The sequence below is a fragment of the Zingiber officinale genome, chromosome 8B, assembly GCF_018446385.1.
Source record: "Zingiber officinale cultivar Zhangliang chromosome 8B, Zo_v1.1, whole genome shotgun sequence".
Taxonomy (NCBI): Eukaryota; Viridiplantae; Streptophyta; class Magnoliopsida; order Zingiberales; family Zingiberaceae; genus Zingiber; species Zingiber officinale.
In genome coordinates this window covers 11,527,129-11,599,217 of record NC_056001.1, presented here as the reverse complement: position 1 = coordinate 11,599,217, position 72,089 = coordinate 11,527,129, and the positions used below count along the sequence as shown (strand labels likewise).

At 37.5% G+C, this 72,089-nt stretch overlaps 3 protein-coding genes across 3 annotated transcripts; 2 read left to right on the top strand and 1 right to left on the bottom strand.

The window, feature by feature from the left end:
* The first annotated feature begins 22,952 nt into the window (after positions 1 to 22,952).
* On the top strand, positions 22,953 to 23,619 carry LOC122013505 (transcription repressor OFP2-like). The gene is made up of 2 exons (XM_042569779.1): positions 22,953 to 23,546; positions 23,602 to 23,619. Exons 1-2 carry the CDS (start codon positions 22,953 to 22,955, stop codon positions 23,617 to 23,619), a joined length of 612 nt encoding a protein of 203 aa, XP_042425713.1.
* A 3,240-nt stretch (positions 23,620 to 26,859) lies between these two features.
* On the bottom strand, positions 26,860 to 32,463 carry LOC122015134 (macro domain-containing protein VPA0103-like). The gene is made up of 7 exons (XM_042571862.1): positions 32,193 to 32,463; positions 29,186 to 29,234; positions 28,988 to 29,090; positions 28,807 to 28,902; positions 28,644 to 28,718; positions 28,494 to 28,563; positions 26,860 to 27,176 (listed from the first exon to the last, which is right to left on the bottom strand). The coding sequence occupies exons 1-7, from the start codon at positions 32,352 to 32,354 to the stop codon at positions 27,090 to 27,092; spliced, it is 642 nt and encodes a 213-aa protein (XP_042427796.1). The 5' UTR covers positions 32,355 to 32,463; the 3' UTR covers positions 26,860 to 27,089.
* A 10,896-nt stretch (positions 32,464 to 43,359) lies between these two features.
* Positions 43,360 to 44,685, top strand: LOC122015133 (expansin-A4-like). Its single transcript, XM_042571861.1, has 2 exons — positions 43,360 to 43,594; positions 43,665 to 44,685. Exons 1-2 carry the CDS (start codon positions 43,444 to 43,446, stop codon positions 44,279 to 44,281), a joined length of 768 nt encoding a protein of 255 aa, XP_042427795.1. The 5' UTR covers positions 43,360 to 43,443; the 3' UTR covers positions 44,282 to 44,685.
* Positions 44,686 to 72,089: the final 27,404 nt, after the last annotated feature.

The window sequence follows — 72,089 nt, the reverse complement described above, 5'->3', positions numbered from 1 at the left end:
CACATCAACATTGACTTGGATGTGTTTGATACACTTTAGATGTATGTGAGATATTAGGATCATGAGTTAGGATCAAGGTGCATAGTTTTTGTACCTAGATAAGCCTAATTCAAGAAATGGGGGATCATAGGGAAAGCTTGTGTACAAGTCATGTACATCTAGCCCTAAGATTATGGTCCTAAATTCAAATGTTTTTAAAATCATTTTGAAATTGATTTGGAAAACCTTGATGAAGCCATCTTAGTGATTGCATTCATCATTGAACATTGTGATACAAAGTTGACTTAAACTTGAACTATTTCAAAGTTTTTGAACTTTGTATCAAGATTGAAAAATGGAAACTATTTTCATAGAAAATTATTTTTCCGTGATAGTATATGGTATGAGGAGTGTATCCTCAAAATTTTACGATTTTTGGAATTTTCTGGAATTTATTAGGAGTTTCTGAATTTCCGGGAAGGGAAATCAGAAATCTCTGATTTCAGAGTGTGGATCGGTCACCGGACCGATCCAGGGAAGTTCTGATCGGTCTGGTGACCGATCAGTGACGATCCAGTGCGATCAGTGAAGCGTGGATCGGTCTGGGGACCGATCCAGGGGGATTCTGATCGGTCTGGGGACCGATCAGGGCGTGCCGAATTTCTGATTTCTTCAGCTGTTGTCTGAAATTTCAGTTATGGAAGTGGTGGTTTAGGTTTCTGAAGGTTTGAAACTCTCCAAGACATTGTTGGTGCAATGGTCAAGGGGGAGTTGACCTTTAGGGGGAGTTTTTACCTAATTGTCAAGGGGAGTTGACTTTTAGGGGGAGTTTTTACTCCTTAAGATTTTTAAGGATTAGTGATATAGGATTATCACTAAGTTGATTGTTGAGTTTAGTATCAAGGGGGAAATTAAGAGTTTCAATGAAAGGTATGGGACTTTCATTAGGAAGAAACTCTTGACCTTGATACTCTCCTTTTTCTTTTTGATGTGTGTCAAAAAGGGGAGAGTGCTCATTGGAGAGTTATTGGAGAACCCAAGTTAGGTTATCGATTTAACCTAAGCTAGGGGAAGAATGTCAAGGAATGTTCGAGGAAGAACATTGGAATTCTTTTTGATGTGTGTCAAAAAGGGGGAGAATTATTGGAGAACCCAAGTTAGGTTATCGGGTTAACCTAAGGGGAGAATGTCCAGAGAATGTTCAAGGAAAGAACATTGGACATTGGAAGATGGTTGGAAAACCTAAGTTAGGTTATCGGGTTAACCTAACTTGATTATGATTTTGTCAAACATCAAAAAGGGGGAGATTGTTGGTGCAACCTTAGGTCAAGGTTGACCTGGTTGACCCGACTCGAGTTGACGTGACTCGAGTTGTATTTTGATGTTTGACTTGGGAAGATTGTCGGTGCAACCTTAGGTCAAGGTTGACCTAGTTGTGTTGCATGTTGATGTTTGACACTCGTGAGGGAGTTCTATTCTTGATATGGGACAAGAATAGATGTTTGGGAGATTATTGGTGTAACCGTAGGTCTAGGTTGACCTGGTTGACCTGATTCGGGAAAAAGTCCAAGTATGGAGACTTGGCACCGGAAAAGTCCAAGCAGGGAGCTTGGCACGGAAAAGTCCAAGTATGGAGACTTGGCATTGGAAAAGTCCAAGCAGGGAGCTTGGCACGCGAAAAGTCCAAGTATGGAGACTTGGCACGGGAAAAGTCCAAGTATGGAGACTTGGCACGGAGAAGTCCTGGTGAGTGAAGCCAGGCAGTGGAAAGTCCTAAGCCGGATGTTAGGCAGGGAAGTCTGGTGAGTGAAGCCAGGCAAGGAAAGTCCCGTGAGTGAAGCTAAGCAGGAAAAGTCACAGTGAGTGAAGCCGGGGAAAAGTCACGTGAGTGAAGCCAGATTGGAAATCTGGTGAGTGAAGCGGTGAAAATCTAGTGAGTGAAGCTAGGTGAATGAGAAAGTCCTAGCGGGATGTTAGGCGGTGTGAAATCTGGTGAGTGAAGCCGGGTGGAAAGTCCGGTGAGTGAAGCGGGCGAGGAAAATCCAGATGGATCAAGGGTGATCGGACATCCGGTGTTGAGAAGTCAAGTGAGTGAAGCTTGGCATATGGAGTCGGAGAGGGCTCGGTAGCTCGTTCTCCGAACTAGGTTAGAGAGGGCACTCTAAACCGGAGTTGGATCGGCCGTGACCGATCCGGTGATCTGCGTTTGCCACGATCGGTGCGGTGACCGATCGAATCGATCGATGGCTCACGATTGCAATCGATCGGTGCGAGCAGGAACCTCGCAAGCAGAAAACCATGGATCGGTCTGCTGACCGATCCACCCATGGCCTGATCGGTCTGCAGACCGATCAGGAATAGATCAGTGGCGTGAGGAGCCGAAGCCTGATCGGTCTATGGACCGATCAGGAGGTTCCCTGATCGGTCCACAGACCGATCAGGGCTTCGATCGCGACACCTGATCGGTCTGGGGACCGATCAGGTGACAAACAGAAGCCTCATGCGCCTAGGCTGATCGGTCTGTAGACCGATCAGGGTTCTAGCCGTTGCGACACAACGGCTAGTTTCTTCGCTGTTTCTTCTTCGCAGGTATAAAGTGTTGGTGCAACCTTAGGTCAAGGTTGACCTGGTTGACCCGACTCGAGTTGACTTGACTCGAGTTGTATTTTGATGTTTGACTTGGGAAGATTGTTGATGCAACCTTAGGTCAAGGTTGACCTAGTTGAGTTGCATGTTGATGTTTGACACTCGTGAGAGAGTTCTATTCTTGATATGGGACAAGAATAGATGTTTGGGAGATCATTGGTGTAACCATAGGTCAAGGTTGGCCTGGTTGACCTGATTCGGGAAAAAGTCCAAGTATGGAGACTTGGCAACGGAAAAAGGAGCTTGGCAGGAAAAGTCAAGTATGGAGACTTGGCACTGGTCGAGCTGAGCTTGGCGAAAAGTCCAAGTATGGAGACTTGGCAGGAAAAGTCCAAGTATGGAGACTTGGCACAAAGTGACTAAGTGATGTAAAGGAAGAGTATGAGCGGGATGTACCTTTGAAAGTCCCGATCGGGTGGAGAGTCCCATGTGTGAAGAGCGTTAGAGCAATGATTGTGAAGCCGAGTGGCGGCTCTAAATCCTAGAAAGCCTAACTAGGAAGAAGAGTTGCAAAGAATACTAATTGTTTAGTTAGTCGGACTTGCAGCCTCCTTCGACTAGATTTGAGGGAAAGACTTGTGATACGGTGATAAAGACATACCCCACCAAAAGTGGGTCAAAAGTAGTGAAAATCGATTGATGTAGAGGTCAAAGTCAATAGTGGGTCAAAGGCTCCTGCAAACGCTATGGGGGCTGCCTGATTAGATGCTACATGAGCAATAGGTCATGACTATCCGACTGGGCCTCTAGCTTGGTATGGAAAACTAGACTGTCGGCACCATCCTGGGCCTCCAGCTCGATCGGAGTTGGCATAGCAACCGTGGACCGGCAAGCTCTCTTCATCGGTAAATAACAATTTCCCTGATCCGCGGTCAGAGTCGTTCGGACCTCAAGGCCAATCGAGCTCAATTTTCCTCCACTCTGTTCTAGGAATGTGTCGAGTGAGCGTCGAATGAGGTGTTGTACCCCATGAGACCGATCAGGATCTTGATCGGTCCACGACCGATCGAGCTCTAGCGAGACGCATACATGCCTTTTTGTTCTCTTCTTCGCGGTATAAAGGGGCTGAGGGCTTCTACAGGGATTCTCCTTCCTTACTACTAGAACTTTTGTTCTTCTGCTGCTGAAGCTTCTGCTTCAACTGAGCTTTGATTGAGCTCGCCTCCGAAGCTTCGCGTGAGCTTCCAGTCGTCGACGAGCTGCTGCGTTTGGGTTGTGAAGTTGCTGCTTCACCTCCAGTCGACAAGAAAGCAAGCAATTGGTAGAGTGCTATTGTATTCATATTGTATTGCTTCTCTTACTGTTCTTGTACTCTTTGTTTGCTGTTGCAAACGTTTGTGGCGAGGTTTCTCCACCCACAAGGAGTATATTGTATTAGCCGGTTTTCCGGGGGCTCATCCACCGACGGATTGACTGGGCTCGTCCACCTTACGGACACGCCGAGGAGTAGGAGCCCTAATCTCCGAACCTCGTTACATCCATCGAGTTTGAGGTTTGATTTCTTTCCTTGTCGCTTCTATTGTTTTATTTCCGCTGCGCTAACTCGACATTGTAGAAAGAATCGAACGAATTGGGGTCGGCTATTCACACCCCCCCTCTCTAGCCGTACGAAGGATCCTAACAAGTGGTATCAGAGCAAGGTCGCTCTTCATCGGATTCACACCCGTGGGAGCACAAGCGCTAGAGATGGATCAATTCGGAGAAGACATCACCATTCCACCCTTCTACAACGACAACTTCGCATATTGGAAGGTAAGGATGATGTATTTTCTTAGGACTAATATGTGGAATTGGTTTTGTGTACAAGAAGGGTTTACTCCTCCAATGGATAAAGAAGGAGAGCCTCTAGAGAAGAACAAGTGGACAAAGGAACAAGTCCATCAATCAACGATCAACAATGAGGTAACTAAAACAATTGAATTTTCATTACCTACTAATATTTTGCGTAAGATAGGTGAATACAACAATGCCAAGGAGTTGTGGGATAACTTGGCCAAGTACCATGAGGAGAGTTCCACTTCAAGCCATGAAGAGGAGCCTAGTGAGCCAAGTAGCTCACATCATGGAGGGAGCGAATTGGGAGTTGAGGGCTACTCAACATCCAAGGAAGAAGAGGAGGAGAGTTCCTCTTGCTCAAGTTCGGAGCAAGAAGAAGAAGTTTCCACCTCCGGAAGGGTTGAAGAAGAAAGCTCATCTCCATCCACAACCCTAGGTAACTCAAACACTGTGATTTCAAGCAAATTACACATAATGTGTTTTGAGTGTAGGAAACATGGACATTACAAGAGTAAGTGTCCAAAGAGGGTAAGAAAGACTCCACCGGCGCCAAAGGTCAAGGAAGCCGGAGTCCCGAAACGCAAGGGCAAGGAGCACATCGTGTGCTTCCAATGCAAACAAAGGGGACATTATCGGAGTCATTGTCCGAGGGGGAGGCAACCTCACAAGGGCAAGAGACCGGGCACATCGATAGGGGGAGCTAAGGCAAACCCTAAGGTAACCTCTAAGGTTCATTTTTGCAATTCTAATAAAATGCATGCTAGGAGTTTTATTGCAATTGCAAATAATGATAAGCATGATAATCTTAGGAATCAATATATGTGCTTAGGTGCCAAACATGTGAGCCTAGATAAGGATAACACTAGGAAGGCTAACCCTAGGATCAACCCATCTAAGGCTAAGGATAACCTAGGTAGGAATCCTAAATCAACTAGACATATGCCTAGGAATACCTCAAGGAAGAGTGATAAATCAAAAATTGAGGTATTAGAGAAGGAGAATCAAGTCTTGAGGTCAAGACTTGATAATTTAGAAAATGCTCTTAAAAACATGGAGAAGTCATCTCTAGGGTTTAAGAGTCAAAAACCCAAGTCCAAGGACAAGAAAGGTTTGGGTCACAAACCTAAGTCCCAAATGGTCAAGCCCACTTATCATAATGTTCCATTCGATTATGGAACAAAACCTAGGGCTAGGAAGACCACTACCAAGGTCACAAGGGGAGTCACCCCTATAGTTGACCTTGATGAGATCCAAATGACCAAGGCTTTAAAGCCTAAGAGGGTCATTAGGAGGGTTGCTAGGGAAGTTATCCCTAGTGAATATTTAGTGAACCCAATGAGCTCAAATAGGTATTGGGTTCCTAGGAGCATCTTCTCTACCCCATAGATGGGTTAGAGAGTGTCAACTCCAATAAGAAGGGTAGTTAACCCAACTTTGAGGAAATTGACACTCAAGGAGCATTTTCAAGGTTTTGTGAACTTTTGAAAATGAAAAAGAATTATCATTTACTCCTTTGAAGAGTTAAATGTGCCTAAAGATTGGAAATCTCACTTTTAATCTCAATTGGCACAATTTGGAAAAACCTAGAAAAATATCAAATTGGGATTTTGATATTCTCTTAGGTAATCAAGGCAATCCGGGCCTTAATTTAGAAGTGCTACTCTTGTAGAGTTTTAAATGGTATAAATCAAACAAGAGATCAAGAAATGCCAATTTGGGTTTTGACATTTTCTTGGAGCACTTTGGGCAATCTAGGGTTAGATTTTAAGTTAGCTAAGGCTAAGGATACTTAGATAGGTAATCTAGGTATTTCATTTGTGCTAACTTACCATGATTGTTTGCCCTCACATGTCATGACATCATGTTTAATTTTATTATCATTTGAAATGTCATGATAATGCTTAGGCTAGTTTATATGTCATGCTTTATTTAAGTTTTCAAACTTTATGCCATGACATCATGACATTGGCACATGCTTTCCATTTATGATATCATTTATGCCATGTCATCATCTCTTGCATTAATAATCAATTGAATTGATTTAAGGATGAAAAACACATTTTGATATTGAGATCAAATTTGTGTTTAGAAAATGCATGAGACCTTAGTCTAAGATACCTAAACCCATATCTCACATCAAAATTGACTTGGATGTGTTTGATACACTTTAGATGTGTGTGAGATATTAGGATCATGAGTTAGGATCAAGGTGCATAGTTTTTGTACCTAGATGAGCCTAATTCAAGAAAAAGAGGGATCATAGGGAAAGCTTGTGTACAAGTCATGTACATTTAGCCCTAAGATTATGGTCCTAAATTCAAATGGTTTTAAAAGCATTTTAAAATTGATTTGGAAAACCTTGATGAAGCTTTCCTAGTGATAGCATTCATCATTGAACATTGTGATACAAAGTTGAGTTAAAACTTGAACTATTTCAAAGTTTTTGAACTTTGTATCAAGATTTGAAAATGGAAACTATTTTCATAGAAAATTATTTTTCCGTGATAGTATATGTTATGAGGAATGTTTCCTCAAAATTTCACATTTTTTCGAATTTTCTGGAATTTTCTAGGAGTTTCTGAATTTCGAGAAGGAAATTTCAGAAATCTGCCTATCAGAGTCTGGATCGGTCTGGGGACCGATCCAGGTAAGTCCTGATCGGTCTGCGGACCGATCCAGTGAAGCATGGATCGGTCTGCAGACCGATCCAGTAGGTTCCAGTAGCACGGGTGCGATCTGGTGAAGGCCTGATCGGTCTGGGGACCGATCCATGGGGTTTCTGATCGGTCTGGGGACCGATCAGTGCGTGCCAGTTTCTGATTTTTCAGCTGTTGTCTGAAATTTCAGCCGTGAAAGTTTGTGGTTTAGGTTTCTGAAGGTTTGAAACTCTCCAAGACATTGTTGGTGCAATGGTCAAGGGGGAGTTGACCTTTAGGGGGAGTGTTTACCTAATTGTCAAGGGGAGTTGACTTTTAGGGGGAGTTTTTACTCCTAAAGACTTGAGTGATATGGGATTATCACTAAGTTGATTGTTGAGTTTAGTATCAAGGGGAATTAAGAGTTTCAATGAAAGGTATGGGACTTTCATTAGGAAGAAACTCTTGACCTTGATACCCTCCTTTTCTTTTTGATGTGTGTCAAAAAGGGGAGAGTGTTCATTGGAGAACCTAAGTTAGGTTATCGGGTTAACCTAAACTAGGGGAAGATTGTCAAGGAATGTTCGAGGAAGAACATTGGAATACTTTTTGATGTGTGTCAAAAAGGGGGAGAATTATTAGAGAACCCAAGTTAGGTTATCGGGTTAACCTAAGGGGAGAATGTCCAGAGAATGTTCAAGGAAAGAACATTGGACATTGGAAGATGGTTGGAAAACCTAAGTTAGGTTATCGGGTTAACCTAACTTGATTATGATTTTGTCAAACATCAAAAAGGGGGAGATTGTTGGTGCAACCTTAGGTCAAGGTTGACCTGGTTGACCCGACTCGAGTTGACTTGACTCGAGTTGTATTTTGATGTTTGACTTGGGAAGATTGTTGATGCAACCTTAGGTCAAGGTTGACCTAGTTGAGTTGCATGTTGATGTTTGACACTCGTGAGAGAGTTCTATTCTTGATATGGGACAAGAATAGATGTTTGGGAGATCATTGGTGTAACCATAGGTCAAGGTTGGCCTGGTTGACCTGATTCGGGAAAAAGTCCAAGTATGGAGACTTGGCAACGGAAAAGCCCAAGCAGGGAGCTTGGCACTGGAAAAGTCCAAGTATGGAGACTTGGCACTGGAAAAGTCCAAGCAGGGAGCTTGGCACGCGAAAAGTCCAAGTATGGAGACTTGGCACGGGAAAAGTCCAAGTATGGAGACTTGGCACGGGAAAGTCCTGGTGAGTAAAGCCAGGCAGTGGGAAAGTCCTAACTGGGATGTTAGGCAGTTGGAAAGTCCTGGTGAGTGAAGCCAGGCAGTGGGAAAGTCCTAACTGGGATGTTAGGCAGTTGAGAAGTCCTGGTGAGTGAAGCCAGGCAAGGGAAAAGTCCTGGTGAGTGAAGCCAGGCAGTCGGAAAAGTCCTGGTGAGTGAAGCCAGGCAGATTGGAAATCCTGGTGAGTGAAGCCAGGTGAAAACCCTAGTGAGTGAAGCTAGGTGAAAGTCCTGGTGAGTGAAGCCGGGCAAGGGAAAATCCAGATGGATCAAGGATGATCGGACATCTGGTGTTGAGAAGGTCAAGTAGGTCAAGGGAGTGACCGGATACTTGACACGAAGAGAAAAGTCCAAGTGGGTCAAAGGGATTGACCGGACACTTGGTGGGGAGTCTTAGCAGGTCAAGGGAGTGACCAGATGCTAAGCATGATGAACCAATAGGTCAAGGTTGACCGGATATTGGTTTGGACTTGGTTTGGGAAAAACCAAGACCTGGATCGGTCTGGTGACCGATCCAGTGATACGTTGGGCTATCTGATCGGTCTGGTGACCGATCAGTAACACATCAGTAGCATACTGTGTGTTAACTGATCGGTCTGGTGACCGATCAGGAGTCGATCAGAAGAGCGAGGCGCAAGAGGGGCTGATCGGTCTGGGGACCGATCAGCACAAAGCCTGATCGGTCCCCGGACCGATCAGGAGGTTCCCTGATCGGTCTGTGGACCGATCAGGGACGGAACAGAAGCTGCGGCTTCTTCCCTGATCGGTCTGCAGACCGATCAGGATGTTGCCTGATCGGTCCACAGACCGATCAGGGTTCTAGCCGTTGCGACGCAACGGCTAGTTTCTTCGCTGTTTCTTCTTCGCAGGTATAAAGGGGCTGAGGGCTTCTACAGGGATTCTCCTTCCTTACTACTAGAACTTTTGTTCTTCTGCTGCTGAAGCTTCTGCTTCAACTGAGCTTTGATTGAGCTCGCCTCCGAAGCTTCGCGTGAGCTTCCAGTCGTCGACGAGCTGCTGCGTTTGGGTTGTGAAGTTGCTGCTTCACCTCCAGTCGACAAGAAAGCAAGCAATTGGTAGAGTGCTATTGTATTCATATTGTATTGCTTCTCTTACTGTTCTTGTACTCTTTGTTTGCTGTTGCAAACGTTTGTGGCGAGGTTTCTCCACCCACAAGGAGTATATTGTATTAGCCGGTTTTCCGGGGGCTCATCCACCGACGGATTGACTGGGCTCGTCCACCTTACGGACACGCCGAGGAGTAGGAGCCCTAATCTCCGAACCTCGTTACATCCATCGAGTTTGAGGTTTGATTTCTTTCCTTGTCGCTTCTATTGTTTTATTTCCGCTGCGCTAACTCGACATTGTAGAAAGAATCGAACGAATTGGGGTCGGCTATTCACACCCCCCCTCTCTAGCCGTACGAAGGATCCTAACATAAAGAATCGAGGGCATCTTCTGTGCGTGTCTCTCCTTCTTCCTTCTTGCTGTTCTAAGTGCTGCTGTGCTTGAGCTTTGTTGAGCTCCTCCAAAGCTTCGCGTGAGCTTCCGGCTGGGTTCCTGCTGTTGTAGGCGTCGCGTGAAGTTGCTGCTTCACCTCCAGTCGACAAGAAAGCAAGCAATTGGTAGAGTGCGATTGTATTCATATTGTATTGCTTTTCTTACTGCTCTTGTACTCTTTGTTTGCTGTTGCAAACGTTTGTGGCGAGGTTTCTCCACCCACAAGGAGTATATTGTATTAGCCGGTTCTCCGGGGACTCATCCACCGACGGATTGACCGGACTCGTCCACCTTACGGACACGCCGAGGAGTAGGAGCCCTAATCTCCGAACCTCGTTACATCCTCGTGTTAAGGTTTGGTTTTCTTCTCTTTCGTTTCTTTGTATTTTCCGCTGCGACTAACCTAATTGTAGGAAGAAACGAGAGCGATTTGGGGCGGCTATTCACACCCCCCTCTCTAGCCGTACGAAAGATCCTAACAATTGGATCAATTGACTTAACTTGACTAACCAAGTGAAAGATGTTGTCCTCTAGACAAATAGCTAATAGCTAATGGTTAGACATATGGCCAAGAATATTAATATTGTCAAGAAGATTAGCTAAAGGTACTCATGCTTGGACTTTAGGATTTCTTAAATTGACGTGAAAATGGCCTTAGTTACAACTTGTTAAGTTTATCTTTTCTTAAACACTCTTTAAAATTCAGTATTTTTCAAAGTCTCTTTAAATTCAGATTTTCAAAATTGCTTTGCCAAATACTTGTTCAAATTAGCCTAAATTTGCCTTAAATCTTAATTACATATCTTTCAAAGGCTTGTTAAAATTTGACTAAGTGTTTTAAGGTTGTTTCAAAAATTGCTAAGCATTTTCTTAAAGGGTTTTCAAAAATTAAATGTTTTTCTTTCTAAGCTAAGTATTTTTCGAAGTTTAATATTGTTCACAAAGCCTTGTTGAAATTAAGAAAATGTCTTTAAGAATGTAACTTTTCAAAAATTATCTACGTATTTCTTTAAATTTAGCTGAGTTACCTTCAAAATCAAAACAATTTCCCTTAGCTAAAGTTACTTATCAAAATAATTCCTAAAACATTCACTTAGCCAAAAGTTTTGCAAAAAGATTAAAATTTAAAAAGCTAAGTGTTTTCATAGACTTTTAAGGATTCAACTTTTTAAACTAAGTTTCTTCCTTCTTAAGCTTCCTTCAAAATTTAACTGTATATTTTCTAAAGATTATTAAGCTAAATATTTCTTTTGAAAAGGATTTTTCAAATTTAACCTCGTATTATTCAAAAAAAGATTTTTCAAAATTTAACGAAATATTTTTCATTTTGGTTAAATTTCCCATTTTGGTTAAATTTCTAAGGTCATTTTTCTTATTCCTTTGTTTATTTTGATATATGGCAAAGGGGGAGAGTAGGAAAATTCAAAATTTAAAATAAAGAGAGCTCTTGTTAAGGGGGAGCCTTAAGTTTAAGTATATGTCAACTTAAGTTAGGCTTGCGTTTGAATTTATTTACTTAAGCTTGCTTATGTTTCTTACTTAAACGTTGAAGATCAGATATACATTTATTTTACTTAACTTTGAATTTCAGTTGTCATAATCAAAAAGGGAGAGATTGTTGGTGCGGGAAGCATCCGACGATCGAACCTTTGTTTTGATAATGGCAAAGGAATTCAAAGTTAAGCTTATTTGTGATCTAACATGTCTGATTGAGCTTGCAGGAAAGTCCTAAGTATTCTTAGGCAAAAGTCCTAGCTGCGGTTAGGCAAGAGGAAAGCCCTAGGGGGTGGTAACCTTAGGTGAAGGAAAATCCTAAGGGGGGAAACCTTAGGTCCTAGGGGGTGCTAATCCTAGGTGGAGAAAAACCCTAGGGGGCGGTAACCCTAGGTCCTAGGGGGTGGTAACCCTAGGTGGAAAGTCCAGTCAGGTCTGGAGGACCGTACTGGCATCAGGTAATCTCTCCTAAGGGGAGTAGGTGAGGGTGCATTCCCCGGAAGAGGGAATAGTAAGCGTCAATTCGACTTAGGATTTCCGGTTGAAAATCCGAAGTCAGAACCGGACAGCCAGGAGGCTGTCACACTTTCATATTCTTACTATTGTTATGTGCTAACTCTGTGGTGCAGGGTATTTTGGGACTAACATAGTTACAGGTACCAAAATCAAAAAGTTTGTCTTGGATGAACAGTGTCTGAGGCGCCTCCATGGAGCTTGGAGGCGCCTCGGGTGCAAAACAGGAGCTGGCTACGAAGCAGTGCTGGAGGCGCCTCGGATGAAGCTGGAGGCGCCTTGGAGTGGCTTGGAGGCGCTTTCGAATGGATGAGGTGCGACCTGTTCTGTGCTGATCCACGCGGGTGACTCGGGAGGCTTGGAGGCGCCTCGGATGGTGATTGAGGCGCCTCCAGCAGTGTATAAAAGGAGCTCTCGAGGCAGCAATCAGATCAACGAATTCCAAGTGCTTCTACTACAACGTGCTGCTCCAAAAGATGCCCTGAAGTGCTGTCACAAGTCCCCGACGACCTTGAGCTCCGAAATTGCGATTCTGTCGTCGGTATAATTCTTTTATTGTTATTGCACTTATTGTAATACATCTTTGTACAATCTTTGCGCGATATAGTTGTTGCCCACAGAAAGCGATCAACGATCACGGGCCTTGGAATAGGAGTCACTCTAGGCTCCGAACCAAGTAAAATCTTAGTGTCCTTTATCTTTTTTGTGTGCTTGGTTTATTATTTTCGTTGCTCTTTCTCGAACGATTTTCGAATTACGAAACGCGAATAAGCCACGAGTGCTATTCACCCCCCCCCCCCCTCTAGCACGATCTCGATCCAACACTCTTTAGGGTCATGATAGTTCCTCTTCCTCTTCTTCTACTAAGCTACAATCTTTAAGATGAGAAAATTAAGAACTTCACACTCAAATTGCCTCAATGGATGAGAAGATGAATCAGTGGATGACCACTGTGTTGGTGTAGCAGGGCCGGCAAGAGAGGGTAAATTGCCTACAAGGAAAAAGATAACCCCTTCTCGTTCTTTTTTCTTGATTAGTTGCACAATTATAATAAACAAAATAATAAAATTGAACAATTCAAGAAAAGTAAGAGAACAATTTATTTACTTGGTTACAACCTAGGTGGTTGTTAATTGAAGGCGTTAAGAAAAGATCTACTAGAAAACCCCCTTTGTTGAAAGTGGAGTAGCCTCTTATAAACGCTGACAACTCACAAAATGACTAGGAAGTGAATATAAGACTTGTAGTTCAGTTATACTTTATTTTCTAGGCCCAAGAGCCTTTTTATAGCCCTTAAAAACTCTATCCGTAGCTTGAAGGCACCTCCAATGAGATCCAAGGCGCCTTCTATCGGATAAGTTTTATCCATTGTGGATAAAACTCTATCCATGGCTAACGATCGGAAGGCGCCTTCCAAACAACAGATTAGCTCCTTTGTTGATCTCTTCGCATGAGTGATGCTCCGGCTAACCAGAGTTAAACTTACCTGAACCCAACTCCGACCTTCTCCTCGAGCAGCCTTCCTCTCCGGCTTCTTGTCCCTTGGACCTCCGCGCGTGTCCTTCTCGTCCGCAGGTGTATTCTTCCACAGCATCTCGTCTTTCGAATGTCCTGAGCCCGTCGACTCCCTTTTCGTCCGTAGGTGTACTCTTCACTAGTTGCGTCTTCCACTCGACTTCTTGTGTTCCTAAGCTCTTACACACTTAGACACAAGCCAAGTTCAACTTAGGGTTAAAAATGCAATAATATAATAAAGCAATGAATTAAACAAGTTAATTGCAAAAATAAATACAAGGATAAAAATTATGGGAATTAAGTGAGTTAAAAAAATAAAAGAATGTCCTTACTCCCTCTTAACTTGTACATATTTCTCCCCCTTTGATCACATTAAAAAAAAAGAAGGAAAAATAAAATAGACAGGTAGAAAATTTTGATATAAATTTCTAGGGGAACATAACAAGAAATCTTAGTTTAATGACAGAAGTAAAAGTTTTCAAATTTCTATTTACTTTAAAATTTTAATTTCAAATTTCTTTTAATAGATAATATTATATTTAATCATAGAAAAATAATATTTTCAAATCTTAAGTCTGCAAAATAATTTTCCATTTTAAAGTATGCTTTTCATTAAAAAAAAATTACTCAACAGAAAAAAATTTTAAAAAAAAATATTTGTAAATTAAATCATCGGATAGTATAAAAAATTTTAACTCGGAACACGAACAGAAAAAAAATATTTTTCTAATTGAAACAATTTCAAAAAAGATGAATTTTAATCTAAAAAGGATTTTGGAATCAAATATAGGTTCCTATCTACTGGATTTATTAAAAAATTTGGAGATACATAATTTTTAAGGATTTTTCCAATCTGTCTCTCGTAATTTCTAATTTACCAGTTGATTCTACCATAATTTCTAAATTTTGATTTTCGATAACTTTTTGAATTCAAACATGTATATTCATTTTCTAGTTTTTCTATTTGTACTTTCAATTTATTATTTTTTATTCTTAGATTATCATACATTATTATGGGGCATAAATTAGCCAAGGTTAGTTTTATCTTAGCATTTTATCTTTCTAGTTTTACTAGATCCTTGGAGAGTACCTTAATAAATTGAATGACTTTTAAGGTGGTAAGGCATGTATCTTACTTACCTCATGTTCTGATGCTCCCCCTTCATCGCAACTTTCTTCTGAAGATCCTCCCCCTTCATTAATGCTCATCTCTGAACTGTTTTCATTTTCTTCTTGGTGGTCGGCCAGTAGGGCTAGTTCGACATAGGCCTCAATCTCATACTTGGAGGACGAAGATTCATCTCATGTTGCCTTTAAATTCTTGAGCTTCGATCTTGTTGGTCTTTTATCCTTATCTTTCTCCTTGTTCAATTTAGGCAGTCGTCCTTGATGTGTCATTCTTCTTGGCAATTATAGCATCAAATCTTACTTTTGCTCCAAAAGTCCTTTTTCATCTACGACTTGAATATATTAGATTTAATAAATTTATTAAATTTCCTTACCAATAATGTTGCTTCATCTGCGTCGATGGATGCTTCGAAGTCTGAATCTGGTCCCCCCTTCTGGGCTTGAAGTGCTAGGATCTAACTTGGTTCATTTCTTTGTCCTGCACATCGAGACTAATGTAATTCGAAAGTGAAAAAAAAATTCTAATGTACTTACCTCGAGATCTTTGGAGATATAGTAGGAGTTTACTATAGATGTCTATTCTGATGTTCTTAGGAATGCATTTAAGGCATACCTTTGCGCATCCCAATTAGTTACCATTTCTCTGAGGTTCTTTAATCCGGTGATTAACTCCTTGATTCTTCCGTGTAGATAAGCAATCAATTCACCTTCAACCATCTAGAGGTTGCTGATTTGGTTCTAGAGTAGGTCTCGTCTCGTGAGCTTTGCTTCGGATGTTCCTTTGTATAGCTCTAGGAACTTCTCCCAAAGATCCTTTGTTGATTCATAGGCGTCGATTTTATGTTGACTTCCTATGGAGGTAGTACGCTCAGCAGATGGAATTTAGCTTGTCCGTTAGCTACGAAGTCTACTTGTTCTTTCTTTGTCCATGAATGCTCCTCTTTCTCAGCTCCGTGTTGGTCCATAGGGGCTACAAAATCATATTTCATAATTAAGAGAATTTTAAAATCTGTTTTAAAAAATACCTCTATCCGACGTTTTCATTGAAGGAAGTATCTCTTGAACTTCAACGGATAAATGCTTGGTCCAACCATAATCTTTGTACTTCAGTCGGTGGTTAGTCCTTTTGAAGTGGTTGGGCTCTGATACCACTTGTTGGTGCAACGGGACCAACAAGAAGGGGTGATTGCCTACAAAGAAAAAGATAACCTCGTCTTGTTCTTTTTCCTTGATTAGTAGCACAATTATAATAAATAGAATAATAAAACTGAACAATTCAAGAAAAGTAAGAGGACAATCTATTTACTTGATTACAACCTAGGTGGTTGTTAATCCAATGCGTTGAGGAAAGCTCTAATAGAAAAACTCCTTTGTTGAAAGTGGAGTAGCCTCTTATAGACGTTGGCAGCTCAGAGAATGACTAGGAAGTGAATACAAGACTCGTAGTTCAGTTGTATTTTATTTCATAGGTCCAAGGGTATTTTTATAGCCCTTGGAAAACTTTATCCGCACCTTGAAGGTGCCTCCAATGAGGTCCAAGGCGCCTTCTATCGGATAAGTTTTATCCGCTATAGATAAAACTCTATATGCAGCTAACGGCTATCGGAAGGAGCCTTCAAAGGCTGGAAGGCGCCTTCCAGCCCTAGAAGGCGCCTTCCATATGGTAGATCAGCTCCTTTGCTGATCTCTTCACGTGGGTGATGCTCCGGCTAATCGGAGTTGAACTTACCCGAACCCAACTCTGACCTTTTCCTCGAGCAGCCTTCCTCTCTGGCTTCTTGTCCCTCAGATCACTGCGCGCGTCCTTCTCATCCGTCGGTGTACTCTTCCGCAACATCTCGTCTTTCGAATGTACCGAGCCTGTCGACTCTCTTCCCGTGTCATCCTTCTCTCTAGCTGCATCTTCTGCTCAATTTCTTATGTTCCTAAGCTCCTGCACACTTAAACACAATGATCAAATATAACAAGATCTAACTGAACTTAATTGAACACATCAAAATTACTCCGGAGTACTAATAATCTCTTCCTTTTTTATGTGTATTAACCCAAGTTTAAGTTAGGGTTAAAAATGCAAAAATATAGTAAAGCAATAAATTAAACAAGTTAATTGTAAAAATAAATATAAGGATAAAAATTATGGGAATTAAGTGAGTAAAAAAAAAATGGAATGTCCTTACTCCCCTTAACTTGTACCTATTTTTCCCCTTTGATCACATTAAAAAATAAGGAAGGAAAAATAACATAAACAAGTAGAAAATTTTGATATAAATTTCTAGGGGAACATAACAAGAAATATTAGTTTAATGGCAAAAGTAAAAGTTTTCAAATTTCTATTTACTTTAAAATTTTAATTTCAAATTTCTTTTAACAGTTAATATTATATTTTATCATAAAAAAATAAAATTTTCAAATTTTAAGTCTGCAAAATAATTTTAAGTTTTAAAATATGCTTTTTGTTAAAAAAAAATTACCTAATAGAAAAAAAAACTTTTAAAAAAATTTTTGTTTGCAGATTAAATCATCAGATAGTATAAAAAATTTTAACTCGGAATACATAGAAAAAAAAATATTTTTCTAATTGAGACAATTTCAAAAGAGATGAATTTTAATCTAAAAAAAGATTTTGGAACCAATATAGGTTCCTACCTACTGGATTTATTAAAAATTTTAGGGGTACATAGTTTCTAGGGATTTTCTTGATCTGCCCCTAGTGATTTCTAATGTACCAATTGATTCTACTATAATTTCTAAATTTTGATTTTTGACAACTATTCGAATTCAAACATGCATAGTCATTTCCTAATTTTTCTAGTTGTACTTTCAATTTATCATTTTCTATTCTTAGATTTTTTATATTCTTAGATTATCATACATTATTATGGGGCATGAATTAGCTAAGGTTAGTTTTATCTTAGCATTTTCTCTTTCTAGTTTTACTAAATCCTTGGAGAGTATCTTAATAAATTGAAATAACTTTTCAGAAGATAAGACACATACCTTACTTACCTCGTATTCTGACACTCCCCCTTCATTGAAGCTTTCTTCTGAAGATCCTCCCTCTTCATCAATGCTTATCTCTCAACTGTTTTCATCTTCTTCTTGGTGGTCGACCGGTAGGGCTAGTCTAGCGTAGGCCTTGATCTCGGACTCGGAGGACGAAGATTTATTCCATATTGTCTTTAAATTCTTGTGCTTCGATCTTGTTGATCTTTTCCCCTTGTCTTTCTCCTTTTTCAATTTGGGGCAGTCGTCCTTGATGTGCCCTTCTTCTTGGCAATTATAGCATTGAATCTTCCTTTTTCTCCGAAAGTCTTTTTTCTTCTACAACTTGAATTTATTAGGTTTAATAAATCTATTAAATTTTCTTACCAATAATGCTTCATCTGCGTCGATGGATGCTTCGAAGTCTGAATCTGGTCCGCCCTTCTGGGCTTGCAATACTAGGTTCTGACTTGGTTCCTTTCTTTATCCTGCACACTGAGACTAATGTGATTTGAAAGTGGAAAAAAGATTTTCTAATGTACTTATATCGAGATCTTTAGAGATATAGTAGGAGTCTACTATAAATGTCCATTTTGATGTTCTTAGGAATGCATTTAAAAAAAATGTGGAACCACCACATCAGCGGCCCCCCTAGAGTCGTTCCAACGGATATGGAGGGAGGTAAATGCAGGTACACAGCTGAAAGCGCATGGCTGGGATGCTAACCCCAAGCAATGACACCCCGAGGATCGAACCCTGGACTTCTCGGCCACGAAACTATGCGCCCCCAGTTGTGCTACGCCCTGGGGACTCTTAGGAATGCATTTAAGCCATACCTTTGTGCATCTCGATTAGTTACCGTTTCTCCGAGGCTCATTAATCTGGTGATTAGCTCCTTGATTCTTCCGTGTAAATAAACAACTGATTTGGCTTCTACCATCCGGAGGTTGTTGATTTGGTTCCAGAGCAGTCTCGTCTCTCAAGCTTTACTTTGGACGTTCCTTCATATAGCTCCAAGAACTTCTCCCAAAGATCCTTTACTGATTCGTAGGCGTCGATTTTCTATTGACTTCCTGCGGAGGTAGCACGCTCAGCAAATGGAATTCAGCTCATCCGTTAGCTACGAAGTCTACTTGTTCTTTCTTTGTCCATGAATGTTTTTCTCAGCTCCTTGTTGGTCCGGGGGGGCTACAAAATCATATTTCATAATTAAGAGAATTTTAAAATGTGTTTTAAAAAATACCTCCATCTGACGTTTCCATTGCAGGAAGTCTCTCTCGAACTTCAACAGATAAATGCTTGGCCTGACCATCGTCTTTGTAGTTCAGTCGGCGATTAGTCCTTCTGAAGTAATTGGGCTATGATACCACTTGTTAGTGCAACGGGGCCGACAAGAAGTGGTGAATTACCTACAAGGAAAAAGATAACCTCTTCTCGTTCTTTTTCCTTGATTAGTAACACAATTATAATAAACAGAATAATAAAACTAAACAATTCAAGAAAAGTAAGAGGACAATCTATTTACTTGGTTACAACTTAGGTGGTTGTTGATCCAATGCATTGAGGAAAACTCTAATAGAAAAACTCCTTTGTTGAAGGCGGAGTAATCTCTTATAGACGTTGACAGCTCACAGAATGACTAGGAAGTGAATACAAGACTTGTAGTTCAGTTGTGCTTTATTTCCTAGGTCCAGGGATCTTTTTATAGCCCCTGGAAAACTCTATCCGCACCTTGAAGGCACCTCCAATGAGATCCAAGGCGCCTTCCATCGGATAAGTTTTATCCACTGTGGATAAAACTCTATCTGCGGCTAACAGCTATCAGAAGGCGCCTTCAAAGGCTGGAAGGTGTCGTCCATATGGCATATCAGCTCCTTTACTTATCTCTTCGCGTGGCTGATGCTCCAACTAACCGGAGTTGAGCTCACCCAAACTCAACTCCGACCTTCTCTTCAAGCAGCCTTCCTCCCTTGCTTCTTGTCTCTCAAACCATCGCGCGCGCCCTTCTTATCCGTCAGTGTACTCTTCCGCAGCATCTCGTCTTTCGGATGCACCGATTCCATGCACTTCCTTCCTATGTTATCCTTTTCGCTAGCTATGTCTTCCACGTAACTTCTTGTGTTTCTAAGCTTCTGCACGCTTAGGCACAAGGATCAAACATAACAGGACCTAATTAAACTTAGTTAACTACATCAAAACTACCCCTGAGTATTAACACACTAAGGTGCCGAGGAGAGTCGAGGACGATCGGAGGAAAGCTGATCATGAGGCTCTCATGGCCCATATGTAAGCGGTCATGGCTAATTTTACCTAAACTCAAACACCACATGGTTTTGAGTCATAGGAGACTCAGGACCCATCAGACCGTGGTGATTAGCCATTTATGAAGTATGTTCAACAAAAAAATTGTTTTTTATTTATCCCAGTAAAATATATTTATTCTGTTTTGATATTTTAATCTGCTCATTTCTAACTATTGTATTACTATACGTTTCAAGAGTCCTGGCCTAATGACATATTGATGATCATTATCATCTGCCTATTTCTATTCAGGTATCAAAATTAGTTATACATATATGTAAAAATTTTAATTATATATAAATATGATATAAATCTTCATATTTGATTTTCTATAGGTTTGCTATTATTATCTCATATATGATGTATTCATTGATATTTGGATAATTTAGCTTTTTCTATTATTATGATTTGTTTAGATTTTGTTTGTTTTATATGCTTGTGATAGTTGGATATTTAGATATTTTCTATAGTGTTTTCATAGTTTAGTGTGCTTATTTGTATAAATATTAGTTTATTTATGTTTGTGATACTATGGATTGTAAGAAATATTTGTATGGATTGTGAAGATGTATAAAATATATTTTTATATGTGGATTGTGTGAAATTTGATTGTATGGATATAAATGTATGAAATAACATCGTTTGTGATGGTTATTTTTATAGATATGGAAATTGTAAATAGAGTAGATACTAAATATAAATGGTTTTTGGAATTTTTTATCTTTTACCGATATTATACCGATGGAATCTGTATTCCGTCGGTAAATATCGAAACTTTTTATCGACAGAAAACATATTTTCTGTCAGTAAAATCGACATTTACTGATGGCAATTACCGTTGGAAACTCTGTTTCCGATGATAAACTTTACTACAGAAATTTATTTTCTGTAGTAATTTTTACCAACGGAACGTTATATCAGTCGGTAATCATGGGTGGACCCTATATTCCATCAATAAATTATTTTCGACGAATCAATTTTCAATAAACTATTTTCCGTCCCTAAACTTCTTCACCGATAGAATTACGACAAAATATTAGATCGGTAAAGCCTATTTTTTTATGTAGTGTGAGTTTACGTTTAACCATTCAACTCATAACAAATTTGGAACTTAAGTGAGTTGATTTATGGTTTAATTTTTACACCTCTTTTAATTGTTCACTACAAAAGAAATGTCACATTTTGGGTCAAATTATGTGACGAATTTATAAAATATTTTTATCGCAAAAAATTTTGAGATGAATTCTGGATGAAATATTTTGCGTCATAAAATTGCCATTGCCAAATTATGCGACAATAAAAATTCAACTTCGTTGCCAAATTTTTATCGCTAATTCTACAAAAATAAAATAAAATTCATCGCAACATTCCCTTAGGTAACTCTTCGATGAAATTTACATTTCGTCCCAATTTTGACGATGAAAATAATTTTCATCATAGATTTGACAACGAAATATATTCGTCACTGAATGTGGGACGATCAAATTTGACGACGAATAATAATTTCGTGATAAATCTACAATGAATACTAATTTGCTAATTCAGACTACGATGAATAAATTTTATCCCAAATTTCATTTTAGATTCTAGGATGAATCTGTGGATCGATTCCAGGACAAAATTAGGACGAAATGAATCATTAATAAGATTAATTAATTTACCTGGGAGAGTAATTCTGGTCTCCAGGTTAATTTCAATCAATAAAGATAGGTAAACAGAAAACACACCATGCTAGCTACTTATATATATCCTTTTGCCTTTTTCATTTTCTCAAAATTAAGTAAAAGAATCTTCAAGAGAAAGAATCACAAATTCAACCGACGTCAGTGGCCAAATGTTACTCTGATCACACGTCGGATTCATATGACAGTGCAGTCGCATGCTCTTCTTCTTCATCGGCAGCAGCATCACCGCTGGCGGTGGAGAACAACTCGTCGCAGAGCTCCCTGTAGAACCTGCTCACCAACTCCACGAACTCAGGAGACTTCAAGTTGCTCCAACACAAGAGCAGCTCCTCCACGTCCGCTAGATCCCTCACATTTCCTTCTTCCACCATCATCTCTACTAGATACTTCTCGAAGCTCAGGCACGCCGCCTCCGCGTGTCGTCGTCGAACTTAACTCCATTTTTACTAACCTCCCCTGCCGACGACGACTGAAATGGCGTGCAGTAACGTTGGTGCGGCATCTGCCTCTTCGCCATGTTGGAGTGCAGTATAAGGGGAGCATCATGAAGTTGAGTGCAGTTTAAGGAAGAGGAAGAATATGGTCGCTTTGTTGGTAGTTTAATGCCACTTTCGATCCCTTGTGAGATTAGCTTTGTGTTTGCATGTCAGTAGTTGGTTGAAATGGATGGCGTTTGATAAAGAGTTGACGGAGAAGGAAATGCCATAGAACGTATTGAGTGAAGAGCAAGGCAGTGGAGCTCGAATTGTTGTTAAACCAGATTAGACCTCCCGTTCATAGGCTAAGTTTACCAAGTCTTAGAAGTGACGAAATGGGCGATCAGATTGGGTTCAGCAGTCAGCCCACTGCTCCATGTGTCTGGGCTTGACGAGCCCATTAAGGTAGCACCATAGGATTGGAGTATTTGATGAAGATTTCTCTCTTTATCAATGTCGTACGAAAGTTTTCAATTTACAATGCTACAATGGGACGGTTCGGCTACAGTGAGTTTGTACCAAGAAAACATTCCTTATGTTAAAAGGAAAAAAAAAAAAAAACAAAACCCTTCTGAAACCTAGAATGGTCCCTTTGGACCACTCTCTTTCTTCTGCATCAACTGCATAATTATCTCCATTTCCAAAATTTAAAAATTATGATAATCCTGATACAAAGATGAGGAACCGATTCGTCTGGAAGTTGTTTTCAGAAAAAATAACATCGATTTGTCCCTTACATTTGTCTATTTCTCATTCTAGCCCTCTATGTTCCCATGGGTCATCTCTGCACGTCTTCTGCCCACCTTCTATATCAACCTCCACAATGACAATCAGAACAACACACCAACAGAGAGGGAGAGAACAGAGAGTAGTTTAATATAATGTGAGAGAGATTCATAGCTTATGTAGCTGACCATAGCTTATGTAGCTGACCATGGTTTTGAGCGTGTAGGTATCAGAGATGGGAAATTATAGGGTCCGTCTATCTGGTATGATACCAAATTCTTGGCTCTACAAGCTTAAATTTTTAGGCAGAGCTACGAAAATGCAGACTAATTCAGCAACTGCACCTCCACTGCAACACCCAGAACGGAAAGACTACCTCCTCAACAGATCTTCCTCCTACATCCCTAGCAAAGGAAGAAATCCCGCCGCCACTGATCTCGCAGTCCAACCTCCGACGGCCAAATCTTCTTCGAACATGGGAAGAAAGGATTCAGAACTGTGCGTCCATCCAAATTCTTCTGTTTCTGACTTAGAAATAGCAGCGATTAAGCTTCCGCCTATAGTGACCGAGCCAAGGAAGAAACAAGTGCCGGTGCATGACACGAAGGATACAATTGACAAGAGAGAAGAAAGGAGATCGGCTTCGGGATCGATTCGTTGTCGGACTAAGCAACGACGGAAGAACTCTCCAAGGATAGCGAGGAGGACTGCTGCGAGCCCAGTACGAGGGACAAGAGCATTGAGCGAAAGCATGGTGGTCGTCAAGACGTCGTCAAATCCACGTGGGGATTTTATGGAGTCGATGATGGAGATGATCATGGAGTACAGAATTCGAGAGAGGAAAGATTTGGAACAGCTGCGCGCATGCTACTTGTCGTTGAATTCCATGGAGTTTCACGAAGAGATCAACAAGGTATTCGAGCATGTTTGTTTTGTTCTCACTGATATAATTAATTTGTGTTAAGCAGCAATTAGAGGTCCTGTGAATTGATTGTTTGACTAATGACTAGTGTCATAAATAATTAAGAAAAAGTAGGCGTTTGTCAATGTTTCCAGTTTTTCATTTTTATATAAAAAAATTATATGCCAGAAGAAAGATGCATGAGAACTTTTGGAAGTCCTCTACGTGAAATCGCATTTCAAAATATCACTCGTATTGCCTTCAGAGAAGGTCGCAAACAGGGTGAATAGACTGTGATTGATTGAAGTGATAGACATCGTTAAGGAAGTTGTGGATAGTTTATTGAGTTCCTCTCTCCATCGTAAAGAGCTAGGTAAGTTGAAAAGATGAGGAACATATTGTTTTGAAAGTCCTTTTCTATATTGACCTTTTAAAAATCTTGAGTGGAAGAAAACTGTCTTAATTAGCTGCAGAGAAAGGATTGAGATCGAGAAAAACTCCATCCGCCAAAATAGGAAGACGCAGATTCTCCACAGAACTAAAACTCGAAATAATTTTTTCATCCTGGACCATTAACAGAGGGTTAGTGGGCTAGTAGTAATTAGACAACATCAAGATCAAGTGGGTCATCTGAAATAAAATTCCACAACGAAGCGCGTACCATCCTCCTTAAGTATAGAGACGCCTAGCTAGATCATCCGCCATCCATTTTCCAACACCTGCATTTGCATCGTTTTTTTTGTTTGCAATCAATCAACAATTGCCACATTTTAATTTGTCACGTTCTGTGCTCTGTAAAAACATAAATATTAAATTTTTTCGATGAGACCTAGTTAGTACATCTAAATAAATTTCTAATAACAATGGCGATGATAATTATTAATTTTAACCAAAACAGGGTACCATGCTAAGTATTAGTGCCACATTCTCCTCGTGAGATGATATGTGTCCAATCACGTGTAAAAGTTGCCGGTAAGTTGTCATGATCATCATTAAGAAGAGAAACAAACCGAGCATCGCTGCCATCAACCAGGCTCTTTTCATGACAATCTGTATACCTGCCATGGTCCAATAAATTTGTCATACACAGCCTTTCTCCAAGTTCAGTATTAATCTCCTGTGGCTAGCTGGTGCATTTATTCAAGACGTGAATCAGTAGTTATCAGAGAACCAACATGAGAGTTATATTCAGTTTAGTCTATCTTGTATTCATCAGATTAAACTTTCTCTGCTGTTAGTAGCAACCAGCTGGAAGAAGCACAACAAATTGACAGTGGGCATCTCATGAAACTGGCACTGAAAACGCAGCCTCAATCATCATCATCATTAAAGGCCTGCATGGGAATCAGCGTTTAGGCGTGAATGTGGATTGGATGATGAACTCATCGTTCTACAATTACATGGTGAAGCACAGGGTGGTCTCCTCTGTTTGTTTTAGTTGATAAGGTAAAAGGCGAGTGGGAGTTTAACTTGTTTCTATATATTCAGAAATGTGAAAAAGAGAGTAATAATAATAATAATAATAATAATAATAATAATAATAATAAAATTAGATTGGATAATGTTAAATATGGGATTATCGGTTCAGTCCTATGAAAGTTTTCTATTTGTCATCAGGATAAATTGAAAAGTACTTACGACAGGTGGTCCAGAAATCAGCATCTCTTAGTTGTAAGTCTCATTTCAAGGAAAAATTTCTATAAATACGTCATATCTGGAAATCAAATCGTGGATACCTGAGAGATAACTGAGTACCATTACTATTACATCATAACTCCGAGAGTAAAAAAAATGATCAATCAGGCTCGGTAACATCGAATCTGAGGTGACCAGTCCGATCTCACGAAAACTTTCTACCGATCATTAAGATAAATCGAAAAGTATTTACGACAGATTGTTCAAAAGTCCATCATCCCTTTGATTGTAAGTCATGTTTAAAGAAAAAATCTCTATAAATATAACGTAATTAGAAATTAAATCGTGGGTGCGTGGAGAACATGGCGTAGGTTAATTATACCGATTAAGGTAACTTAAATGCATGTTAATGTCAAGGGCACTCGAATGGTCAGCTCCACTTTTACCGAATGTCTTTGAAAGAAAATAAACAGCTGCAGTCATTCCTCCTATCAATTGTTCGACATCCAAATATTTAAACATGTTTATTAGTTTACTTCTCCTGATGCGATTCATCATCAACTTTGTTGGATCACCTTAATCTAACAACTTCAAGCATTTGAAGTAGGGGGAAACTATCGATTATCATTTTAAAGCTTCTTTATGAGTATTAAAAATATCTTTTTCTCCAGTATTCTATTTTTTTTCAATTTATCTCGTAGTTAACACCAATAAATTAAACTGGTTATCATCTTTTTAATGTTTTTGCTCGTTTACGTCCCTCTAAATTATTTGCTAATACCTTTTTAATTAGTCATCAAAGTCCGTATATATTTCGTAAAATACTATCGTACGTCATCGCTCTCCTAATCAAACAAAAATTTAATCACATGTTAAAAATTAATATTAAAATTTTAAAATATGTGATATTTATACTCATTTAAATTTTAATTAAGATTTAATTATAATCTGACAACAAAAGATAATAAACAGTTATAAGAAATTAAATTTAAATTTAATGATAGCAGACGTCTCCCTACATAGATTATGAAAAGAGATAAATTTTAAAATTAATTTATAATCGATTACTAAATAAATGACTAAAGAGTGGGAAAAAATAATATAATACTAAATTTTAATTTAAAATTCAAAGTTAAAATATGAATAAATGTTTATGATTATTATTCACTGAGCATATAAATTAAATATTTAATTTTAAATTAACAAGACATTATGTCAGGACAAAATAGACAAGGACATTAGGTCAGAACAAAATAGACAAGGACATTATAAAAGAAAGTTTTTTTGATAAAATGAAAATTATTAGTTGAAAATTGCAAAAAAAAAAAAAACAATTACTAAAACCACAAATGTGATCATTCTTAAAGGAATGCTAAAGGCTACAATTTAAAGACCATTAGGCATTGTAAGCTCATAAAATAATAATGTAGAAACTGATTTCTTAATTTTGCAAAGCAAGTTGATAATTTTGAAACCTAAAATTATATTCTGAAAATCCAAAGGGTGAAGAACGCAAGAAAACTATTTTTTTGCATTTGTTTTTAAGTTAACATAACTAATCCAGTTTGAAGTTGTGTTTAGGTGGAGCCGTAGTATGGTAACAGGCCAAATTGTGGCCACCATATTTGCCTCTTTCTTCGTAGTTTTAGGTCCAACCAGACCACCAAACTAAATAGTGTTTATTAAAAGATAGTAGAAAGTAATTGACTATATTAGAGTGAAAGGAAAGGAAAACTCAAATCATTTTGGTGCCATCGTAACCAAATAGCATAATCTAATCCCACTGCACAGAAAAGGGATGATGGTCTTTGAAAACCAGAGGTCCCTGTATAGATTTCAGAGCGCACGCGATTGAGAGTAGACGAACAGCACAACTATAGTGAACCCTGCTGCTCACTGCGATCAACTTCAATACCCACGTTAAGCAAGCAACTGCAACCCCGTGTCATTACTAGCACTCTCAAGCCAAACACCATAGAGCTCATCGGAGAATAACACAAAATGTATCTGCAAGCAGAATTTATCAGGATATTATTTAGCTCAAGTAGATTACATCACAGATCAACAAAATGAATCAGATGATCAATTTCTATAAAATATCCTTCACATCACCTTGAAATTTAGGAGTTGAAGAATTACAATTTACACAAAAAAGGAATATGAATATCTTAAGAAGGGGTGGACACTTTTATAAGATCTAAGTGCTTACCACAATAAACAAATTATATCAACTATTAGATGTCCGGAATACACGGTTCTTATCCCATCAATGATCTCAAATTTTGTGTAAGATTACATCATTTCACATATTTAAACTTTTAAGTATACCTTTCATTTTTTATTAAGTTAGAATTTCTTTGATCATGCATCTATCTTCACCCCTTCAATCTTAATTGATTCTGCGTAGGTAGTCATAAAATTTGTAATTGACATACAAGATGATCTTTGAACTTAATAATATTATCTTAGTATGTTTTTTCAGATTCAAATTCTAGGAAAGCTACATTGAACAACTATAAGATATTAGTTTTTTTATAAAAAAAATAATTATTCTAATATCAAACATTTATTTTAGAATTTCATTTTAATTACAGTAATTTACTATAGATATTATTTTACAATTGTTTAATATTCCATAAAATATATTTAATAGTGTCATATTCTTATAGAGCTATCTTCTAGTCTTGCTTTGTAAATATCTCATAGTTGACAATAAATCCAAGCTGTATAAAACCCCTTGCCTGCAAATATTTCCATCCATGAAACTTGAATAATTTTTCAATTTTTTTCTTTTCTTGTTGTGATGTTGTTGTATTTAATGCATTCAATTCTAGTCTTGCTTTGTTTAAAACCTTTAGTTTTAACTTTTCACAATCAACAATTGGGCAGTCCGGTGCACGAAGCTCCCGCTAATGCGGAGTCCCGGAGAAAGGTTATCGTACGCAGCCTTACCCTACTTTGCAAGAGGCTGTTTTCGAGACTTGAGCCTTTAGGTCACACGGTATCAACTTTACCGTTGTATCAAAACTCCCCTTCTTTCAAAATCAACAACTCAAGGTTCAAATTTATTCTATCTAGCCATTAGCACAATATTGTCAGTTAGCACCAAGTACAATATCAAAATGCTAACATTCATATTCCATGTGATTGTTAACAATTTCAAGGCATCTATATAAAGAGAACAAAGTGAAACCAAAAAATAAATATCGAAGTACATAACTGTAAAAGACATGATTGACGACTTTTACAAAATAAGCATATCTTTTTTTCTCCATAAAAATGAAAGTATAGTCCATTTCAAAGAGTATGTAACAGCACATCTACCTCTTTAAAGGCATCAGGGAACTCTGTCAACACTGATATAGCAATTCTGGAAGCCTCTTTGGAAGGATATCTTCAACAAGATAGAATGAAAAATCAAAAGGAAACGTGAGCAGTTAAACTTACACAAGCATAAATGGCTAAAATAGATACCTGTAAACACCACAAGATATGGCTGGAAAAGCAATGTATTGAATATTATTCTCCTTAGCAAGCTTCAAGCTATTTCTGCAATGGAGAATGGAGATGATTGAGTTTTAAAGTGATCGAGCATGTTTTAGAACAGACATCAATAGCTAAGGGAAGTTGACTTTGCCTGTATGCATTACTGAGGGAAACCTCAGGGTGCTCATCTTTATCATAGATGGGACCAACAGTGTGTATCACATGCGAAACAGGTAATTGGAAAGCTCTGTACATTTAAGTCATTTCGTCGTAATTGACAGGGTAGGGTTAGCATGCAACAAACTATTTCATTTAACAGAAACAAAACCTACGGAGTGATTCTGGCTTCTCCTGTGGGGCAGCGTACTCCTCTGCGGACCTCTGGTACCTTGCGACACGCATCAAGAAGTTCTGGGCCAGCAGCTCTATGTATAGCTGATAAAAAAGGTCCAGTTTTCAAAAAAGGAAAAAACAATAAAACAAAAGGAGAAAGGATGAACTAACATCCTTGACAGAATTTATACGCTTACCTCCATCCACACCACCACCTCCAAGCATTTGTTCGTTAGCTGCATTTACCTGAAATTTTCCCATCAATTATTTGCAAGTTGCAACTCAAACAGTAAAAACTAAAAGGTGAGACCTTATTTATAATGCTATTGTCTTCTATAACATTAGAGGAAACTTATTAAATCTGACAAAAATGCATCAGATGTTGGTTACCAATCTACAACAGCAAAGTAAAAACAGAATTCAACTACTTCTAAAAAAACAGCTAGGACTTGACTCTAATAGAGTCAAAAGTTTGTCTCTCTAATTGTATCAAACAAATTCTCCTCCATGCTATCATGAAATCAATTCTTCAATCATTTGTCGTTTCAGGCCACTAGTTATCCTATACACAAACAATCTGCAACTTCCAAAAAACAAAATCATAACCAAACACAATAAATTGTGGAGTCGTCAATTCATCAACATGACTTGAAGCCACCAGTTCCCTATTTGAAAACAATCTGAAAAATAAGGCATCACAGAGCAAACCACAACGAAGGCAATATTTTCTCCTCCAAACTATGTGTGCACTTTATGGTGAAAAAAAGTTGTGGGAAAAGTTACTCCAGTCAGAACAAACTACAACCTCAATGATAGTGAAGTAAAAATGAAAAAAATCATACAAGCATAAATACTGTATATACGAAGTTTAATGAACTCCTGAGAAACAGGCTGGTGCACTTTAATGTTTCAATAATACTTCATAAACTTGACCATGGAGAAGCCCAAGTATTTTCATTAAGAGACAAAGAAATCAATATGCAGCAAAATATTAATGATAGTAAAGCATAGTTCAAAAAAATATATACAGACATGTTTTCCCTGGAGCATTCAGTAAACCAACAAGAATTAGGCGGGTTGCATTTCCAACTATATTTCATAAAATTGACAGTGGAACAACAGCCCAAGTTTCTTGGAATAGCTAAGATACAGGGAAAATCAGTATGTATTAAGAAATGAGGAACCAATATATTAAAAGTGGTTCAGCTGCATATGAATATGTATACTTCACCATATCACGTGTTCATCTTTGACACTATAAATAATGTCATTAAAGATTATGTTGACTGCATGTACAAGTATTTCCACTTGTGACCGAACAGAACATTTGTGAACAAACTTGGTACTTGTCTAGGGAAGAACTCACATATGTTTTTTTAAAGGACAGATGAACAAACAATTAGTGTAGGTTTAAACAATCTAAAATAATGTGAGTAAGCTAAGAATGCTAAAGTTGACAAATAAACATGTAAAGCATTCAATGTTTATTGCAAGCATAGCTTGAGAGTTAATAAACAAAATTAACAAACAAGAATCATTACTAATTTAGTTATTTTTTAAGCACGCATTTAATACAATCTAGCACGTATAGTTTAAGTTTTATAAGAAAATTGTATTATTATTTTACACACACAATGTTTTGTTTAAGTATGAATTTAAAATGTATTATATTAATAAAGTAAATATTCAAATCTTATTTATGAATTAGATGCCAGACTTGAATAGATACTATCCTTATGCACTATATTCACTAAAATATTCCCGTGTCACAAAGTTGTAGTGTTGGCTCATAATATTCAAACAAATAAATTAGCTAAAAAAACAAGTCTATCTGCCTAGAATTTTTCTCAAGATGTTGAACAAATTTATAGAGAAGCTAAGTTTCATTTTTTACAATGCTTAATTATAAGGTTATTGGCTCCAATTAAGCTTGCTGCTCAACAAAAGCATAAGCACTGTGGAGCTAGATAAACATTATAATAAACAGTTTTGAATACAAATTTTTTTGGCTTGGTTGAGTTTGGCTCAAGCTTGTTTTTCTTTTTAATGAACACAATGGCCTGATTAACCTTGGTTTACTTCATTTCCAGCCCTACAAATATTTCAATTGGTTCAATGAAACCAAGATAATTTATTCTGATCAACCAAAAATTGTTTTTATAGGAGTTATTTAGATGGAGAAGATGAATAATCTAGTTAATAATTATCTTAATTAAAAAAACAAACAGACACAATGAGAAGAGAAGAAATCTCTTAGTTGTGAGTATGCCTCTGGTGTGAGCAAAAGAAAACTTTCACCTTTAAGCCATTCATTGAAAGGTGTCACTCAAGCAATATAGTTGGACCATGGCTGAATCATGTTTGATTAGGCCAAATTTCTATTTAAAATAGAACATAAGAGTAATTAGAGCTCATTGCTACTCAATGGAGAAAAACGTCAGCTTCAAAGTGGAATCATAAGAATCAAATTTGTAGTCTTATTAGTGGTTTCCCATTTTGTATGTTTCCTTTATCTCTTTATTTTCTTCCCAGAATAGCATTTGGATAGCAAAAATCAACTGAATGAACTGCACAAAGATTTGAAAATCTAGAATGCAGCAACCACATGCCAAACTACCAAAGCCGCAGCTTTTGGTTGTGCTAGAAAACATCATCTTCCATAAAACAAAGTGATGGGACTACACCATCACATACAACAATGTGTATTTTAAGTTGAATGAGATTTATCAGTATTTGTTTTCTAATATTCTCCTTAGTCTCAGGAAGTTGAGCTGCTCAAACTGGTTGAAAGAGATCCTGATTCCTTCAATGTGTTTTGCACCTGATATCAACAGTCATATGATGCCAAATACGATCTCTAGTCTGTCGCATTGTGGCAATATCTCAGACGTCATATGGGAAAGCCGTGCCTCCTAAGCATGATGCCATGATCTGATTACTCGGGGAATGACAATGTCTTCCCACGAAGGGCACTAAACCTTTGCGCTTGTATTATGCAACCATATGCAATTAAACAAATATAGAAGTCAATACTGAAAACAACTCACTTCTCGGTACCAGGTCTGAATCTCAAAAAGATCTTCCTTAACGACACTAGCCTAGCGGAAAAAAATCATATAAAAGAGGACAACAACAATTGATATCACTGCAATAAAAGAAAATAAATGAATTCAAATAGATGGTCGAAGATTTCGCGATACTCACGATCGCATCGGTCGATCCGTCCACGGACCACTCAGTGATATCCCCTTTCTGGATCTTAAGGACGCTCAACGGAGAGAACTGGAAGGTTATGACAGATCCACCGGCGGATGAGGACGAAAACCCTACCCTAGCCGCGGCCGAGTCGGACGCCACCTGTTCCATGATGCTTGAGGAGGGGAGGAGATTGGGAACACCGGTATGGCGGTATAGCGTTACGTCCTCAGAGGGCTCTCGACAAGAAGTGGAACCGAGTGTTATTTTTCTAAATTCCGCATTTAAAAAAGAAACATTTATTCAATCTCAAAGTTTATCTGTCTGTGATGGTGGTCCTCATACACAATTTTTAAAATACTCCTAAAATTTTAAAACTCTTGCTCTTCTCTCCCAATTATTACACGGTTACTTTCTTGCCTGAAGAGTGATACGGAAAGCATGTGGAACACACCTCTAAATGAATTTTTAATTTCAATTTTCCACATTTTAAGAGGTAATTACACTTAGCCGATAAAATAAAAAAGCCATACTAATTAAATCTGAATTTTGGGTATGTGTTTTATTAACCAACGGACTCGATGACCTGCTCGACCGTTGTTGGCCCCTTCTTGCAACTTCATCGAGTTCCGCCAGTTGCATCTTACGCTCTGTCATGCCGCTTCCAACAAGCTTCCCTGCGCTCCACTCAACGCACCTCGAGCCTTGTCCTTTCATCTCTTCACATAGTACGTCCAATCAGGGACGGATTCAAAAATTTAAATATGAAAAGATGATTATTATGTAGAACAAGAGAGTATTTTTTATCTTCACCGTTAGAATCCCATAATATTAGGGGTTCCATAGCCGATAAGGGAGAGCTCTACTTAAACCTCTTAAACCAAATACAATAAGTCCAAGATATATATAATTATATCGTCTTAAATAGAGGCTTTTAACAACTTCTTCTGTCATTAGACTAAGTTTAACTTTATCTTCATCTGAAAGATGAAGAGCTTCTTGTCTATGATGGCTATACATAGAAGTGGAGAAATTTAAAATTCCTTGACTATAGAATTTTTATGGATTTAACACATTTAATTGTTCATTTGAAAAGATAGTCAAGTCTTTATCTACATCAATAACTTCTTCTAATCTAAGAGGTTCTAAAGAAGAAGTATTATTTCTTCTGGTTATAGTATCTAACCAAGAAGAGGAAGTATTAGCTTCCATCGATCTAACATATCGAGAAGCTCTTGAGAAGGGTTCAATTTTTGTCAGACTCATTGGGTTTATATGTTAAAATTTTAGAAATAACTAATGGTGTTTTAGGAGCAATTTTTCCGAAAGATAATTGACTAAGATCTTTAGTAAATTTTACAACGACTTCTTTTATTTCATAGGTCCAAAGTTACCAACAAGATTATTGTCAAATTAGAGAAGTTTTGATTCTACCAAGGTTAAACGATAATGAAGAGAGGTAAGGAGAGCTAAAATGATATTATTTTGTTGTATCTGAATTTGATCTCTTTTTCCAGGAAGATCAATATCACAATAACCATCTTCTTTTGTGGTTGAAAATTGTCTTGTATATTCTACAACATCATCATAATATGTATTTTCATATTTTAGTTTGTTCATTTATATTTAAGTTCCTCTAATATGTGGTTTATTTTATCTAATTTTTCGTTGATTTGAGTTCTATTACTAACTATCAAGTCTTTTGATTGTAACAAAAGTTGTTGGGTGTCTATTTCGGAAACAGGTTTTGAAGTTCGTGACTGTTTTAAATAATTAAGATTTCTTAATACTTCGGATACTAGCTTTTGTTATTGGAGGGAGATAGTAAGTAGATATTCTATCTTATGTACTATGAGTTTCTAAAGAAAGGCCAAGACTTATAAGTAGATCGGTAAAGTATTTAAATGAAGTTGATCATAATGTAAAAGATGACCAAGTTGCTTACTTCGAATATAACAAGTATGCTTGTTTATGATCTAAAGTGATTATATTTCTATGTTGTAAAGCAAGATCTAAGTAATCAAGTTTCTTAAAAGAGGTAGAGGTTGTACACATACAGGTTCACCAAGTCTCTTGGCTCTGATACTAACTCGGGCTTCACTTCACTTCACTTACTTAGGGCTTCACTATATTTTTTTTAGCTTTTGTATATGATGTACGTAGTGGTAGTTTTGCTTTTCTTAGAGAGTATAAGCCTTTAGGTAATTGTGTAGTTTTTCTATATCTCACTAGTGAGTCTCACCTAGTAGAGAGCCTCTAGAATCTTTGTATAACTCTTGGTTTCATACCCTGGCTCTTCAGATCTTACTGTAGCATTCAAGCTGTTTTGCCTTGCTTAGCCAATTTATAGATCCAAGAACTACAATTCTACCTTCTCTCTTAGTTAGTTATGGATGAAAGCATCCAAGAAGGACTAAAGACTATTGATATAGAGCAACTAAACAAAAACCTTAAGACTTAGAAAAAGAGAGTTACTCAGCCATAGAATAATAGAAAATTTATTATTACAAACTTGCTTAACTGATAATTAAAAAGAGTACTTACAAGAGATTATACTGCTGAAAGAGAGAGAGGAATTACAAGCTTCTTGAACACTTATTGCTTACAAACTTTCGATGATTCTTGTATGAAGAGAGACTATCTATTTATAAGGGTTGAGAGAAGAAACTAGAAGAACTACGTGGTTGATAAGCTTTGAGCCTGTTGGTGTTGTATGAGCTCAGGGCTTACGTTCTTGAGTTTGTTGACATAAGTGCTTCCGTCATGAGGATTAAATGACATCAGTGCTTCCGTCATGAGGAATAGTGACATCAGTGAGTTCGTCAGATTTCCATCATGTTGATTAAGTTTGCTTCTTCTACGGAGCCCATAGAAGGTGGTAATGTAGAAGTAGAGGCTATGGATGGAGTTTTCTACTTGTCTAGCCATGCTAAGTTTTTCTTATGATAAAACTGGCATAAGTTTTGATGCTGAGTAGTATAAGAAAAAGGAAAATGAATTGTCCCAAATGTTTTTGGCCAGTAAATTTTTTCAGTGAAAGTTTCTCCGGTCAAACTGTATTCAGTTGGATCTTGGTAAGGATCTCATAGCGAAGCACTTCCTTGAAGGGATGCTCTCCAATATTTTAACTGTTCGGACAATGGTTTTGGGGAGAGTCATTCTTTATCTGGATGAGAGGGATAATCTTCAAATGGAAGTAATTGTCAATTAAATCCTTGTACATCAAGTTTAATGACATATCTGGCTAGTTCAGTTTGTGTAGAGAGTCACTTAGGAGGAGAACTATCAAAAGTGGCTAAGATAAAAGTTTCTTTTTCTTCAAGTAAATGCTAGATAAGTCTTCCAAGTGTTTGTGGTAATAAGGGAATAGAGTCTAATTCTTATATCCATAATTGGTGTAGAAGGTCGTAAATCATAAGTGAGTCTGGAGTAATAAGTCTTCCTCTATAATTCTTTCTTTGAAATTTTTCTAACTGCATATTTGACTGTCTAATTGAATATAACAATTGACATCTATAGCCTAACTTTGTAGGCTGAGAGCATTGCGGGAATTTATTTGTACATGGGATTTTGTCAGAGTATTCTTCGGTATAAGTAATCATCATCCCTGAGGTAGGATTTTGATTAAACCAGTTTAAAGCATTTGCAAGTTCTAAGAAAGTTTTATAAGATGAAGTATCTCCTAATGTTCGTAAATACAAAGTGATATCTTCTGGAAGGGCTTTGAGTGAGAAGAGGTTATCCTTCTTCTTTTGACCCTGAAGTACTTCTAAAGACTGATAATGTAGTGGTTTAAGTGGTACAGAAAGAAGATCTGTATCTTGCTTTGTTGGACTAGTAGAAGAAGTGGATGCCATTACGTATGTTTTGTCTTCTTGTATTTTGTTGTCCAAGTGAAGTGATGGGCTTATTATAAAATTAGGGCCCAATTTTTCTCGTAGTAAATCATATGTTTCATTAAGTAAATAAACTTATAAGGAGGTTTTTCTTCTTATGGCAATAACACTTTTACTTCATCCCAAGTAGCATAAAAGCCTGCATAAGGTCCAGAGAAAATAGCATAGCAAGAAAATTTCTTCCCGAGTGATTTTTGAATTGTTGTAAGGAAGTAATTAAAGATAGCATTAATGATAGCTATCTTTTGACTTGCTATTCCTGGAGAAGTAGGAATATTCCAAATATTGTCAATTAAGCATTGTTGAATGCTATCAAGTTGAACTCTAAGAGGGAACTCAAAAGTATCCCCTTTCTCAAAGAATTGAGGAAGTTCTTAGTTGCCAAATTTCATTATCTTTTGATAGTCATAAGTATGAACTCTTTTCTGTATATCCATAACTGTAGAAGATGTTAAGTTGGTAATCTTGATAAAGTATCAGCAAGTGAATTAGCACTTCCTTTAATATGTTCCCATTAAATTTCAAGTCATTTATTAAGAATAGCATCAGTAAATTTTATCCAGCGTTTAGAACCTAAGCCTTTTGTTTTACTTCTTTTGTCTATTGGCTATATTTTACTATAGCCTCACAATCAGTTCTTATCGTAATTTCAGGATTATTACAAATAAATAAAAGGAAAGCTTCTAAACAATAAATGATTGCTAGTAATTCAAAATCTAAGGAAGTAAGTCTCCCGTTTTCTTTATATTTTCTTGATGCATATTTGCATAATTGTTCTGAAGTTTTGGGGTCATACTTAGATTTTTTTTTTTACTAAATAAAGCTCCTCCTCATCTTGTTTCACAGCCATCTGTTTCAATTACTAAATAATCAGTATATAGAGATAAAGTTAAGTGCGGTAATTATTAAACCATTACTTTGATTTATTTTACTAAATCTATATATTGTTGATTAAAATATTTTTATCCTGTTTGAGAAGTTTTGTTATACAAAGGTCCACTTATTTTACCAATATCTTTTAAATAGGGTCTTACATAATTAACTAGGCCTAAAAATGATCTAAGTGTTTTGATGTCTTCCATTTTATCAGGGAAGTCTAAGATTTTGCTGGTGATATGAGCTTGCAGTGTTATCTTTCCTTGACCTATAAGACTGCCTAAAAACACAATATAAGGAACTGCTAGTTCCATTTTTCTTCTGGAAATAATTAACTCATGTAGTTCAAATAAGTTAAAAATCATGTGTAAATGTGCATAATATTCTTCCTTCATTTTAGAGAATACCAGAACATCATCAATGTATACACATGTAAAGTTTGTAACAGATCTAAAGATGTCATCCATTTTCCTTTGAAGGGCCTAAGGGGCTACTTTTAGTCCAAAAGGCATAACTAACCATTCAAAATGACCTTCAGGGCAAGAGAATGTTGTCCAGGGAATGGATTATGAATGCATTTTAACTTGCCAAAACCCTGATTTCGTATCAAATTTCGAATAACATTTTGATTTTTGAATTTTATTAAGTAATTGATCTTTGTGTGATATTTTATATTCATCTTCATGACAATTGTTATTAAGTCTTTTATAATTGAAAACTATCCTAGACTGTCCTCTTTTCTACTCAGCTCCTTTATTAACTATAAAAGCATAACTTCTATGTCTGGAATTAGATCATTGTATAGCTTTTAATGTCAAGAGTTGAGTAATATGCATTTTGCATTCTTCTATATCCCAATTGGAGTATTTTAAGTCTTGTACTTTAATAGTTAAGTTAAGATTGATAATATTGAGTTTACAATATACTTTATCTTTTTCCCAATATTTAAGGGGATTTTCACCAAGAATTCTATTTTTTTCTAGTCTAGAAATGACATCATCTAAGGTGTCTTTTTTGCTAAGTAGGGTATTTAAAAAGGAGGGCTTAAAACTATTTTGATAGTAAGTTTCTGGTTCAACTGAGGCTTCCAAGTCCGGTATATTCTCGTAACTTCCTTTAGATTCGGGGCTCCAAGAGCCAAGTCTTTCTAGTTTTCCTGTAAGGAAAGCATGACTTTAGGTTTCTTGGATTTTTCTTTAGGTTGGTTAGGGTTACAAGGATAGGGTAAGGTAGAGGAAGTAGGATTGCAACTTTCAGCAGGAGGGGTGCCACCACGCAGCCCAGTGCTAACTTTGGAGGGATAAGCAGATAAAATAGGAGAGATAATAGGAGTGGAGAGAAAGAAAACATAATCTTTAGTGAGTAAAAGAGCTCGATCTGGGGAAATGAGAAAATTAAGGCCGAGAATTAAGGGAATAGATTTATGAGGCGTAGGACATATCCAAAGTTGGGGTAAATGAAGGGGAGAACTAAAAACGCCACAATTGGTAAAGAAACGTAAATGAACATTGCGAACATATTTGTTGCAACTTAATTGTTGACCATCAAATTGAGTGCTAAGTAAAGGAGTATTGGTGTTTTTGATAAGAGAAGAAGGGAGAAAAGAGAGGAGCAAAACTTCGTCAATGGTGGAGGTTTTGGCTCCACTATCTAAGAAAGCATGTAACGTGAGTTCATGTCCTTGAATATTTAAAGTACATTGTACCCAAATATCAAGTGTAAGTCATGTATTACAAATACTAAGAGTTTGGATAAAAACAAATTCAGGATTAGGAGAGTCTTCTAGAAGGGGACTCTTTCCTTTGTCTATGTAAGGGTCCTAAAGATAGCAGGAAGGACTAGGTTCCTCAGGTGGATAAGTGTCTTCCTTAAGAAGGGCAAGTTCTGTTTCTAAGATATTAAGGCGGGTTTCTAAAATAGAAACTCGGGATTCTAATAACATATTTCTCATGCTTTTTCTAACAACTTGTGTTGGTGGAATGATGATTTGAAAGAGGGTATTAAGACATAAATTACAACATTGTTTCTTACAGAGTTTACAAGTACCACGTTGAAGTAGGGAAGGATAATAACCACAAACAAAATAAGGAATATGATCGGAGCCTTCCTTGAGTTGACAATCATGAGTACAAGTTCTTTAATCTGATCGTAGATCTATAGATTTTGTGGTATAAAATGATGATACATAAGAGAGAAATTCTGAAAGTCTTGTAACGTTTCATCAAAAAGTGGGTCAGAGAAAAGATCTTCTTCTAATTCTGAACTATATTGAGGATCTAAGAAGGAGTTAATTAAAGAATAGTCTTTTTGTATTGGAGAAGGGTTGTCTTTTAGATCTAAGACAGAAAAATTGAATAAATGGACGAAGTACTTGAGACATCGTCTTGGATATTGATTAAGTCAAAATTAGTATTGCCTACCACTTCTGCTTCTCTACTATATAGGTTTTTTCTTTCAGGACAGGCTGAAAAAAGATGTCCAAGTTTATGGCATGCAAAATAGGTAAGAGTATTTGTATATGTTTTCTTGGGTTTAAACCTCATCATCTGGCCTAGGGGTGTAAATGAGTCAAGCCGCTCGTGAGCTATTCGAACCTCGATTCGATAAAAGCTCGTTTGAGCTCGTTTAATAAGGCTCGTTAAGATAAACAAACCAAGCTCAAGCTTCACAATATTCGGCTCGTTAGCTCGTGAACATGTTCGTTAAGCTCATAAATCAACTTTTAAATAAAAAAAAATAGTTTTGATATTGAATTTATAAATTTTACACTCTACTTATGAAAAACATAGATAAATATATTAAATTTATTTATTAGAATAAAATTATAAATTTTAACAAGAATATTATAATTTTTTTAAAAATATATAATTTAGTTTTTAATGAATATTTAAATTTATAATTTATATTTATTAAGCTCGTTTAGGCTCGATAAAAGCTCGAATAAGCTCGTGAGTCATGAATATATTCGTTAAATAAAGTTCAAGCTCGACTCGATTATAAACGAGTCAAATTCAAACATCCAAAAGTTCGGCTCGACTCGATTATACCCCTAATCTGGCCCTTGTTGCAGTTTCGTAGAGCTCCGCCAGCCTCACTCGGGGCGCAATCCACCCCTTCTCGCACTGCCAACCTTGTTCGGGAGGGCAGAAGCGATATTTTATCATCTCTCTGCAGAATCTGCGGGTTCCACCCCATTTTGCAAGGAACTCATTGTTATTGATTCAAATTCAGCCTGGTTCCTTTTCTTTCAATATTTTGATGCAAGTAAACGAAGGGAACTCTCTATGAGTTCCTTCTTTTTCCTCTCAAAACCATCAGTCTTAACACAACATTAAAGCTGTAGCTGTAGACCTTAGCTTCAAAGCAGCCACTCTAACAGTGTTAATTGTGTAGCAATTTCAACACAAAAGTCAAATAATTTCCTATATAGATGTTCAATAATATAATATGAGTTAGCCAATTCACTTGGAGTGATAATTGTAAATAGAATAAACTTTTAGGATATTTGAGTGTCACTTCGCCTGACTAATTCTGAATAACGTTTTTTTTCTTTAGCTAAGAGATTTCCAAATCAAACTAACAACCATAATATACATTTTAGAGATATGACGTTGAAGTGCACATATATATCTAATGCACTACTCTTCAATTTTGGACTCTAATTTGATAGCATAAATAATCTCAAAACTTAGAATCTATGATATCCACAACAAACGTCTCAAAAACTGATTTCACTACTCATTTTGTCATCATCTGTAAATCAAACTCCTCATAGTCATAACCTTCAAAAACTAATTAGTGGACATATAGCATTTGTGCACATGCAACGATCTCATAGCAATTAAATTTGTCAATAACTTAAACACACGCATCAGCCCATTTATCACAATGGAAACTGCCATTCGCGAGCTTAGCTTTTCCATAGATTAATGGAGAGTGCAGAGATGCGATTTGGAAGTAGAGAGCAGAGGAGAGGGCCGGCGGAGGTTGAACTGTCCAATTGAATTTCTTGTTTTTTGCTTCAATTATGGTAAAAAGGCGAATATGCTCGCCCCCGGCGTCCCCGTCAATCCGTCCCAGGGCCAACACAGAGGAGGTAAATTACGGACGGCTACTAGCCTTTGGAATAATGATTGTCCTAATAAATGAATAGAGCTTAGCTTTTAGGCAGCACTTGGAATAAATGGCAGCGATTGTCCTAATCAAGTGCGCAATATCGGCACATGCTTTGTTGGGCTACGAGTTCCAACTGCAGTGTGGGTCATCCCAACCACATGCTTGAATTGCAAATCTACCTTTTTCAACAATCCAATTCCTGTCTTTAACTATCAACAAGAAAGACTGGAGACCTTTGAGGTAGAAGACTAATGAAATGAGACTGCACAATTTGTTCAAAGTAATGTGATTCGCATGGTGATTGTCGGCACGTCCCGTTTCAAGTTTGCATTGGTAACAAATTTCAAGCCTAGGTCATACGCTTCCACACCAAACATTTTAAGTACCTTTCCTCATCAGTATGACAACTCCTTTGAAATTTTGAACCTTGAACCCAACGAGATAGGTAACCCCCTCATTTTTCCCAAGCTACTATTGTCGATCTGTTATGTCCTCGCTCAACGAAAGTTACTGACCATTCACGATCAAAAGGTAAAGTTCAAGCATATTAATTGCACAAGCCCTTCTAGCCACAAGAATTAAAGGGTGCCAAATCAGCCACAATATCGGTGTGGTAGCCCCTCTCCAATCATTTGCTACATCATTATCTCTTCGAACACCCGCCACATGGGGCATGCATGCATGCATGGACTCGTTTAAATCAATTTCCTAGTGCAACACCAAGCCAATATCGTAGCCACATGTGCTTGTCCCCAAGCACTTGCCGTGTCCGAAACTCATTGAAACCTTTCCCATTCATTGAACTCGAGGTCCCCCCATGGAGGAAGGAAAACCATACAATCCTTGTCCCTAACCATTCAATTGATAATCAATGTCCATGTTCTGCAACCTTACTCTATATGTGTTCATCACAAAACATCAACACGAAAGGCCTTTGTCTTCCCGATCCACGGCAATTTTTTTTTTTATGTTTGATCTTTAATGCCTACAGATTAAATTCCTAAAGATCAATCTCGCATGTCTCGTGGACTATTTGCAAGGCATAATTTAGGCGCATAGTATAATTATTAAGTTAAAAAAAAATCCCCATGTGCTTTAAGAAACAGTAAAAAAAGAAAAGCATGCACCAAAGATTTTATTTATAAGTTTTTAGTCCTGTAATTTATATTTTTTTTCAATTTTAGTCCTATTATAAGTTAATTTACATTTTTAGTCCTGTAACTTGTAATATTTTCTAATTTCAATTATTTTTCCTCTAAAATTGAAATTTTTCAACGGAAAATGATGGGTTGTAAATTGAATTTGGGGATTTTGATTTTTTATGACCCATGTGCTTTTTATATTCCAACCACAAACTAGACATTTTCTGTTGAAAACTTTCAATTTTGAAGGAAAAAGGATTGAAATTGAAAAATATTACAAGTTATAAGACTAAGAACGTAAATTAACTCATAATAGGACTAAAATTGAAAAAGATGTAAATTACAGGACTAAAAATGTAATTTTCTCGTTTATTATTTGTAAAAATAACGATTTTAATTCATATGGATTTTAGACATATAGCAACCAAAAATCATAGCAACCATGCACATGGTGTAGAGATTAATTAGGTAATTGGATATAGGACACAAAAATGATTAGAAGGATTCGCGACATAAATACAAAGACGCAAATGACAAGCATTAATATTAAAGTGGTGATATATACGTACTTAAGTGAATTGATTGGCCACCCACCTTTTAGGTGTAACTAACACCCTCTTCCAGTTTCAGTCTGTCTTAATCGAGTTTAGTTACGCAATGAGTGGAGAGATATCTATGGACTATGGCTTGATTTACTGCATACGGTTTCGAGCAGGGCCTCATTGCGACGACCATGAATAGTTCTGCTGTTGTTTGGCACCGTCAGCAACTGTTCATGTTCGACAAAGTTAATCCTCTGTCTTCAAAGCATCTCCATACCTAACTTGTAGACAAAGAACCCACGAGTTCAGTCAGGGACCAGTAATTGAAATTAACAAAATAAACTAAACAAAAAGTGTATTTGTTTATTAAAAAAAAGTCGTGTAGTTAGTACAAAGTACAAACAATCCCATGTGCTCCTGATTTAGACGACGATCCTCGACATGCAGGCGAATCGGTTTCGTCAACCAACTTTGTCTCTCTTTTTTCAGAGAAGAGTTAATTAGATGCGTATTCGACAAAACCAATGCCGGCCACTTAATTCCTGAGGGAATGGAGATGGAATAGGCTCGCGAATCACTACTATAAGTACTCCTCCATCCCCCGCTCTTTAGTTCTCAAGGATCTCCTTTCCTCTGCTCTGTTTCCTCATTATATCTCTGTCCCCTTTTAAATTTTAATACACCATCAATGTCGACTAAGTTCTCCCTCGGCAATTCTCTGCTTTTGTTCATGCCTTCCTTCAGCTTCCTGCTATCGGGAGCTTTCGGATACTCCTCCTCCGGGTGGGAGAACGCCCATGCCACTTTCTACGGCGGCGGCGACGCTTCCGGCACAATGGGTAAGTGTATCGAAGTATAGCAGAGATTGTGGTTGATGGCTCATTACTGAAATAACTGAAACAAATACAGGAGGTGCTTGTGGGTACGGGAATCTGTACAGCCAGGGATACGGCACGAACACGGCGGCGCTAAGCACGGTGCTGTTCAATGGCGGGCTGAGCTGCGGATCGTGCTACGAGTTGCGTTGCGCGGACGACCCGCAGTCGTGCCTGCCGGGCTCCATCGTCGTCACCGCCACCAACTTCTGCCCGCCAAACTCCGCCCTCCCCAAAGACAACGGCGGCTGGTGCAACCCCCCGCGGCAGCACTTCGACCTCGCCCAGCCTGCTTTCCTCCAGATCGCGCAGTACCGCGCCGGCATCGTCCCCGTCTCCTTCCGCAGGGTGGCGTGCGTCAAGAAAGGTGGCATCCGCTTCGCCATCAACGGCCACTCCTACTTCAACTTGGTGCTGGTTAGCAACGTGGGCGGCGCCGGCGACGTGCAGTCGGTGTCGATCAAGGGGTCCAAGGGCGGGTGGCAGGCGATGTCGCGCAACTGGGGACAGAACTGGCAGAGCAATTCCTTCCTCGACGGCCAGAGCCTATCCTTCCAGGTCACCACAAGCGATGGCCGGACCCTCACCAGCTACAACGTCGCACCGGCGAGTTGGCAATTCGGCCAGACCTTCGAAGGCGGCCAATTCTAGGCTCTAAATTATTTCCCGGTTCAGAGATATTACTTAAACAGTTAAAAGCTGAGGTTGCTCGATTTAAATTAGCACCCGCCGATTGAGAGAACCGGAGGCCTCGATATAAGAGAGATATTCATCATTTTTATACAGTGATAATGATGAAGGTTGTAGTACGAAGTCGTTCTCTGCAAAGCGTGTCAAGTTCTGTAATACTGACTCGCATGCTTTAAACTTAGTAATCTTAATAATTTATTTAGTAGGTTGTTGGTTGCTGATCGGGTACCCCAATTGTTAGAGGTCAGACGGGCAATCGTAATGTCTGTGAGCTTTTGACTCACGATTACTTGTTAATTGATGCTGTAACTGGATAATTATAAAAATAGGAGTCAAATGACTCTAGTGTTGAAAACCCAATAAAAGACGGTGTAGAACCAAATTTTCTCGATGAGAGGACGAAAATTTCCAAAGCTGGAAACCATTCTCCAGGTCTTCCTTATCGTTAAAAGAGATAAAAACAGAATTCTGTTTTATCTCTTTTAATCGTTTCAGTGTTTCGTTTACCTTCTTCTCTTCAATCGGTTGCACTCGTCTCACCCTCCCTCGAGAATGATCGCCGCCACGTTCTCCTGACTCATTGCGTTACGAGTAGAGCAATCGCTGTAGATCAATCATACTCTCAGTTGTTGGTAAAAGAAATAAAATAAAATTATCAAAATTGACCGGATCAAATTATCAAATCATATTAATATTTAGATTATTCTAATAATTCTATTATAATTATTATCAAAATTATTTTTAAAATAATTCTGTTATTTATTAATTAGTTAATTGACCAAATACTTTTTGAACATTATATATTATATTGTCCTTAGGACAAATATCAATGAACAATATATTTTATTACTCTCATATTATTTCTTGCTCTCTCCCTATTCTTCTTCTAACATGGTATCAGAGTCATCTCTTTTTTTCTTTTTTTTTATCTTCTCTCAATTCCTTGAGGTGGAGATCCTATAAACGACGAATTTTAAATTTTTCCCTCAAGTCTCTTCTTTTCTCCTACGTGTTTTAATTTTCTTATTCTTCTCTATTTTTCATAACAAGCGAAAAATACTTATTTTCTTCCGCTGTCAACCTCTTTGCTTCTCTTTCCTCTTCCTTAATCTCTATTTTTTTTTTTGTCTCCGTGATTTTTCTCCACTACCACCGGACAAGTTTTTTTTTTTACTTTAGATGTCAAATACTTGACGACATCAAAGAGGCTAAAAGCAAAGTTCAAACCGATGTCAGATTTATCACATCGTTGGTCATACTGAAAATATATGCCCTAAAAGACTTGATTGGTCTCGGGTAAAATGTCAAATTTATCTTGGAATTGGACATTTTGGTATTCAATGTCCTAGTCCATTTGACTCAAATTTCATTGGTGGTTCTACAGTCTCAAGACAACCATCTATTTCACAAGTATATTCTAAAGTTCTTTCGTCTGTGCCTAATTGTGGCAAAACCTCAGAGTTTTCATCTACTGATTGGTATATTGACACTAGAGCAACTCATCATGTCACATCAGATTATAATATCCTTACAGATGTAATGTCATATTATGGCTCAGATACGGTGCAAGTAGGCGATGATTCAGGTTTGCAAATTGCTAATCTTAGAAACGCATATGTTCATTTATCTAATCGAACTTTTCACATGCGCAATGTCTTTCATGTTCCATCTATTACTAAAAATTTACTTTCTACACGTCAGTTTTGCCTTGATAACAATGTTATTTTTTAGTTTCATCATAATCATTATCTTATAAAGGATAGAGGAACAAATGCTATTGTGTTTTATGGGAGAATCAAAAATGGCCTCTATTGTCTTCAGAGTTCTTCAATCAAAGCTTTTGTTGGTGAACACACAAAAACACCAGTTTGGCATGCTCGACTTGGTCATCCTTCCCTTCGTATTATTCAATCAATCATTAATAGGTATGATTTACCTACTTCTATTACCTTCTCTCCATCTCATTAATGTAGGGCATGCATGGAATCTAAAAGTCATAAGCTACCGTATTGATCTCTTCATCTGATCATGTTTCTACTTTTCCACTTGAAATAATATATTCTGATGTTTGGGGCCCTGCACCTATTTTGTCTAATCAAGGTTTCCAATATTATGTTGCATTCATTGATCATTTTAGTAAACATACTTGGCTCTATCCTATGAGAAGGAAATCTGATTTATTTGATATATTCTATAATTTTTAAATTCAAGTTGAACGATCTTTTAATCGTAAAATGCTCTCTTTTCATTCTGATTGGGGAGGCGAATATCAAACTCTCTATCGTCATCTTGTCTCTTGTGGAATTGTTCATCGAGTTTCTTGTCACACTCCAGAACAAAATGGCTATGCTGAGAGAAAACATAGACATATAGTTGAAACTGTCTTAGCTCTTCTTCATTATGCATCGGTTCCGCGCAAATTTTGGGATGAAGTTGTTAGCACTGCAGTATATCTCATAAATCAACTTTCTACTCCATTGCTCAATCATAAATGTCCTTTTGAAAAACTTTATAATCAAACCCCTGATTACACTTTCCTTCGAATATTTGGTTGCGCATGTTATCCATGGTTACACCCCTATTCTAAACATAAACTTGACTCTCGTTCACTACAATGTGTTTTCTTGGTTATAGAAATTTGCACCATGGTTATTGTTGCTTGCATATACCAACAGGACGAATTTATATTTCACGACATGTTACTTGTGATGAGTCTCTATTCCCTTTTTCGGTAGCTTCTTCAATCTCTCCTCTAGATACAAGTGGCACCCTCTTAATGCCACCTAATATTATCAGAAGTGATGGCATCCTAGGTCCTGCTCCGGAGCTCTCTAATAACTCTCCTATACCATCAGAATCACATCAGGTTGCTGCTCTAATCTTAGAAGCCTCGCCGATCGAAGATAATATGCTCTCTGGTTCTGGAACCTCGGATAATGCAAGTCCGTCATCTACATCACCATGTCAGTCTACTTCTTCGTCGTCATCAACAAGTGATTCAGATGATAATGCTCCTCGTCGCATGCTTCCGATTAGTGATATTTATGAGCGTTGCCCACCAAATGCAACTCGATATCCCCTTCCACGAGCTCTAGTGGTATCTTCAAAATCTAGTGAACCAACCTGTTTTACACAAGCAAACAAGGGTCCAAACTGGCGTAGTGCAATGGGTACAGAATTTGATGCACTTCTTCGCAATAGAACATGAACACTAGTTCCGCGTACTCCCTCAATGAATGTTGTGGGCTTTAAATGGGTATTCCGTCTTAAGCATCGAGCTGATGGTTCTCTTGAAAGATACAAAGCTCGACTTATAGCTAAAAGATTTAGTCAACAACCAGGTATTGACTTTAATGACACTTTTAGCTCAGTCATCAAAATTACATATGTCAGACTATTATTATCAATAGTTGTTAGTTCTAATTGGTTTGTACGATAATTGGACATTTTAAATGTATTTCTCCATAGTCATCTTGAGGAAACTGTATTTATGGAGCAACCACCTAGGTTCATTCATCCACAATTTTCATCTCATGTTTGTCAACTCAAGAAATCCTTATATGGTCTTCGACAAGCTCCTCGTGCATGGTTTCATTGACTATCTAATTGGTTATAAGCTCAAGAATTTTCTGGATCAAAGACTGACTTCTCTCTATTTCACAAATATAATGATGGAAATATGATATTTTTTTTCTTATTTATGTGGATGACATTCTGATAACCGGTAATGGTCACAAGGGTATCACAACTTTATTAAGTCTTCTCAATCAAGAATTTCCTACTCGAGATTTGGGTATTGCTCGTTTCTTTCTTGGTATTGAGCTTATTCCACATGAGGATGACTATCTTCTCTCTCAAAGCAAATACATTACTGGACTTCTTCAAAGAGCCAAAATGGATGGAGCACTTCCGGTCTCTACACCAATTGCTATAAACAACTCTCCAACTTCATCCTCTCCTGCTCAATCTGATCCACAGATTTATCGAAGTATTGTTAGGACCTTATAATATGTCACTATCACACGCCCTGATATTACTTTTACGGTAAACCGTGCTTGTCAATTCATGCATGCTCCAACTGAACAAAATTGGGATAATGTAAAAAGAATACTTTGCTATCTCAAAGGTACTATTCTACATGGTCTTCTTTTATATCGCCAATCGTCTCAAGATTTACATGCATATGGTGATGCGGATTGGGCAAGTTCTCCTGAAGATAGACGTTCTACTAGTGGATATGCAATATTTATTGGATGAAATCTTATCTCATGGAATTCGAAAAAGTAACCTACGGTATCTCGTTCAAGCACTGAGGCAGAATATAAAGGTATAGCAAATACAACGTCAGAAATTATTTGACTTCAATCACTTCTCTCTGAACTTCATCTTGCATCAAATATTACACCAAATATTTGGTGCGACAATATTGAAGTAACATATCTTACAGCAAATCCAATCTTTCATGCTCGTACAAAACATGTGGAAATTGATTTTCATTTTGTTCGTGAACGTGTGGCAACTCAGCAGTTATCCGTCTCTTATATTTCTGCTGAAGATCAAATCGCTGACATCTTTACTAAGTCACTATCCAGACAACGTTTCAACAAGTTAGCAAGCAAACTCAACGTCAGAGATCTCCCGTTGAGTTTGTCGGGGGGGTAAAAGAGATAAAACAGAATTATCAAAATTGACCGGATCAAATTACCAAATCAAATCATATTAGTATTTGGATTATTCTAATATATAATTTTGTTATAATTATTATCAGAAATATTCTTAGAATAATTCTGTTATTTATTAATTAGTTAATTGACCAAGTACTTTTTGAACATTATATATTGTATTGTGCTTAGGGCAAATATCAATGAACAATATATTTTATTACTCTCATATTATTTCTTGCTCTCTCCCTATTCTTCTTCTAACAGCTTGCCTTCCCTGGCCGCTTCAAACGATCTCATTGCGGATCTGAAATACTTATTCCAATCTGTCAATCGACGCTTGCTATTCCAGTCTATGGCCGGTAATGGACGTTCGCAACCGTGCTGCCAACCCTAAATGATCCCTTTCTAAAACAAGAGCTTACTGTAATAAATATTTTTACAGGTCTGCTAGCGTCACATCAATTCATTAGAGCACACAAAGTTGGCAGAAGGCGAATATGCTCGCCCCTTGCGCCCCCGCCAATCCGTCCGAGGATCAACACGGAGGAAGTAAATCACGGACGGCTACTAGCTTTTGAAATAGTGACTAGCACATAAGGGAGGTATTTACCTCGATGTTACCGAGATTCGAACCACAGATCTCATGATAGCAACACCTCATGCACTAGTCACTAGATCCATCTGAGGAGACCATTAGAGCACACTAAGGATCTAAGGTACGTGTCTGTCACACACAATTAAACATTTTCCCTCCGTAAAAAATTGATCGAGGAGTCTCCATGTGTACTTCTTAAAATTTCAACGCGATCGGATAAATTATTTTCGAATTAGTTAGATATAGGATATTAATTACAATACAAAACAATTAGAGCATCCATAATATAAGTGAATATTTCTCTTAAATATTGAAAAATTCTATTTTTTTATATAATCAATTAAATATTTTACTATTTAAATATTTTAAATTTCACAAATAAATATTTATGGTTCGCTCATCAAATATTTATAATCATGAGTTACACATGTCCATTTATTATTATTTTTTTAAAAAATAGAAATCAAGTAAACTTTTTGCTCAGTGATAACTAATATTCTAATCTCCATCCTCTTCAAGTGATGGAGATTGTGGTGAAGAATTAGGATTGAGGAATATTTGAATAAATATCCTCTTCAAATGTCAATTGTTGTGAAGGTTCTTATAGTAGCACAGTTATTTTATCGGTTAAGGGTCAATTTTTACGAATTTATTCCCCTGGCGATTAAGGAAATATTTAGTAAAGCTTCTATTAAGCACTTCATAGATTATAGCTACATAAAAATATTTTTGAGTGTATGTGAATATCAATTTCTCCTTCAACTTATATAACTTCTACATAAAAGTTGCAAGCAAGAATTTACCTTTGTTTTTATTTTTGCTTTTTTATTTAGGGTCTAAAATTAAAAGTTGACATTTATATCCTTAATAAATTTATTATTTTACATAATTACCATCATATTTTTTACTTTAATAAATTTATCATTTATATAATTATCATCCCACTTCTTCTTCAATATTTATTTTTTAAATAATATTTATATTTTTATATAATTTGTATTTCTAGAATTTTTTTTACATGCTTTTTGTGTGTGTATAAGTGTATTTCTATAAATTGTAATTTTTTATTTTTATTAATTTTATATATTTTTCATTATAAAAAAAATAATTTTGATACAATATTTAAAATATAATAATAATTATATAAACAAATAATAGTGTATGAAAATATATTGAGATAATTAAAAAATATTAATTTATATAGTTTAAAGATATTGCTGTCATTTAATTAAAAATTAAGCTTGGAAGCAATTGTTCATTAAACACTTTATATTAGCTTATATTTCCAAATACGTACTCCATATTTTAGCTTCTTACTAATTTTAAAAAAATCTTTATAAAATCACTTTTAAATAAGTAAAAGTTCTTCCAAACACTCCCTAAATATCCTCCTATTTAGGAGCTCACTTGGTACGTAATTTATCTCTCTTCATCTCTCTATAGGACCAACGACAAAGAACACTCGGGTAATCGAAATCACTTGCTTTTGCTTCATCAATTCATTATAGTAATAGATATTTTTTTTTATAATTTAGGCTATCCAACTGATCCTTAAGGCTGCACCCACATAAGACGACCACACATAAGTTTTTCATTGGTTCTCACGGATAAATAACGAAAGCACGCATAATAGTAAGTCATTGGCAACGCAACATTAAGTTGTCGCCAGTCGACCCTGTAAAATTGTCCAACACCAAATTGGTATTTTGCTTCTGAAGATAAATTCATGGGCTTTTTCTGCCCATAGATATTTCGATCTACAGTCGCTCAACCCAATTTTTCACTGAATTCAAGTCAATATATTGTGAGTACCTTAAGATAATTTTGATGTAATCAATTAAGTCAGGTTAGATCTTATTGGTATTTAATCTCTTTGTCTAAATATGCAGGAACTTAGGAGCACAGGAAGTCTAGCGAAAGACGTAGCTAGCTAGAAGGACAGCACGAATGAGAGCCGACGGGCCGGGCTCGATGCCTCCGAGGGACGAGGTGCTGCAGAAGAGTATGCGGGCGGATAAGAAGGAGGCGCGCGACATTTCCGAAGGACGAGAAGCCGGAGTGGAAGACTGCTGGAATGCCAGAAAATGAGTTCAGGTGAACTCTATTTTGGATGGTCGAAATCACCCAAGCAAGCGGAGCCGGAGCAGAAAATTCGGACCAATGCGAGCGGAGCTGAAGCAGAAGACCCGGACCAATGCGAGCGGAACCGGAGTGGAAGACCGGGACCGAAAAGTTAACAAAATGTTAACCTTTTGGGTTGGGGCGCTCGAACCTAGTCTAGGCGCTCGGCGTCCGGAGCAGAATTTTATCTGGAATGTGACGTGGTGCGTTTCGTTGCGACGAGGATAAAAGTTTATCTCCCCCAGGTGTCTGGAACCCTTCCAGGCACCCTGACCAGGGCTATAAATACAACCCTGATCCCAATGATTCATAACAACACTTGTAATTGATTTCATTTGAGTTCAGCTTTGTATTTTGAGTACTTTATCTATTGTAAGAGGCTTTTCCTCCTGAAAGAGACATTAGTGAGATTTTCATCTTCTTTGGATTAATAACATCCCCGGTTGTAACCAAGTAAACATTTTGTGTCTCTTCCTTTCTTTATTTAGTCTCTTATTTTTTTTATATAAGTGTTGATTCTTATAAAACTATAAAGTTCGAGGAAAATTCATTTTCCTTTGCAAGGCTATTCACCTCCCTTATAGTCTGCCGCCAAGGGTCCTACAATTGACATCAGAGCGTGTTCGCTTCAGGAGGACTAACCGTTGAACGAAGCACACGAGATGGCTGGACCGAGCATTTGTCCACCGAAGTTCGAGGGGGAATTTGTGAGCTAAAAGAAAAAGATAGAGGTATTCTTTAAGACATATTTCAATTTACATTTAATAATGAAATTTGATTTTGTAGCACCTGATAATAAAGAAAAATACCAATGGACAAAGAAGGAGCAAGTCGACTTCGTGTCAAACAGCAAAACAGAGTTTTACCTACTTAGCATTTTACCACCTCAAGAAGTTAATCGGATCGGAACCTACGAGTCAGCCAAAGAGCACTGGGAGAAATTCATGGAACTACACAAAAGGACCTCGGAGGTAAAACTCGCGAGATGGGATCTGCTCAAGAACCAGATCAACAACATCAAGTTAGAAGAAGGTGAAACCGTTGCACACCTTCACTCAAGAAAAAAGAACTCATCCCCGGACTCACGAATCTCAGAGAAAATGTAAGCAACCGAGATTCACTAACATACGCACTTAATGCATTTCCTAGGACTACTGAATGAGCATCATCTGCTAACGATCTAGAATTAAGTACGTTAGAAGAATTATTTTCAACATTTGAAGTCCATGCAACAAGATGTGCAGATACGAAGAAGGAGCTAAGGCACAACGTTGCCTTAAAGGTAAAAACGGACGAACGAGACTCTGAATCTTCTATCGATGATGACAAAATAGCACTCATGGTAATAAAATTTTAAAAATTATTTAAAACTAATAAATTTAATCAAGTGCAGGATAATAAAAGGAAAAAAAATATAAGTGTTAGAGTGTATACTAAAAGCCTAGCTTTTGTAAACATTTATTTTGAAATAAAGAATCACATTGGTCAAAAATGTCTACATTTATATGCTAAGTGTAGTTGTTCAATTAATTTATATTGTAGATAACATAGTATGTGGTGTCACACACAGAAGATTATGTTATCGGTTCTTTATAAATTATAAACAGTAGCTCACGACTAAGATGGAGAGGAACAAACCATTGGAATATGTTGGTTAATCCTAGGAAGTCGTACCGGTTCCATTGTACAAAAATTTTGTACAAGTGTCGAACATTTCCTAAAAAAACTATTGTGTTTTTTAGAAGTTAAATTAGGAATCGCAAACGGAACTTAACATTATTGATTCCAAATTTAACTTATCTGTTCTTAATGGTTTAGACTTGGATCACAAGCGGAACTTAACACTATTGATCCAAATCCACATACGTTATAAATTCAATTAAATATTAATTTCTAAAATTAGCTTCCAGATTAAATATGGCGAGGCATTAGGCCTTCTTGGATATGGGAGCAACCACCACTTCCTAGACAAAGCCTTTTAAGGAAAGCTAATATTTAATTTCCTTATATAACTCTAGGTTTAACCAAAAAGAACAATCGAATCACAAATTCGAAAAACAAAAAACACAAACTTGAATAACAATTTCGAAAAACTAGAATCTAATGCCTCTTGTGTTTGGAATTCATACAAAGAAAATAACTAGCATGATGCGGAAGAAAATTACTAGTTATACATTCTCTTTGTATGCTAATGACCTCAAGATCTTCTGCCGTATTTCTTGCCTCACCTTGGACATCGTGTGGGCGACGATTCTCCAAGATGAACACCACCCAAAGAGCTTCTCCTTATTCTCTATTTTTCGGCCGCCACCACCACCAAGGAAAAGAGAGCAAAGGAAAAGGATGAGGGGAGAGGCCGACCATAAGAGGAGCGCCAACAAGAGAATAAGAATTGTTATCTCATGAGACCTCCCCTCCCCTTCTTTTATATTACTTGTCCAAGGCAAATAAGGGAAAACTTTTTACAAAAATTAAAATCTTCCTCTTATTTTTTCCTTTTCCCTTTTTATTTTTCCTTTTTTTTCTCTTGATTGATTCATTCATCAAACATGGTTTGATTGTCTTGATTGGTCGGTCCCTTGCTTGGGCACCAAGCAAGGGTGGCCGGCCACAATAAAAAGGAAAGAAATATCCTTTGTAAAATTTTATAAGCAAAGAAAAAACTCTTATAAAATTTTTACAAGCTCTCTTTTAATTTCCTAAAGTGAATGTTAAAAATGAAAGTTTTAAAAAATAAAACCAAGTTTTAAAATTTAAAATTTCTCTTCTAAAATTTTCTTTTTTAACATGGTTAGAAAATTTTCAAATTTAAAACTTCTCTTCCTTTTTTTTCTTAAAACCATGAGGATGGTTAAAAAAGGAAAATTTTAAAACTTTTAGAATTTCTTTTAAACCATGTGGCCTAATTCAAATAAGAAAAGTTTTATATTTTAAAAACTCTCTTTTAAAACTTGTAGATATCTACAAAGAGAAGATTTTAAAAAATCAAAACACCCCTCCTTATTTGAAATATGTGGTCGGCCCCCTTAAAGAAGCATATGGCGGACCACCTCAAGGAGAATATGGTCGGCCCCTTTGGCTTGGTCACCAAGCCATGGGTCGACCCCTTCTTGGACACCAAGATGGACTTTTCATGAATAGATTAGAGGCATTGATGATGCTACGACAGGGACCTAGAGGAGAAATTGATTTTAGCCTTCCGACGAGCTTGAGTATCCCGTGTTTGCTCCGAACACACAACTCAAGTTCATCAATAATAACTCATTCCACTAGAGAGTTATTATTACACTACCGCACCAATCCCAAATTACATTATGAGTTCCTTCTTATCATGAGTGTGTTAGTCTCCTTGTATTTAAGATAACGAATGCCCACTAATTAAGTAAGTTACTGACAACTCACTTAATTAATATCTAAGTGCAAGAGTAGTACCACTCCACCTCATCGTCATGTCGGACTAAGTCCACCTGCAGGGTTTAACATGACAATCCTTATGAGCTCCTCTTGGGGATATTCTCAACCTAAATTACTAGGACACAGTTTCCTTCTATAATCAACAACACACACTATAAGTAATATCATTTCCCAACTTATCGGGTATATTGATTTATTAAGCTAAATCTCACCCTTTGATATGTTAAAGAAATAAATACTAAATATATATGCTTGTTATTATATTAGGATTAAGAGCACACACTTCCATAATAATTAAGGTCTAGTTCTTTTATTAAGTCAGTATAAAAAGAACCTACCTAAAATGGTCATACTCAATATACTCAGAGTGTACTAGTGTAATTTATTAGTCAAGATAAACTAATACTTAATTACACTACGACTATTCCAATGGTTTGTTCCTTTCCATCTTAGTCGTGAGCAACTGTTTATAATTTATAAAGAACTGATAACATAATCTTCTGTGACACCACACACCATGTTATCTACAATATAAATTAATTGAATAACTACACTTAACAAATAAAATGTAGACATTTGACCAATGTGATTCTTTTATTTCAAAAATAAATGTTTACAAAAGCTAGGCTTTTAGTATACACTCTAACAGAAGCGTGCCGCTTGTCTTGTCGTGCTGCACTCGGCCACTCATGGGTTATGGCGGCTGGAGTTGCGAGCAGCAGGGACCCTATTGCTACGTAGCTAGATAGCTACTATACAAACTGTCCACTCGGTCACTCGAGAGTAGTGGCGGCTGGAGTGTCGTATAGTTGTCATTGATCCGACCTCTCGACCATATAGGAGTCGTGGTGCAGAGAGGTAGGCGGGGTGACCATCCATGCATACACTGCTGTTATTATACTTGTGTCGTTGTTGCTTACTTATGCTGTTATTGCATACTTATTCTGCTGTGGCTTATTTATACTGCTGTTGCTTACTTATGTTGTGGCATTAGTATATCCATTTGTTAGATATGCTTACTTATGTTGAGTTATATACCTGTGGTATGTGTTTAAACACTGGCTTACTTATTGTTAATAAGTATATACCTCACATGTTACCTAAGTAGTTATGTGCAGTATTGTAGCAGGTCTTTGCTACACTTGACCTCCTATTACTAGCCTAGGATATGGTTCTAGGTATGGACATTTTCTATGATATCACTTTAGTATCTGCTATATTCCCTACGAGACTGTATACCTTCGTATCTCTAGTTCTTTACTATACTCATGCACTATCTGTCTATTACCCGCTGAGTCTTTATACTCACCACCCCGTAAACTGGTTATTTCGCCAGGTAGCAGGTAAAGGATTTTATGGAGTCGCCTGGAGATCCTGTCCGTCAGTCCCGTGTCACACCAAGCTACTCCTACCTTTAGTGTTTCCGTTCGCATATTTGGTTTTGCACTTGTTCTCGTATTTGTATATTTTATATAGAGTTTGTCTTGTATTTGATGTGTTGATTATGTGTCAAGCCGAGCCGGCTCGCGGTTAGTTGTTCTGGTGTTTTATGTTCCTTATGTTGTGATTTTCGCTGTGTTATGTTTCAGCCGTGTGGGCTGCATATTAAATCTGCGTGGTTGTGTTATTTATCCAGCCGTGTGGGCTGGTATATACTGCTGATGAGTATGTCTGTGGTTATATGTACTTATGCTTCATATTATCACCGGTACAGGGGAGATGCTGTCGAAATTTTATCGGTAGAGACTCCTCTGGGGGCGTGACAATTTATTGGCCATCTGTAACGCCCCGGCTTGGGCGGGCCCCACTCGGACCGAACCGGGAACGCCACCAGAATTGCCCATCGGGTTGACAATTAGCTCCACAGACCACCGGAGGTCCTTTCAGCGTGCTTTGTCCTCACTCGCACGCGCCCTGGAAAACTTCCTAGGAGGTCATCCATCCTTAGATTTCTCCAAGCCAAGCACACTTAACTTTGGAGTTCTTAAGTTTGGGCTTCCAAAAATGAAGGTGTACCTTGATGATATGGATAGTCCCATCTAACCTTTTAAGTCATACTTAACCAGAATCTCAAAACCGGGGTATTACAAACAATGTTCTTCAATTGTTTCTTTATCATTTTGTATTGAGCATGACCACCTAATTTTGCTGAAAGTTTCTTCATGATATGCCAAAGACACAAACGATAATGAGAATTCGGAAATACCTTATCAATTGCAATTGTCATGACATGACATTAGTCTGTAATTATAGCCTTTGGAACACGTCCAAGCATACATGTCAACCAAGATTTGAATAACCATATGAAAGTTGTTGAGTCTTCACTTGATAATAATCCACATCCCAACAAAATTGATTGACCATGATGATTCACCCAGACAAATGGAGCAAATGGCATGTCATAACTATTAGTAAAATAGGTTGTATCAAAAGTCACGACATCAGAAAAGTAATCATATGCAGCTCTACATCTTGCATCTGCCCAAAAAATATTTTTTATTCGAGATTCACCATATAAATCAAACACATAAAAAAAGTTTGAGTTCCTACTTTGCATGCGAAAAAAATTATTACTCAAAGGTTCGACATCTCCATTCCCTAACCTCAACCTTCTAGCTTCTGAAACATAATTTCTGCACTTTCTCCATCAAATGCCAAATTCTCATAGCCTCCAGCCTCAACTACAAAAGATTGAAAACTTTTGATTAAGGTTATTCTAGCTTGATCATTTAATACCAATTTTCTCTTTGTAGCTGAATCCAACACTTTATTACATCTAAAATGTCGTGACTTTCCAAGGATTAAGATATAATTATGATCAAGGCATATACTAGTTATCACAAAGTTCTGATCATTTCGAATAGCAACATTAATCTTAGCTTTGCAATTCGTCTTAGTAGAAGGTTGAGGGTATAAACCATTTTTTGCTTGAGATACTTTCCTACCATTTTTGACACACCCAATAAAGAAATATTTTTACTTTCCATCATCTCCATTTCTACCACCTAATTTGCAAATACTGAAAACAACATTCTGAGCATAGAAATTATAAAAGATACGAACTTCTTCTTCGGATGAAAATGTCATTCCAATTTTAGGAAGCTTGACTTCATTTACACTATATGTAGATGGGTCTTGATCCACATGGTCATTCTTATCCTTTATCTCATTTGAATTAATTTTTCCTTCTTCCATTATACTTTCTTCACCTACATTTATTAAAAACCGACCAAAAGAACAAGTGAATTTTCCATGTCTATACGAACAAATAAGGGAATGGCATGAGATTAAGCATGACATGAGCTATGATTTTAGAATATCATGCTAGATGCTGAGCCAAGCTCTATGAAAAAACATGAACCGGAAGCAGAAATCATAGCTCAATATATATATTAGTCTACTAGTGTATAGGAGGTTTGCAAATATTTATATTTTCTTAGTATTTTCTATTAAAAAAAAAAGGACTTAAAATGAAGTAGAAAAATAGCAGGAGAGGTGAAAGGGCATTTAATTGATAACAGATTGATTGGTTAGATACTAAAATGAAAGTCTAGGATTAACCACATCCCCTAATTTGAGTTCAAATCTAACTACTATGAAAGTCTGCAACCATTAAGATTCCAAACAACTTGGAAAACAATAGTATATAGATTGATTGGTTAGATAGACATAAGATTGGATACAAAAGACAAGTTCTTCAAGAAATATTTTAATCCAGCCTAAAACTTGAACATTAAAGAAGAAGAAGAAGAAGAAATTGATTACCTTAAAGAATACTTAAACTCAAAGTCACTGCTCCTTGCTGCTATAACTTGATGTGCTTCTTCAATTCCTTGGAAGGGAGAGGGAAGAAGAAGAAGGAGGCAGTTAGGGCTGGGTTAGCGCGAATGAACCAAAAACGCGAATGAAGCAAAAAAAAACTCACTACGAATGGACGGCTTTGCTCCTCTGTTCAAGAACGCGAGGGGGGAGAACGGCTTGCTGCTTCGCTCCTTATTCAAGAATGCGAGGGGGGAGAAATGGCTTGTTGCTTCTGTTGGTTGCTACTCGGAAAGCCTATAGGTTCCACTGTACAAAAATTTTGTACAAAGGTCTGAACCTTTTCCTAACTACCATGTGTTCTTTTAAATTAAATTTTGGATCGCCTGCGGAACTTAACACGTTTGATCCAAAACTTAATCTATTTGTTCTTTTAGGTTTTGACTTGGATCTCCTGCGGAACTTAACACGTTCGACCCAAGTCTCCTTAAGTTATTAATTCCATTAAATATTAATTTCCATAAAAGGTTCCCAGTACTGACGTGGCGAGGCACATGGCCTTCTTGGATATGGGAGCAACCACCACCGACTAGACAAAACCTTTAATAGAAAGCTAATATTTAATTTCCTAAAATAACTTTAGGTTAACCAAAGAGAACAATCAAATCACAAGAAAAGAAAGAAACAAAAGAACACAACTTCGAAAAATCATATTCGAAATTCTAGAACGTAAGCCTCTTGTATTTGGTATTATTTCCATAAATAACTAGCATGATGCGGAAATAGAAATTACTAGTTATACCTTGTAGAAAAACCTCTTGATCTTCTACCATATTCCTCTTCTAATCTTGGACGTTGTGTGGGCAACGATCTACCGAGATGAGAAACCACCAACCACCTTCTTCTCCTCCAAGCAAGGTTCGGCCACAAAGGAAGAACTTTACCAAAGAAGAAAATCAAAATACTAACCAAGCTCCAAGAGATGCTAGCTTTCTCTCTTCTTCTTCTTCTTCTCCAAGTAGTATCCGCCACCACAAGAACTCCAAGAGAGATGAAGTATTCGGCCACCACAAGAGGAAGAGAGGAGAGAGGGTACGGCCACCACAACAGGAGAGAAAAGGGAGAGAAACAATAGAGGTTGTGTCTTGTGAAGGCACCCTCACCCTTCTTTTATATTCCTTGGCCTAGGCAAATTAGGAAATTTAATTACAATAAAATTTCCTTAATTTCCTTGACATGATTTATTTGAGAAAAATAAAATAAAATTTCCCAAATAAACTCTAATGGCCGGCCACATCAAGAGGAAGCAAATTGGACAAGTTTCAATCAACAATTAAAACTTTCCTTATTTGTTTCCGGAAATTTTAAAAAATAAAATTTCTCTTTAAAAATCTCTTCATGGTTAATAAAAGGAAATATCTATAATTTTAATTTTATTAACATGTGAATAATTTTAAAGAGAAAATAAAACATCTCTCCAATCTACAAATAAGGAAAGAGATCTAATCTCTTTCTTTAATCTTTTGTAGATCTTTTACAAGAGAGATATTTTTAATTCTCTTTAAATTATATCTTCCACATAATAATAAAAATTAAAATTAAATTTCTTTTTTATTTAATTATGGCCGGCCCTACTAGCTTGGGTTCAAGCTAGGGCCGGCCACCTTAAACCCAAGCTTAGGCCGGCCCTAGCTTGGTTCCCAAGCTAGCTTGGCCGGCCCCCTTTAGGTGGGTATAGAAGGTGGGTATATGTGGGTATAGTACTCTATAAATAAGAGGCTACGATAGGGACCGAGAGGAGGAATTGGTTTTGGTCTCCCGATAAAATTAAGCATCCCGTGTTCGCCCCGAACACACAACTTAATTTTATCAATGATAATTCATTCCACTAGAGAACTATCATTGAACTACCGCACCAATCCCAAATTACATTTTTGGGCTCCTTCTTATTATGAGTGTGTTAGTCTCCCTGTGTTTAAGATATCGAATGTCCACTAATTAAGTGAGTTACTGACAACTCATTTAATTAATATCTAAGTCCAAGAGTAGTACCACTCAACCTTATTATCATGTCGGACTAAGTCCACCTGCAGGGTTTAACATGACAATCTTTATGAGCTCCTCTTGAGGACATTATCAACCTAGTATCACTAGGACACAGTTTCCTTCTATAATCAACAACACACTATGAGTGATACCATTTCCCAATTTATCGGGTTTATTGATTCATCGAACTAAATCTCACCCATTGATAAATTAAAGAAATAAATATCAAACATATGTGCTTGTTATTATATTAGGATTAAGAGCACACACTTCCATAATAACTGAGGTCTTTGTTCCTTTATAAAGTCAGTATAAAAGGAACGACCTCAAATGGTCCTACTCAATACACTCTGAGTGTACTAGTGTAATTATATAGTCAAGATAAACTAATACCTAATTACACTACGACTTTCTAATGGTTTGTTCCTTTCTATTCTGGTCGTGAGCTACTGTTTATAATTTATAAGGTACTGATAACATCATCTTCTGTATGTGACACCACATACTATGTTATCTACAATATAAATTAAATGAACAACTACAAACAAATGTAGATAATTAGACCAAATGTGATTCTTTATTCATAATGAATGTTTACAAAGCTTAGGCTCTCAGTATACACTCCAACAGCTTCGCTCCTCTCTTTGATAACGCGAGGGGGGAGAATGACTTGCTGCTTCGCTCCTCTCTTCAAGATCACGAGGGGGAGGGACGACTTGTAGGGAAGACGATGTGCCGTAGAAGTTAGGGCTTCACGCGTGCCTCTCTTCGAGGACGCGAGGGTGGAGAATGGAAGGGAGAACGCGAGGCTGGAGACTATGCGGTCGAAGGAGGGAGTTAGGACACGAAGGGGATGCGGCCGAAAATTTTGACACGAAGATTTTGACGCGAGGAGAGAGAAGGCTAAAGTGGAGGACGCCACGAAGGCTGCCAACGGGGTCGCGATGCTTTGTCGCGGTAAAATGTCGCTGCCCATATAATTTCTCTAAAAATAAATAGGTTGAATTAGATATTATTATAACACCCACCATCTCACGTATATATTATATTAAGATTATTAGTTTTTCATATTTATTTTAATATTATGGGTTTACATACCATATATATATATATTCACTATATTAATATATTCATTATCTCACGTAAATATATGAAACTGGCAATAACACATATTGAATTTTTAGGAGCCGAGATAAGCCAAGGACAAATCACATTACAACCTCATATCTTAGCTAAACTTCTTGCCTTTCCAATCAAAATGAAAGATACTAAGACTCTAAGAGTGTTTCTAGGCCTTTTAAATTATGCATGACCATACCTTAAAAACATAGGAAAACTTAGCGGGCATTTATACAATAAGACATCTTTGACTGGACAAAAACATTTTAACCAGTAAGATATAGCCTTAGTTCAGCAACTTAAGCAATTAGTCAAAACTATTCCTAAATTAACCTTACCTCTTGACTCAGATTATTTAGTTATTGAAACAAATGGTTGTGAAATACATGGGAAGGTATTTTATACCGTAAAACTGTTGGTTGCTACTCAGAAAACCTATAGGTTCCACTGTACAAAAATTTTGTACAAAGATCTAAACATTTTCCTAGCTACCATGTGTTCTTTTAAATTAAATTTTGGATCGCCTGCGGAACTTAACACGTTTGATCCAAAACTTAATCTATTTGTTCTTTTAGGTTTTGACTTGGATCTCCTGCGGAACTTAACACGTTCGACCCAAGTCTCCTTAAGTTATTAATTCCATTAAATATTAATTTCCATAAAAGGTTCCCAGTACTGACGTGGCGAGGCACATGACCTTCTTGGATATGGGAGCAACCACCACCGACTAGACAAAACATTTAATAGAAAGCTAATATTTAATTTCCTAAAATAACTTTAGGTTAACCAAAGAGAACAATCAAATCACAAGGAAAAGAAAGAAACAAAAGAACACAACATCGAAAAACATATTCGAAATACTAGAACGTAAGCCTCTTGTATTTGGTATTATTTCCATAAATAACTAGCATGATGCGGAAAAGGAAAAACTACTAGTTATACCTTCTAGAAAGACCTCTTGATCTTCTACCGTATTCCTCTTCTAACCTCGGACGTTGTGTGGGCAACGATCTACCAAGATGAGAAAACACCAACCACCTTCTTCTCCTCCAAGCAAGGTTCGGCCACAAAGGAAAAACTTCACCAAGGAGGAAAACCAAAATACTAACCAAGCTCCAAGAGATGCTAGCTTTCTCTCCTTCTTCTTCTTCTTCTCCGAGTAGTATTCGGCCACCACAAGAGCTCCAATGGAAGAGGGAGATTCGGCCACCACAAGAGGAAGAGAGGGAGAGATTGGCCGGTCACACCAAGGAACAAAAGAGGGAGAGAAATAATAGATGTTATGTCTCTTGAAGGCACCCTCACCCCTTCTTTTATATTCCTTGGCCTAGGCAAATTAGGAAATTTAATTACAATAAAATTTCCTCAATTTCCTTGATATGATTTAATTGAGAAAAATAAAATAAAATTTCCCCAATTACAATCACATGGCCGGCCACATCATTGGAGAACAAATTGGACAAGTTTTAATCAACAATTAAAACTTCCTAATTTGTTTCCGGAAATTTTAAAAAATAAAATTTCTCTTTAAAATCTCTTCATGGTTGATAAAAGGAAATTTCTATAATTTTAATTTTATCAACATGTGAATAATTTTTTAAAGAGAAAATAAAACATCTCTCCAATCTACAAATAAGGAAAGAGATCTAATCTTTTTCTTTAATCTTTTGTAAATCTTTTACAAGAGAGATATTTTAATTTTAATTCTCTTTAAATTATATCTTCCACATAATAATAAAAATTAAAATTAAATTTCTTTTTTAATTTAATTTGGCCGACCCTACTAGCTTGGGTTCAAGCTAGGAAACTTTTACCTAGGCCGGCCCTAGCTTGTTCCCAAGCTAGCTTGGCCGGCACCTATTGGGTGGGTATAGAAGGTGGGTATAGGTGGGTATAGAACTCTACAAATAAGAGGCTACGATAGGGACCGAGAGGAGGAATTGGTTTGGTCTCCGATAAAATTACATCCCGTTTTCGCCCCGAACACACAACTTAATTTTATCAATGATAATTCATTCCACTAGAGAACTATCATTGAACTACCGCACAAATCCCAAATTACATTTTTTGGCTCCTTCTTATTATGAGTGTGTTAGTCTCCCTGTGTTTAAGACATCGAATGTCCACTAATTAAGTGAGTTACTGACAACTCATTTAATTAATATCTAAATCCAAGAGTAGTATCACTCAACCTTATTATCATGTCGGACTAAGTCCACCTGCAGGGTTTAACATGACAATCTTTATGAGCTCCTCTTGAGGACATTATCAACCTAGTATCTCTAGGACACAGTTTCCTTCTATAATCAACAACACACACTATAAGTGATACCATTTCCCAACTTATCGGGTTTATTGATTCATCGAACTAAATCTCACCCATTGATAAATTAAAGAAATAAATATCAAACATATGTGCTTGTTATTATATTAGGATTAGGAGCACACACTTCCATAATAACTGAGGTCTTTGTTCCTTTACAAAGTCAGTATAAAAGAAACGACCTCTAATGGTCCTACTCAATACACTCTGAGTGTACTAGTGTAATTATATAGTCAAGATAAACTAATACCTAATTACACTACGACCTTCTAATGGTTTGTTCCTTTCCATTTTAGTCGTGAGCGTCTGTTTATAATTTATAAGGTACTGATAATATCATCTTCTGTATGTGACACCACATACTATGTTATCTACAATATAAATTAAATGAACAACTACAAACAAATGTAGACAATTAGACCAAATGTGATTCTTTATTCATAATGAATGATTACAAAGCTTAGGCTTTCAGTATACACTCCAACAATCTCCCACTTATACTAATGACTAAGCTGCCATATCTTCTACCATACATCTGATTCCCATTCCCTCCACATGTCGATCGAAAGCTTTCGCCGGAAGGGCCTTAGTGAAAGGATCTGCCAGGTTATCCGCTGATGCAATCTTGGCGATGACAACTTCTCCTCGCTTCATGATATATCGTATCAGGTGGTACTTGCGCTCTATATGTTTACTTGCCTTATGAGCTCGTGGTTTCTTCGAATTTGCAACTGCACCACTATTATCACAATAAATTGTGATGATTTTGGGCAAACCAGGAATCACATCTAAGTCCATTAGAAAGTTCCTGAGTCATACTGCTTTTTTAGCTGCCTCAGAGGCTGCTACATACTCAACTTCCATGGTTGAGTCCGAAACGCATTTCTGCTTAACACTCCTCCATGAAATGGCTCCACCTCCTAAAGTAAACACATAGCCTGATGTAGACTTACTGTTATCCCTATCTGATTGGAAATCTGAATCCGTGTAACCCACAGGGAGCAGATCGTCTGCTTGGTAAACTAGCATATAATCTCTAGTCCTTCTCAGGTACTTTAATATATGCTTTACCGCAGTCCAATGTCCTTGTTCAGGGTTACTCTGATATATGCTGACCATGCCCACGGCAAAACAGATATCAGGTCTCGTACATAGCATTGCATACATTAGGCTTCCTACAGCCGAAGCATAAGGAACTGCTTTCATGTCCTCTATCTCTTTCGATGTCTTTGGAGACATCTCTTTAGATAGAGCTACTCCATGTCTAAAAGGTAAGAAACCTTTCTTGGAATCCTGCATGCTAAAACGAGCAAGGATGTATCTATATATGAAGCTTGGGATAGACACAACATTCTTTTCTTACGATCCCTTATAACTTTGATCCCAAGAATGTGCGCACAATCTCCTAAGTCCTTCATATCAAATTGTTTGGACAACCATACCCTTACGTCTGATAATACCTTGACATTGTTGCCAATTAACAAAATATCATCTACGTATAGTACAAGAAATACCACCACGTTTCCGTTACACTTCTTATATACACAAGACTCATCCGGACTTTGAATAAATCCATATGACTGGATTACTTCATTAAACCGGATGTTCCAAGATCTTGAAGCTTGCTTTAATCCATAAATGGACCGATTGAGCTTGCACATTAGATGCTCTTTGCCTTTTTCAATAAATCCTTCTGGTTGCTTCATATGGATGTTCTCTTCAAGACTTCCATTAAGGAAAGCTGTCTTGACATCCATTTGTCAAATCTCATAATCCATATGAGCAGCAATAGATAAGAGTATCCGGATAGACTTAAGCATGGCTACCGGTGAAAAGGTTTCCTCATAATCGATTCCCTCTTTCTGAGTGTACCCTTTCGCTACAAGCCTAGCTTTGAAGGTTTCTACCTTCCCGTCTGTCCCTCTTTTCCTTTTGTAGATCCACTTGCATCCAACGGCTTTTACACCATCAGGTGGTTCTACAAGCTCCCAGACCTTATTAGAGTACATAGACTTTATTTGAATTCATTGCCTTTTGCCAAGATCTGCATCTATATCTTGGAGTGCTTCATTATGTTCGTGGATCGGGTTCATGTTTACGGGATCAAGTCCAAGACTCTCCCAAAACATGAATCTTTCAGTGCCTTACAACCCTCCCACTACGAGGCACCGTGGTTGTGTATCATGTGTGACACGTGTTGCAATTTCTTGTGGTACTTCATCTGTTGGTATTGAAGTAGACATGTCCTCTCTAAGTTCTTCTAAAACAACTTTACTCTGTGCTTGTGATCCATTATATAGTCTTCTTCTAAAACGGGCATTGGTGTTAACAATGACCTTCAGTCTTTAGGACTATAAAATAAACCACCTTCGTTCCTTTGGGATATCCTACAAACACGCGAACTTCGTATGAGATTCTAACTTATCAAGATCTGTTTCAGACATGTCTCGGACTACCCCAAATCCGAATATGTCTTAGACTGGGTTTTCGCCCATTCCACAATTCTATGGGAGTAGAAGAAACTGATTTAGAAGATACTAAGTTCAGAACGTATACTGCTGTTTCCAGAGCATATCCCCAAAATGAATTTGGTAATTCTGAATAACTCATCATCGATCTAACCATCTCCATAAGAGTCCTATTCCTTCGTTCTGCTACACCATTCTGTTGGGGTGTTCCAGGTGCAGACAATTGGGTTTGAATCCCAGCTTCTGATAAGTAATTCCTAAACTCTCCTAAGAGGTATTCGCCACCACGATCAGATCGTAGTGTCTTGATACTTTTACCTAATCGTTTTTCCACATCAGCCTTGTATTCCTTGAACTTATCAAAGCACTCGGACTTGCGGCGCATTAGGTAAATATATCCGTATCTTGAATAATCGTCTATGAAAGAGACAAAATATTCAAAACCTCCTCTTGCCTCGACAGACATAGGACCACACAAATCAGAGTGAACCAATTCTAACACTTCTTTGGCTCTGTACCCCTTGACCTTAAAATGCCTCTTGGTCATTTTACCTTCCAAGCAAGATTCACAAGTTGGAAAATTTTCCAATTCTAATGAACCCAAAAGTCCATCGGCTATAAGCCTCTGAATCCTACTTAAGTTAATATGACCAAACCTTAGATGTCAAAGATATGCTTGGTTCATTTCTGAAGGTTCTTTTCTCTTATTTGAGTTAGAAGATGAATTATAAATTTCCATGTTTTGCTTTGTGGAAGAAATTGGATTTAAAGTATACAAATTGCCAACTAATGCACCAGAACAGATAATCACTTTATTTCTTTTAATAACTACATCGTTACTGAAAGAAACTGAATATCCATCTAAAAACAGTTTAGAAACTGAAATTAAATTCTTTCTAAAACTGGGTACATAAAGACAATTTCTTAAAACCAAATTTCTATTTCTATTAAAAGACAAGTAGACGTCTCCCACTGCAACAGCTGCCACCTTAGTAGCATTGCCCATGTAGACGGTAATCTCCCATTCAGATAGTCGTCGGGTTTCCTGGAACCCCTGCAAGGAATTGCAGACATGATCAGTGGCTCCCGTATCTACACACCAGGTGCTGGTAGATAACACCGCTAAACATGTTTCAACAACTAGAGCATGAGATATACCTTTGTTTTGGTTCTTACGAGGACAGTCCGCCTTCCAATGTCCTGCCTGCTTGCAGATGAAGCACTTACCCTTCGACTTCTTCACTCCAGCTTTAAATCCCGTACTCTGAGATTTATTCACTTTCTTTGCTGAGCCAGCTTGTTTCTTCTTCTTCTTTCCTTTCGGTTTAGAAGTAGAATCATTTTCAGCAAAGTGAATTTGAGAATTGTGACGAAATAATCCTTCTGCTGCTTGAAGTTCTGTCAGTAGTTCCCCTAATGAATAAATCCTTTTATTCATATTATAATTTAGGCGGAACTGCTCAAAGCTTCTAGGTAGCGTTTGGAGGATCATATCGATCTGGGTTTCCCCATCAATTTCTCCTCCAAGGATCTGTATCTCGTTCAGATAAGCCATCATCTTTAGGATATGATCCCTTACAGGAGTACCCTCTTGCATGGTGGCTGTCATTATCTTTCTCATAGCTTCTTGTCTAGAAGCCCTATCCTGATGACCAAAGAGCTCTTTGAGATTGTTCATAATATCATAAGCTGTTGGTAAATCTTGATGCTGATGTTGCAATACATTTGACATTGAAGCCAAAATGTAACACCGCGCCATCTCATATGTCTTTACCCATCTTTTATGATATTCAATCTCCTCTTGGGTAGATTCACCAGTGGGTGCATCAGGACAAGGTTCAGTCAGTACAAATTTATAGCTTTCAGCAGTCAGAATAATGTCCAGGTTCCTTTTCCAATCTATGTAATTAGGTCCAGTAAGTCTATTTTGTTGAAGTATGATGGACAATGGGTTGAAAGTCATCCTAAGAATCACAAATAACTTTTGGTCAGAACTCTAAATTTAGAATAATATTGATTCCTCAAACAATACTATTGCAAAGAGTGTTTCTAGGCCTTTTAAATTATGCATGACCATACCTTAAAGACATAGGAAAACTTAGCGAGCATTTATACAATAAGACATCTTTGACTGGACAAAAACATTTTAACCAGTAAGATATAGCCTTAGTTCAGCAAATTAAGCAATTAGTCAAAACTATTCCTAAATTAACTTTACCTCTTGACTCAGATTATTTAGTTATTGAAACAAATGATTGTGAAATACATGGGAAGGTATTTTATACCGCAAAACATCTAAATATGAGCCTAAATCAACTAAAACATTATGCAGATATGTCTTAGGAAAATACCACGAAAAAGGACATTTGACATCATTAGATTATGAGATCTTAGTCGTTATTTACTGTTTAGAGGCTTTTAGATTATTTATTTGCAATAAATCAGAAATCCTTATTAGAGCATACTGTGAAGTCATAGTCAACTACGGTCAACAAACTAAAATACTTAGGAAAGACCTCAGTATAAAGTGTTGGCTAAAATTTACAGATACTATAATCAGCAAGGGCCTCAAGATACAATCGGAGCATATTAAAGGAGTTAATAATTCCTTAGCCGATACATTATCAAGACTACTGCAACTTTTGCTATTTACTTTGTTGAGATATTGTTACAGGATGGATAGACCAAGGAAAGTTCGTACTTTTTTAACCAAAAGCATGCGTTTTGGTACCCAGGATTTATAATTATTCACACAACCCGAAGATTATTTTTGTTTTGCAGGCAGAGACAGACTTGATCATATCCAAAATTATCTTATTGACAATTTTGGCATATCGCTACCCTTCTAGGGAGCTCAGGACACGAGATAGTTGTGATTAATACTCTTTCCAACTACTTTCTTACTATCATACAAAAACTAGCAGGAAAAAAATTTTCTTATTACATGGTCTTCTCAGGTCCTCAGGCAGGAGTGTACGCTACCTAGGAAGAAACCAACATAGCTATACAAAACTTAGAACATCCATACTTTAAGGGTTATTACTCTCTTGAAGAGGCTTTTACAGCAGCTAGAGCCCATCTTGGGCCACATTTCTTTATTAGTACCTCCATCCAAAATACACCAATACAAGCTACGAGCCCCTGACACACAAGCTCTTACTTACGCTCAAATAGTAGAACAGACTCCTGAAAACAGCTTGGCCAACACTATAGATCACTCTACTAAATCTCCTACCAGACCTGAGTACTTAACTCTAGCCCAACTCAAAGAATAAAATAAGACTACAACTTTGCAACGGGCATCTGAGACACGTCAAGTCGGCTTGCCAAACACTATTCCCGAAGACATTAATACTTATGTTCGCAGCCTAGTTGAAAAATCTACTTTACAAACTTTTCTTGAATTATGCGAAGCCTTGAAAGCTTTCCATAAAAACCCTCCAAAAGGAATGACCACTGTATATGAAGCTGAATTCAACCCAAAACTTAAATGTCAGAAGAAAAGACCACCTTGTCAAGAATCAAGCAAATATGGCTGCCAATGCCAACTTATTTATGCCTTCAGAAGAGCTAACTTGGACTATGAATCATATATAACTACAGCCTACAAAGGGCGACAGATTACTCCTTTTACTTTACTTGATGATGGCCTCCTACACAAATTATGGGTTAATGACCCAGATTCAGTGAAAGATTTCCCAAAGAAACTGGGTACCACTATTTCTACAACTTTAGAAGAAGAAGAAACTTTTGTGGTTTGCACATTTGACAGTACTCCTCCTGAATGGCTGGACCTAAAAATTGAATCAACCCGACATTTAGTGAAAATCGACATTAATGAAGTCGGAGGTTACCAAGCCGAGCTAGAAGACTATCTGACAGACCCATATTGTGATTAGGAAGCTCCTCCCTCATTTTTTGATCAATTTAAACACTAGCGAGCCTCAGTCCAAGGGACACATTGGCGTTGGGATTGAATTGAAGATCCAGATGCTTATCTGCTAGTTGGTGGACCTTTTTACAGAAAAAAATTTACTAGCCAAAGGATATGGGCACCAGGTTTTTTCCTTTTCACTTTACTACTCAGCATACTGCTCTTTTTCAACATTATCAGAAGAAAATCGAATGCATGAGTAACAAAAGATTAGCAAGCTCATCTCTTTCAATTAGAGTCTACAGAGTTGCCCTTTCCAGATACAAAGCATCGACTCAAGCATCCAGCTCACAAGCACAATCGCTAGACTCCATAGGAGAAGAAAATATTGATAATACAATGGACAGCTAAGCCTCCACTACTACAGTACCACCACTACAACAATACCATTACTATGATAGTACCACCACTACTACAGTGCTACCACTAAAACTTTCCACCTGTCTCTCCTCTTTTTCATATGCTTTCTTTCGCCTACAAGCAAGTTCTCTTCCTTCCTCCTGAAGCTAGCTCTCTCCTTCTACCTATAAAAGGCATCCTCTTCTGCCTCCAAGGCATGGACGAAAACCTCTCTCGTTGCTTCCTCTCTCTCCAAAAACTCTCCTTCTAATCGCTCCCCTCAAGCTCCTCTCTCACACTGTAAGTATTTTCTTGTACAGCGAGTATATAAGACTTTCTCAGTTCTGTTCTCGTTGATTCCATGTATTATAGTTTGTATAGTGATCCTGTCGGGAAGCTGAGAAGACGAACCTACCGATATGACGTGTCTGGAAGGTTGACCGCATCCCCATGACCCGGCTGATGAGTTATCTTCTGTGTTGACCAAGTCGCCTGGAGTCCTTTGGTCAGCAGTACCTGTAGTCAGGGACCGGGTTGCCCCGGTCTCCGGTACCCCGGTGCTCGAGGTGAATCCCACGAATATGTAAGCAGCCTAATAATAATAGAATAGCGACATAAATGCAAGATATGCACAGTGATGTACCCTGTGGGGGGGGGGGACGCCCTCGGATGAATGGATGAGCTGGCTGCGGCGTTGATCGAGTCGTCGCGACTCTGAATAGTAGATAAATGTCCACCAGGTGAGTAGCTGGCTCTGGTAGCTTGAAGCTGGACACGATATGGATCCACCGGATGACGTACGGCCCGACTACCGCCTCAGCTTGTAGGCCGAAATGCAACCGTGGCCCGAAGGCCGAACACTCCATTGGCTCGCAGGCCGGGATACAATAGCGACACGAAGGCTGAACACACTCTCGGCTCGTAGGCCGGCATATAGGCATAGTACGATACCTGGGCTCTCGGATGGCGACTGCTCGGAGGGTGACG

Excerpts from the sequence above, each read along its gene's own strand:
- LOC122013505 (XM_042569779.1), top strand. The coding sequence starts at position 22,953 with ATGCAGACTAATTCAGCAACTGCACCTCCACTGCAACACCCAGAACGG.
- LOC122015134 (XM_042571862.1), bottom strand. The coding sequence starts at position 32,354 with ATGGAACAGGTGGCGTCCGACTCGGCCGCGGCTAGGGTAGGGTTTTCG. Across the intron at positions 28,719-28,806 it reads TCCCTCAGTAATGCATACAG|AAATAGCTTGAAGCTTGCTA; the intron begins GCAAAGTCAACT and ends TCTCCATTGCAG. Across the intron at positions 28,564-28,643 it reads ATATCTTGTGGTGTTTACAG|ATATCCTTCCAAAGAGGCTT; the intron begins GTATCTATTTTA and ends ATCTTGTTGAAG.
- LOC122015133 (XM_042571861.1), top strand. The coding sequence starts at position 43,444 with ATGTCGACTAAGTTCTCCCTCGGCAATTCTCTGCTTTTGTTCATGCCT. Across the intron at positions 43,595-43,664 it reads CGACGCTTCCGGCACAATGG|GAGGTGCTTGTGGGTACGGG; the intron begins GTAAGTGTATCG and ends AAACAAATACAG.